This window comes from Lithobates pipiens, unplaced genomic scaffold, assembly GCF_037356315.1.
Source record: "Lithobates pipiens isolate NorthernLeopardFrog02 unplaced genomic scaffold, aLitPip1_a1.2 Scaffold_13, whole genome shotgun sequence".
Lineage (NCBI taxonomy): Eukaryota > Metazoa > Chordata > Amphibia > Anura > Ranidae > Lithobates > Lithobates pipiens.
This window is the reverse complement of record NW_027507718.1, coordinates 6,028,037-6,080,319: the sequence shown is the minus strand read 5'-3', so window position 1 is coordinate 6,080,319 and position 52,283 is coordinate 6,028,037. Positions and strand designations below refer to the sequence as shown.

The following is a 52,283-nucleotide window of genomic DNA, read 5'->3' as shown; positions in this document are numbered from 1 at the left end:
TTCACTAATTCTCCTCGCCAAGGAGATGGCCACCAGAAAAATCGTTTTGAGAACCACATTCTGTAGTGAATCTTCTAGTAAGGGTTCAAAAGGAGATCCCGAGAGACCCTGCAAAACGGAAGACAAATCCCAACTGGGAAAGTCTCTAAGGGCTACTGCCCTACTTCGAGCGAGAGCCCTAAAAAATCTAGAAATTAAAGTTTCTTTTGATAATGTCTTTTCAAAGAAAACTGATAAAGCCGCCAACTGAGTCTTCAGGGTACTGGCTGCCAGACCCTTCTCCATTCCCTCATGGAGAAACTCCAGAAACACCACGCTCTTGACTTGGAGGTCTCTGGACGCACACCAGGAATTCAGTTTTTTCCAGACCCACATATAAATACTACTTTCCTGCTAGACAGCAGGGTTTTTACCGTGTCCGAAAGTCCCTTTGCTTTCAATAGGTCCTCCTCAGAAACCAGGAGGTTAACTGCAGAAACTCCACTTCCGGATGGTTTACTGCCCCCTGGGATAGCAGATCCTTCCTGGACGGTAACTTCCATGGGGGTTCCGTTGCTAGATTTAGAAGCACCGCAAACCAAGGTCTTTTTGGCCAAAACTGAGTGATTAGAATCAGATCCATCTTTTCCTCTCTATATTTTCTTAAAACCAGCGGAATCAGAGAGAAGGGGGGAAAGCGTAACACTGTTGGTAATGCCAAGGGTGGGCAAAAGCATCCAAGCCTACCGCTTCATCCCTTTGGTGAAGAGAAAATAATCGGCTTACTTTTGAATTTTGTTGACTGGCAAATAGGTCTATTTGCAGAAGACACCAAGACCTGGAAATCATCAGAAAGACTTCCTGATTCAGACTCCGCTTCTATCAGCTTCCGCCTGCTTAGAAGATCTGCCAACAGATTCTGAGAACCTTTCAGGTGAACTGCCGATAATGAAGCCGTGTTCTGCTCTGCCAGGCCAGCAAGAGGCTGGCCAACTCCATCAGACCTTTGTTCTTGGTTCCCCCCTGCTTCATTATAGACATTACTGCAGTTGTGTTGTCTGACAACACCTGAATGTGATGACCCCTCAAAACCTGCTGAAAGGCCAACAAACCCAGAAATATTGCCTTCAGCTCTCTCCAGTTGGAAGACCTTTGGGCCTCCGCCTTGGACCAGACCCCCAGAGAAGCCTGACTGTCCAGGTGGGCCCCCCAACCCCAGGCGCTTGCGTCCGCCGTTAGACGCTTGTCCAGGGGAAAAGCCCAAGAAAGGCCCTTTGTTAGGTTTACTTGCTCTCTCCACCACCAGAGAGCCCTTTTTGTGTTTGCAGAGATCTTTATCTGCTTCTCTAGGGGATCTTGATAGGACCAATTGTGTAGAATGTTCATCTGAAGGGGTCTGGAGTGTAACCTGGCCCATTCGATGGCAGGGATTGCTGCCGTAAGCAGACCCAGCACTGCCATGGCTGACCTGACCAAAACGGGCTGGTTGCTCTGGATTTGTTTCACTGCTGACTGTATCTTTTCTCTTTTCCAGTGGCAGAAACACTTTCTGGAGTACTGAGTTTATGGAATAACCCAAAAACTTAATCTCCTCCTGTGAGGGTACCAGATTTGACTTCTCCAAGTTCAGAAGCCACTCCAGACTTTTGAGGTGAGACTGGGACGCTTGGAGATTCACTAAGACTTGCTCCTTGGAGTCCGCAAAAAATTAAAGGACGTCCAGATAAGGGACGACTGAAATCCCCTTCAACTTCAGGGGTTCCACGGCCACCGCCATAATCTTTGTAAAGATTCTGGGGGAGGACGAGAGTCCGAACGGCAGAGCCCTGAATTGGAAGTGCCATACTGAACTCCCTAGATCCACTGATAGGCTGAAAAACTGCTGAGACGCCTGGTGTATGGGTACGTGCAGATAAGCGTCCCTTAAATCCAGGGATGCCATGAAACAGCCCGGAATCAGTAACTTTGTGATGGAAAAAATCGTATCCACCCTGAAATGTTTGTAACGTATTGACCTGTTCAGAATTTTTAGGTTCAAAATCAAATGGTACTTCCCTGAGGGTTTCCTCACTAGAAATATATGGGAGTAGAAGCCTCTGCCCTCCTGACTTTCTGGAACCTGGAACATGACTTCTTGCTGTATCAGTTCCTGTAATAGGCACATCATCGCAGAAGCTTACTCCCGGTCCCTTAGTAGGGCTGTTACGTAAAACCTGCTCGGGGGTGGCTCTGAAAACTCCAGCCTGTAACCCTGAGTAATAATGCTTTTCACAAACAGACTTGGGGATATCGAGTCCCACTGCATGTGAAAAGCTGACAATCTTCCCCCCACTGGGGTAAGATTGACACTTACTTTTAGAGGCCTGTTCTGGGGGAGAGCTAAAGAATTCCATCCCTACCTCTACCCCTCTGGGTGCCCCACTGGCCCTTAAGGTCCTAGTCTTTACTCTTATGGGACTGCTGAAGAGCACAAAAATTTTTCTTGACGGTTTGCTTTCTCTTAGCCAGAAACACCTTTTTCTTGTCGGCTGTCCTGTCAAGAACAGACTTCAGGTCAGGCCCAAAGCGAAGATCTCCCGAGGAAGACAAGCTACATATCTTAACCAGGGACACTGTGTCCCCTGACCAGGTTTTCAGCCAGATTGCCCTCCTAGCTGAATTTACCAGAGCCGATGATCTTGCAGCTAACTTAACTGACTCAGCTGAAGCATCCGCCAAATACTTGACCGCATTCAAGATTAGGGGAAAAGATTCTAAACGATCTTTGCGAGACGTACCCACTTCTACATGGCTTTTTAGTTTCTCCACCCAGTACTCCAGGTTCCTGGCCACCACTGTGCTTAAGACTAACCGATGTTGCATCCCAGGCTTTTTTGAGGATGGAGTCGGCTTTTTTGTCCATCGGATCCTTTAAGATTCCCATATCCTCAAAGGCTAAATCCGTGTGCCTAGAGACCTGAGAGAATGCCGCATCAACTTGAGGCTTCTTGTTCCATACCTCAGAGCCCTTGTCCTCAAAGGGGAATCTGCTCCTGAGGGACTTGGAGAAAAAAAAAGGGCTCTTTCTGGATCCTTTCACTCATTTTTGACTGAATCCGAAAGGACCCTACGGACCGGGAAAAACTGCGTTTTGTTTTTCGTCCATACCCTGGTACATCTTGTCGTGAATTGACAACTGTACCTTTTCCTCCTGAATTTCCAGAGTAGTGTAGATTGCTTTAAATATATCTACCTCCTCCAGTGATAGCTTGTACCGAGTGGTCCTGCTATCCTCTTCATCCCTGAGGGAGACAAGAGAACTCCCCCCCTCATCGCCTGAATCCTCGGTCTCTACTAGTTTAGATGGAGACGCCTTAGGACTAGGCAGTAGGTCCTGGGGTTCAAGCTGCACTGATGGGCTTTGTATCAGGAAGAACCGGACGGAACCTAACGAGTTTGTCAGTTTTTTAACTGAGGGAAACAGATCCTTGTACTGCTGGGATGTCTCCTCCTCCACCAGCTCCTTAACACAAACTCTGCACATCGCCTTCTGCCACAAATCTCTAAGGGGGTTCTTGCAAGGACATTTTCTCTGGCTTGGTTTAGGCTTTCCTAGTGATTTTTCCTGAAACGACATACAGTTTACACTCCTAGTGTCTAACTGCTAACAAACCACCACCAAGCCAGTGCAGAGACCAACCACCACAGGCACATGCGAGACCCCTGAACCAAGCTTCAGGGTCCGAGCGAAGTCACATCTGACGCTGCAGCGACAGGCCCCCGACAGGGAGGTACCAACAAAAAAAACCCTACAGAAGCCCATAAGGTAGAGTAGAAAAGGAACCACTGCACCCTACCTACCTGGGCTGGACCTGTGCTAGGGTCTGCCTCCGCCATTGCTGTCTTGCCCTCGTCCATTCCGCCGAGTAGAACAGCTTTCTTTGAATGATTTCCACCATTCTTTTGAATTTCCCGGCCGCCGCGCCATCAGCGCTGGCTGGAAGCGCCAGTCACCTGACCCGCCCCCTGGTCCCTGCGTTCCAAGCGCTTGGAACCACAGCACCATGCCACCTTTCAGGTGAACTGCCGATAGTGAAGCCGTGTTCTGCTCTGCCAGGCCAGCAAGAGGTTGGCCAACTCCATCAGACCTTTGTTCTTGGTTCCCCCCTGCTTCATTATAGACGTTACTGCAGTTGTGTTGTCTGACAACACCTGAATGTGATGACCCCTCAAAACCTGCTGAAAGGCCAACAAACCCAGAAATATTGCCTTCAGCTCTCTCCAGTTGGAAGACCTTTGGGCCTCCGCCTTGGACCAGACCCCCAGAGAAGCCTGACTGTCCAGGTGGGCCCCCCAACCCCAGGCGCTTGCGTCCGCCGTTAAACGCTTGTCCAGGGGAAAAGCCCAAGAAAGGCCCTTTGTTAGGTTTACTTGCTCTCTCCACCACCAGAGAGCCCTTTTTGTCTTTGCAGAGATCTTTATCTGCTTCTCTAGGGGATCTTGACAGGACCAATTGTGTAGAATGTTCATCTGAAGGGGTCTGAAGTGTAACCTGGCCCATTCGATGGCAGGGATTGCTGCCGTAAGCAGACCCAGCACTGCCATGGCTGACCTGACCAAAACAGGCTGGTTGCTCTGGATTTGTTTCACTGCTGACTGTATCTTTTCTCTTTTCCAGTGGCAGAAACACTTTCTGGAGTACTGAGTTTATGGAATAACCCAAAAACTTAATCTCCTCCTGTGAAGGTACCAGATTTGACTTCTCCAAGTTCAGAAGCCACTCCAGACTTTTGAGGTGAGACTGGGACGCTTGGAGATTCACTACGACTTGCTCCTTGGAGTCCGCAAAAAATTAAAGGACGTCCAGATAAGGGACGACTGAAATCCCCTTCAACTTCAGGGGTTCTACGGCCACCGCCATAATCTTTGTAAAGATTCTGGGGGAGGACGAGAGTCCGAACGGCAGAGCCCTGAATTGGAAGTGCCATACTGAACTCCCTAGATCCACTGCCAGGCGTAAAAACTGCTGAGACGCCTGGTGTATGGGTACGTGGAGATAAGCGTCCCTTAAATCCAGGGATGCCATGAAACAGCCCGGGGTCAGTAACTTTGTGATGGAAAAAATCGTATCCATCCTGAAATGTTTGTAACGTATTGACCTGTTCAGAATTTTTAGGTTCAAAATCAAATGGTACTTCCCTGAGGGTTTCCTCACTAGAAATATATGGGAGTAGAAGCCTCTGCCCTCCTGACTTTCTGGAACCTGGAACATGACTTCTTGCTGTATCAGTTCCTGTAATAGGCACATCATCGCAGAAGCTTACTCCCGGTCCCTTAGTAGGGCTGTTATGTAAAACCTGCTCGGGGGTGGCTCTGAAAACTCCAGCCTGTAACCCTGAGTAATAATGCTTTTCACAAACAGACTTGGGGATATCGAGTCCCACTGCATGTGAAAAGCTGGCAATCTCCCTCCCACTGGGGTAAGATTGACACTTACTTTTAGAGGCCTGTTCTGGGGGAGAGCTAAAGAACTCCGTCCCTACCTCTACCCCTCTGGGTGCCCCAATGGCCCTTAAGGTCCTGGTCTTTACTCTTGTGGGACTGCTGAAGAGCACAAAAAATTTTCTTGACGGTTTGCTTTCTCTTAGCCAGAAACCCCTTTTTCTTGTCGGCTGTCCTGTCAAGAACAGACTTCAGGTCAGGCCCAAAGCGAAGATCTCCCGAGAAAGACAAGCTACATATCTTAACCAGGGACACTGTGTCCCCTGACCAGGTTTTCAGCCAGATTGCCCTCCTAGCTGAATTTACCAGAGCCGATGATCTTGCAGCTAACTTAACTGACACAGCTGAAGCATCCGCCAAATACTTGACCGCATTCAAGATTAGGGGAAAAGATTTTAAACGATCTTTGCGAGACGTACCCACTTCTACATGGCTTTTTAGTTTCTCCACCCAGTACTCCAGGTTCCTGGCCACCACTGTGCTTAAGACTAACCGATGTTGCATCCCAGGCTTTTTTGAGGATGGAGTCGGCTTTTTTGTCCATCGGATCCTTTAAGATTCCCATATCCTCAAAGGCTAAATCCGTGTGCCTAGAGACCTGAGAGAATGCCGCATCAACTTGAGGCTTCTTGTTCCATACCTCAGAGCCCTTGTCCTCAAAGGGGAATCTCCTCCTGAGGGACTTGGAGGAAAAAAAAGGGCTCTTTCTGGATCCTTTCACTCATTTTTGACTGAATCCGAAAGGACCCTATGGACCGGAAAAACTGTGTTTCGTTTTTCGTCCATACCCTGGTACATCTTGTCGTGAATTGACAACTGTACCTTTTCCTCCTGAATTTCCAGAGTAGTGTAGATTGCTTTAAATATATCATCTACCTCCTCCAGTGATAGCTTGTACCGAGTGGTCCTCCTATCCTCTTCATCCCTGAGGGAGACAAGAGAACTCCCCCCCTCATCACCTGAATCCTCGGTCTCTACTGGTTTAGATGGAGACGCCTTAGGACTAGGTGGTAGGTCCTGGGGTTCAAGCTGCACTGATGGGCTTTGTATCAAGAAGAACCGGACGGAACCTAACGAGTTTGTCAGTTCTTTAACCGAGGGAAACAGATCCTTGTACTGCTGGGATGTCTCCTCCTCCACCAGCTCCTTAACACAAACTCTGCACATCGCCTTCTGCCACAAATCTCTAAGGGGGTTCTTGCAAGGACATTTTCTCTGGCTTGGTTTAGGCTTTCCTAGTGATTTTTCCTGAAACGACATACAGTTTACACTCCTAGTGTCTAACTGCTAACAAACCACCACCAAGCCAGTGCAGAGACCAACCACCACAGGCACATGCGAGACCCCTGAACCAAGCTTCAGGGTCCGAGCGAAGTCACATCTGACGCTGCAGCGACAGGCCCCCGGCAGGGAGGTACCAACAAAAAAAAAAAAACAACAGAAGCCCATAAGGTAGAGTAGAAAAGGAACCACTGCACCCTACCTACCTGGGCTGGACCTGTGCTAGGGTCTGCCTCCGCCATTGCTGTCTTGCCCTCGTCCATTCCGCCGAGTAGAACAGCTTTCTTTGAATGATTTCCGCCATTCTTTTGAATTTCCCGACCGCCGCGCCATCAGTGCTGGCTGGAAGCGCCAGTCACCTGATCCGCCCCCTGGTCCCTGCGTTCCAAGCGCTTGGAACCACAGCACCATGTCCCTTCAAAACGCCTTGCATCTCCGGAAACTACACACTTGCCGGCCCGGGACCTGGACCCGCAAACGGGGACATGCCTCTGACCTGCAGCAGCCCCCCCGCCAGCCACAGAGCCCTCCCTGCGCTAAACCACGGACCCCAGGCACAAGACACCGCCCCCCTGAAGGACCTCACTCCCCTGAGACCACGGGACCAGGAGCACCAGATCACTCCCACCCCTGGGGGGGCTGCTGGCTGGCCACAAAACAATCACAGGTAAGCCTGCTCCACTACCCCGAAGAGCATGTAGCTTCTCTGGTTCCAAGCACATGCTTCCACCATGGAGGAAACACAATAACTGAAGCCATGGTGAAAGAGGAGTTATTAGCTGGCATGTGTTTCCCGAGAAGCTGCCAGTTCTCCAGGCCGACAGGGCCAGTGCATGTCCCTCTGCCCACTGAAGGATGTGAGCGACCTCCCGTGCGGCGGCCAAGCTTCTTGTTCCTCCTTGGTGATTGACGTATGCCACCAACTTGGCGTTGGCAGACTGGATCCTGATCGGACGCCCTCAGTCTTACCGACCATGTGGAGACACATAGCCTGATCACTCTCAGCTTGAGCAGATTGATCGGCAACTTTGATTCCTCCACCGACCAGAGGCCCTGGGTCGACTGAACTCCCATTACTCCACCCCAGCCAGTCAGGCTGGTGACCGTTGTGATCCTGTCCATTTCAGAGGTAGGAACGACTTCCCGGACCGAAGTGCCAGGGACCTCAGCCACCAGAGCAGGGAATCCCTGACTAAATGGCTCACCTGAATCTGCATCTGCCGATCTAGGGACAACGGAGATTTGTCCCACTTTGTCAAAATCTCCTTCTGAAAGACTCTGGTGTGAAACTGGGCGTACGGTACTGCCTCAAAGGAGGATACCACGAGTCCCAGGACTCGCATGCAGAAGCGTAGAGATGACCACCTGCGGTTCATCGGCAGTTTTACCGTGGCTCTGAGTCTGCAACTTGTCTGAAGGGAGAAACACTCGCTTCCATGGAGTCCAGCAGTAAGCCTAGGTACATCAAACGCTGAGTTGGTACAATCACCGACTTCATGTTCAACAGCCACCCAAATTCCTGCAGGATCTGCATGGTAATCGCCACATCCTCCTCCAACTCTGAGGCAGAAGATGCTCTCAGGAGAATGTTTAGGTAACCCACGATCTCGATACCACGTTGCCGCAGCAACGCCAAAACAGGAGCAAATACCTTGGTAGAGACTCAGGGGGGCTGACACCAAACCAAAAGGGAGAGCCACAAACTGGTAGTGGGCTTCCCCAACTGCAAAATGCAGAAACCTGGTGCCGAAGGCATATGGGTATCTGCAGGTATGCATCCTGGATGTCCAAAGACGCCAGGGAGTCCCCTTGATGGAGTGCAGCAACTACTGAGCGAACTGATTCCATTCTGAACCTCTGTACTTTTACAAAGTAATTGAGGGCTTTTAGGTCCAAGATTGGATGTACCCCTTCCTTTTTGGGGACTAAACAGGTTTGAGTAGAACCCCTGGAAACGTTCCAATTCCGAACAGGTACTATCACCCCGCAACTCAGCAGGTCCTTTACCACCCCCAATAGGGCCTCCCACCGAACCGGGAGTACAGGTATGCTGGAGGGGGAAGAATCTGTTTTTCGGCCAAGAGAGGAACTCTATCTTGTAGCCTGAGGAAATCAGATCGCAGACCCATTGGTCGGCCAGGCGAGAGGCCCATCGGGCTGCAAACTCCCGAAGGCAACCCCCACTCGTGTTTCAGGCGGGGCAAACCTTCATGCGGTAGCACTTTAGTTCGCTGGCTTGCGGTTCCAGGGGCGCTTTTGTCCTTCAGAGGCTGTCCTGTCAGGCTGGGGGCGCTTTGAAGAAACCCCGGGACGGACCAAAAAGTTGTTTGTGAGCGGAAAATTAGGGCCCTTGCCTACGGCGTGGCTCCTTAGCATTCCTGGCCTGAGGGAGTAGAGTACTCTTACCACCTGTGGCATTTATAATGTCATCTAATGAGGCTCCAAAGAGCTGGTCACCAAGGAAGGGAAGATCCGTCAGCGCTTTTTTTTTTGGTGAGCAGACCAGCATTTTAGCCAAATCAGGCGCCTCATCACCACTGCTGACACTGAAGCCCTGGATAACAGAGGGAGAGTATCCAGGGCCACGTCACAAATGTACTTTAAGGCCTTGTACCAATTGGTCTGCTAGTTCCACGCAGACAGGAAGCCTGCTGCTCTCTCAATTCACGGTGCAAAAGTTTTGCCCACTCAGTGTCTGACACGTGCAGATGCCAGTACTGGTCGCATTGTTGACCCCACAACCATAAACAAGGAACGAGCCACGGCCTCGGCCTTCCTGTCCGTGGGATCCTTAAAGGCAGGAGTCCCCTCTACTTGAATCGTGGTTACCTTGTTTAACCTGGATACTGGGGGGACCACTTTGAGAAGGCTCTCCTCAAAGGGGTAACGCACCACCATGTATTTGGGGACCGAAAAGGTCAGTTGCGGTCGACCCCATTCCTTGTAAATGAACTTATCGAAATAAGTCAGATACTGGAACACCTTAGGTGCACGGGCTGGCTTACGGGACCCAAAGGGGACCGCTACACCAGCAGAGGGATCTGCTGGCTCCTGAATTTTTAGGGCATCATGCACAGCTGTGATAAGTGCGCCAACAAGCGCTTTGTCGCACACAGACCCAGACGGGGACTCATCCTCACTGTCCGATCGGTCTTGGTTAGCGTCATCTGAAAGAACAGGGGTCACCAGCCTCAGCAGGGCCCGAGTCTGTATCAGTGCTCTCCGGGGCAGGGGCCGTTTACCACCTTTGCAATGAATGAATTGAGGACTGCCCACAAAGCGTCCAGAGGCACTGCCCTGTCTGCAGGCGAAGCGGTTGCAATTGCCTGGATTTCGGGGGAAGAAACACCAGTTTCTTAAGCCATGCTGCCCCTACCTTGTCAGCCACCTGTCAGGGACTTAGGACAGTGATGGTCCCACCCTCCTAACTGCTGCTGGCTGAGGGGCTCTTCCCGCAGGACTCACCACCCTGAGTTCTGCGCCATCCAGCTAAGAGTGCCTGTGTCAGCTCCCAGATGCATAGGAGACCACACCACACTGTGCAGAGGTGCTCTGAATGGCGCTGAAAAATGTGTTCAGGCTTCAAGAAGATGGCCACCAAGCGTCCAGTATACAGGACATAATCACAGGGAAAATGGCCGCTGAACTACAGGAAGATTGAGAAAGCATTCTGCTCCCTGGTCACACCAAAAATGGCTGCCGAGCACTGCATATCATGAGGGACAGAAAAAACAGGCAGAGAAATGGCAGTGAAACAGCGCTACAGCGATCAGGCACAGCCTCCAGACACCTCCAGGGAGAGAACTACAAATATCCAGGGCACAGCCATCCAGCACAGTCCCACCCAGGTGAGAGCCCCCCCCGGAGAGCCCGTCTATAACACACACACACACACCACTCAGCAGCCCATGCAGCATCTCCCACAGGGAAGGGGGGGGGGGGGAGGGAAGATAGGGAGGTGAGGGACCCCCGAATCGATCTCCCAGGGAATGCACAGCTGCTCAGCCCCACCGAGGCAGGGAGAGCTGTACTTACCAGTCCTGAAGAGCTGGGAGCCATTCCATCACAGACCCACTCTCCAATCAGTACGGGGTAGCTGCGGGCCCAACACACTGACGCAGACATCAGCAGCCCGGGCATATGTGTGCCCCGGAGTATTTACGCTCACCGACCGCCCCTGGGGCATGTCGTGCCCGACCTAGCGCGGAGCTCTGGTCTGCACGCGCTCGCTGGCCAGGCTGGGGAGACTACAAGGATGTGAGTATCCGGCTGTTGATAGCAGATCACAGGCTCTTTAATCTTGCGCAAAAAGCAAAGCTTCTGCAGAAAAATCCACGGACTGATGGGCCCGCAGGGTTCCTAGGCCCTTCTTCGCTAGGCAGAAAAAAACTGAAGCTGCAGTAGCAGGCTGAGGGGCTGTTACCTAAGGGACCGCCCCTTGGGCAGAACTAGAAAGTTCTAGTATCACGTTATGCCAGTCCTCTCCTGAAGGTGGCATAACAACCCAATAGTCTAAGAGCTGTGTCAGTCGGTGAACACAAGAGAAATTAATTATATATATATACATATATACACACACACATATATACACACACACACACATACATATACATACACACACACACACACACACACACACACACACACACACACACACACACACACACACCACCACATCTAGTTATTCTCAGAGTGGATTAGATCTTATGTTCCCTAACCATTTAGCTGGTTATTTATACTTACCACTGCATATAGATGCACTAAATAGTGCAAATATACACCACACTAAAAAATAAAAACCCTTAGTCGGGCAACTAATCAATTATAAAAATGATTTGCAGCCCAAGAGGAGATAAAAACAGGTACAACTTATGGAGGTGGATTTGTTTCATCTCCGTCTATCACCCAAAGCCAGTCACTTCACCGGCATACAACCACTTTAACCACTACAGATCCGCGCTATTGCCAAATGACGGCATCAGCGCGGACCTACATTTCCGGGACGACGTCTATTGACGTCGTCCCGGATACGAGCGGCCTGCGCGCCCCCTGAGGGGCGCGCGCGGCGCGCTCTGTGATCGGCGAGTCCGTGAGACTCGCCTGATCACCGATCCGTGCAAGGGGTCGATCCCGACCCCTTATCACGTGATCAGCTGTCAGCCAATGACAGCTGATCATGTGATAGAACGGAGCCGGTAATCGGCTATTATTCCTCCTCGCGCTGACAGCGCGAGGAGAGAAAAAAAAAGCCGATCACCGGCGGCCGTGATCGGGACATCAGTCCCGATCACGGCCAGCAATACAGCTGACCACCTGCCCCCTGCCAGTGCCCACCTGCCCACCGCCGTGCCATCCTGAATAAAAGTGCCCCCCATCAGTGCCCACAGTGCCACCTACAGTGCCACCCACAGTGCCATCCAGCAGTGCCACCCACAATGCCACCCACAGTGCCACCAACAGTGCCCACAATCTGCCTCAAAGGTGCTGCGACCCAGTGCCGCCCATCAGTGCCCAGCAGTGCCGCCCATCAGAGCCACCTATCAGTGCCCATCAGTCCCATCTATCAGTGCCCATCCGTGCCACCCATCCATGCCATCTCATCTGTGCCCATCTTTGCCCACCAGTGCCGCCCATCAGTGCCCACCAGTGCCGCCCATCAGTGCCCACCAGTGCCGCCCATCAGTGCCCACCAGTGCAGCCCATCAGTGCCCACCAGTGCAGCCCATCAGTGCCCACCAGTGCAGCCCATCAGTGCCCACCAGTGCAGCCCATCAGTGCCCACCAGTGCAGCCCATCAGTGCCCACCAGTGCAGCCCATCAGTGCCCACCAGTGCAGCCCATCAGTGCCCACCAGTGCAGCCATCAGTGCCCACCAATGCAGCCATCAGTGCCCACCAATGCAGCCATCAGTGCCCACCAATGCAGCCCATCAGTGCCCACCAATGCAGCCCATCAGTGCCCACCAATGCAGCCCATCAGTGCCCACCAATGCAGCCCATCAGTGCCCACCAATGCAGCCATCAGTGCCCACCAATGCAGCCATCAGTGCCCACCAATGCAGCCATCAGTGCCCACCAATGCAGCCATCAGTGCCCACCAATGCAGCCATCAGTGCCCACCAATGCAGCCATCAGTGCCCACCAATGCAGCCATCAGTGCCGCCTAATCAGCGCACTTCAATGAAGGAGAAAAATGACCCGTTTGCAAAATTTTATAACAAACTATTAAAACATGATTTATTTATTTTTATTTTTTTGCATCTTTTTTTGTTTGTTTAGCAAAAAATAAAACTCCGAGCTGTAACTAAATACCACCAAAAGAAAGCTCTATTTGTGGGAAAAAAATGATAAAAATTTCATTTGGGTACAGTGTTGTATGCCCGCGCAATTGTCATTCAAAGTGCATCAGCGCTGAAAGCTGAAAATTGGTCTGGGACTGAGGGGGGTTTAAGTGCCCAGTAAGCAAGTGGTTAAACTGTACAAGGCTGCACATGTACAGCTTAGTGCACAATCCTGTCATCTGTTGGGTACGTGGATGGACGAGTTCCTGTGCGCATGCATTGTAGAAAAGTCCAGTTATATCAGCCAAAGATCCAAAACCCAGTGAGAAAAGGCCAAAACCAGAAAGGATGCTTAGTCATGCCACTCTAGGGGAGAAGATTATAGTTCTGCTTTAATGCTACTTGGGACATTACATTGTTGTATTTGCAATAAGGAATGTTCTCAATTAGGTATTAAAATCGCATGCGTTTGAGTAGGGTACTTATGGATGTAGATACAGCAAGGAAAAATGACACATGACCAAGGCTCTGCAGCCTGGTTTAATGTATTGGTACACCTGTAGCCTTATGTAAAATAGACCCAATAAAGGAGGTTTTTTTCCCCCCCATTTAAGTGCTGATTTTTTTTTGGCATATAGTTATTAAAACACAGCTGATGCACTCCCATATCCTACATTAACAAATTGGGCTGATCTGTTGTACTGTATGCATATGGCTTTTGCTGTTAGTGGAGATAGATATTTCATTATGAACTAGCATAGGACTGGACAAATAGTGCTGCATACTGGATTAAACATTGAATTAGACACAACACAAAGACAGGTTAAATTAGAAATGATTTATTCAAAAGCGGAGTACACTTTTATGCTAAAAATTCATGCCAAACTACTAACTTCGCTATAAGCACGATGACACTTAAACCACATTTTTAGAACAAAAAGCAGTTTTAAACGCATCAAATTCATTATGACTCCCTTTTTGGAAATAAGTGCATATAAAGGTTTCTCAGAGTCTTCCTTAGCTTGATGAGATACAAAAAAAAAAAAAAAAAAAAAAACATACCCCTTAAGCATTTTAGATGTCATTTCACCACACTGATACATATAATAAATGTAAAAATGTGCATTAACCCATAAATGAAAGAAAGTGTAGAATACTTGCATAATACAGCACTAACAGTATCAACACTGCAGGCATGCCAGTCTGCTTTTTATTTAAAGATATGCAGATAATTTCTGTGGGCATGTCAGTCCTCACTATTGGTCAACAAACCCCATCTTGTTAATCCAATTGTGAGGCTCAGATGGCAAAGCCTGGCCCTCTACCTAAGGGCCAATTTGCACCATGTACGATTAGACATTTTACCGTACGGTAAAAACGTCTGTCACCGCATGGACACACAGGAAACAATAGTTTCCCATTCACACTGTAATGCAGCCTATCGCTGCAGTGTGCTGCTATAAAATGCAGACACTTGCATTTTATTGCAGCACACCAGCCTGAACCACACTGCAACGTCAGGCAGCATAGTACACTGCCAAATAGTGAGTGAATGAGGTACAAAAAATAAAAAAAAATAAAGATTGTATATATAGCAGTGCAATCAATTGCACACCACACTGTATCCTAGCGCAGCAAGCAACGCATACCAGCGAATTGCTCCTGCCCCCAAGGATCCCTTCACACAGGCTTTTCAATAAGGTCCACCCGTTTTAGATTTTCAAATGCCATTTAACTCTATGGGTAGGATATAACTGGACGTGGTCCATTTACATTTATCACCATTCATTTTCATCTGTCTGCCCATAGAGCCAACAGGAGTCTGCTATCAAGAGATCATGTCCCCGTGAAAAAGGACCCCCCCCCCCCCCCCCCCAAGTAAAATCTGCCTATCCAAGTACCAGGGCACTGTTGATACCAGAGATGCTTAATCTAAACATGGCAGGCATTCCAGAGTGCCAGCTATGCGTTTGCTGTGCTGAATAGGGCAAATGTTTACACTTCAGATCAATTGTAACAGAATAAATTTGAGACCACTTTAAATGCTTTTAGGGCAAATGGGATCAAGTTTTTTTTTTTTTTTTTATCAAAAAAAGTACCAGCTCACTTGCAATCGTTCAGCCTTATAAAACGTCTAATACCAAGAGCAATTATTGTGAACAGTTCTCATCAAGTCTAAAAAGGACAATGCCTCAGAAGAAAAATAAAATAAAAAAATAAAGTTAACAGGAATTTAAGAGCACTGTCAGCTTTCAGTGTATATAATGGAACACACATCCAGTGGCTACATACACTATATTTAAGCCAGGTTTTTCGCTAACAGAAGTGCTTTATGAAAACACTAGCCAATAGTTGAGTCATTTTATAGAACAAAACTGGCATGTTAAAGCAATAAAAGTGGCTTTTAGGCAGTTTGCAAACGTTAACACAGCCTGGCAGTTCGCAAAAAATATATATATTTAAAAATCCTAAAAGCTGGATATTAAAATTAGTGTTTGCAGATATTCTAAAAAATAGTTTACTATAAAAAAAACACAATACCACCAATAAAACATCCTCCCCTTTTAAACAAGTGCTGTCTTGCATCGTAGCATCCATTTTATTGGAAGCCTTTATTTTACAAGCTTAACTTTTCATTCAACTTGAACACTCATACTATTGTGATGCAAGTGTAGTTGTAAATTGTGTTTACAGACCCAATATATTTTTCCTACAGAAATAAATTACAAGAATAATTGTGATTACCAATTTCTTGGTACTGGCACCATACAACTGCCTCTGGAAAAATTTACTGCCTTTCTGAAAAGCAACGTTAAGCTTGTAAAACCCAATATTTCAAACAGATGTAAAAACTATACCTTTTCCAAATCCATATTTACAAATATTTTATATAAAACACTTTACAACTATCTTTACCATAAAAAGTGCAAAACTCTCACGCTTCCCAAATTAGGAAGCAGCAACATTCTTCATAGAAATTCTACAGGATAGCAGCCTATATCAAGCAAATAAGGTGCTTAGCTTATAACCCATAGCGTATCTCGTAAACCTTTTTTCTAATATCAGAGGATTTTGCCACTGAAACTGAAATAAGGTCCAATATACTGCAAGGGAAAAGACTTTCGTACATGTCAATAGGGTTACTGGCGCAACTGTGCACTAGCTATGTTAGCTAGCTCAATCAGGGCCAGAGCGCCATGCATACGCTCTCGTTGCTCCTGGAGACGGCGTCGAGCAGCAGAATGAGGCCCATTTTTCTCATCTTCCTCATCTTCATCAGACTGAAGATATTCTAGTGGGTCTTGTTGCTCTTGGTCTGCCTTTTGTAGAGGTTTCATCTTTAATGTTGGAGGCAACTGCTCTTGTCTTTCCCAGTGTCTGAAAATAAAGATCAGCATTTTAAAAACAGAGGCTAGGAATGTGAGCAAAAACAGTAAAACACGAAAAACCGCTTTAGAATTTGTAAGGCATTTTAGGATGCTACACAGCATATACTGCTACAGCACTAAAATAACTAGTTTTAAAGGCAGGAATGATGCAACTTCTGAACACAAATGCTAGAGTGCTACCACTCCTGGTACAATACTAGTAGAGAAAAAGAAAGGCCAATATCTACTTAAACCCTTGTGTCAGCCTTATACCCAATAAACTATTTGCAAACACGATTTTTTTTTTCACCCCAAAAATGTAATACGTTTAGACCTGCCACAATAACCACCCCGTGGGCACCCAATTCACTGGCCAAGAGCAAATGACTGAACCAAGCTTAACAAGGTACCTGCTTAAAATATTGAAGCCTGCTAGTGACTCGGCTGAAATGGCACTGCTAATTTACTCAGCAAAAAGTTTTACCTAAACCAGTAAAGCTGTACTCGCATCAGTCGTTGCAAAAGCAAACCACCCACCCTTCCCCTGGTATTTAAAAGAGGAGTTCGGTGATACTTTTTTTTTTTTTTACCTAGGCAGTTGCAGCATCAGTCCCCTGCCAACTCTAATACAGAGAACTAAGCGATCAAACATCGCTGATCACTCGGTCTTCAGAACTCAGAGCTGATGACTGTCAGTCACCACGGTTTTCTCTGCCCCCACACTTACTGGAGGTACTGAACAAGGTTTGCCCATGCTCAGTGGCTTGACGAGAGGCTGAGCTAGGTGCTGGGTGGATCCCAACCATATGGTTGCAATCTTTCCCCAGCCTGGACCGGCTCTGTGAAGTCAGCCAACAGTGGGATTCAGCCCCCGTCTGCTGAAAACGGGTCACAGGAGTGCAGCACAAACTGCACTCCTGTGATCTGTAGAAGTACAGCCAAACAAACTTTGGCTGTACTTCTTTAGGCTCAGTTCACACTAGCCAGACTCCAATGTCGTGCAACTGTCAATCCAACTTTGGAGTCCAACTTTGATGGAACTTTTTACACACATGTGGCATTAGAGTTGCATCAAAGTAGTGCAGGAACCTTTTATAAAGTTGAACAAATTTGTGTAGCATGAGTTAAAGCAGACCTTCAGTAATTTTTTCAACTTTCCATCTATTAAATCTTCTGCCCTTGTTTTAACTTTGGATAGCTAAAAAAAAAAAATGTTTCTTTCAGTAATTACCTTATACAGCCCACTTCCAGTTTGTCTGGTCATTAGCCTAGGCTTATAATATGTACAGCTCTCTCTTGTGAGTTTGCCAGGAAGGGAAGGGGGCTGAGTCATAAGAGGGCCAATGAAAGCTGGAGGTGTGCCTCTAAATCCAAAAAGTGAACAGGCAGCAGCTTCAGCTGCCCACAGTTAAAATGGCTGCCGCCAGACTTCATGGAGGGAGATTTCTGCAGCATATTTGGCAAGTACAGAACCATAGATAGAGATATATAAAATGCAAAGTGGTTGGAGGGAAGCTTCAGAATGGCAACGATATTTTTATATCAATTTATGTGAGCAGAATGCAGTTCCTCTTTAAGACCGCTCTCAGAGAAACATTGAATTTCACATCATCCAAGTTGGGGGTCTCACAAGTTGGATCCTATGTCATGTCAGTGTGAACCAAGCCTTAATGTGAACATTAGTTAGTAAATCAATCCAAGTATGCATTACATTGAAAAGTCTTATTTTAGAAAAACAATGACTAACACCCCCCTTGCACTTAAATAACAGACATTTAAAAGATACTTGACACCGTGCCCAGTACTTACTCACTGGGCACTTAAACCCCCTTCCTAACCAGGCCAATTTTCAGCACACTCACATTTTGAATGACAATTATTCAGTCATGCAACATTGTACTCATTAAAGGATTATCCTCTTCACACAAATAGTCATTTTGGTGGCATTTAATCACCACTGGGTTTTTAATTTTTTGTGCTATAAATAAGACTGAAAAATTTGTAAAAAATAAAGCCGTTTTGGTTATAAGATCTTGCACGTTAGTAATTTTTCTTTATAAATTTTGGCCAAAAGTTATACTGCTACTTATCTTTGGTAAAAATAACCCAAATAAGTATATATTATCTGGTCTTTGAAACGTTATAGAGTCTAAAAGGCAAGCTATGGCAGCAATCATTGGAAATTGATGTACTGAAGGCTTCTCTCATTTTTTGACACTAAGGCCTGGTTCACACCTATGCATTTGAGTTTTCAGATTTGCAGAAACACACTACAGTCCATCTAACATGGTTTCCTATGGTCACGGTTACATCTGCGAATTTTATGGAACGAGCCAGGGACTTTCTGGTTTTTGGTTCCTATATAGACTTCAGTGGATCAAATAAATAAATAAAAAAAAAAAAAAAAAAAAAAAAAAGTGTATGGGGGGGGTAAATCGCACCAGGAATATGCAAACTACAACCTGCATTAGGTGTAAATCCAGCCTAACAAGCCAGGGAAGAATAAATACCCCCAAAATGACCACTTTTTGGAAAGCAGACATTTCAAGGTATTTAGCAAGTGGCATGGTGAGTTTTTTTTTAACTTGTCATTTGGTTCCACAATTCTTTACAAAATAAAGATTCTCTCCCCCCCATAAAATTGTCATATTACCAAGTTATTTCTCACACACCATATAGGCATACTTGCAACTACACCCCAAAACACATTCTGCTACTCCTAAATATGGCGATACCACATGTGAGACTTTCACACAGCCTGGCCACAGAGGCCCAGCACGCAAGTAGCACCTCCAGGGGTTCTGTGAGCCTAAATTACAGATAATTTCCTGACAGTCTGAAGGCACGGAGCACCAGGACAATGAAAACTGACAAAATGACCCCATTTTGGAAAGCAAACATCCCAACATATATGCTATGAGGCATTATGAGTCTTTTGAACATGTCATTTTTTTCCACAAGTTTTTGGAAAGTGGAAAGAAAACCAACTCCATAAGATATTTCTAACACATAGCAAAAATTACACCCCAAAATACATTCTGCTACTCCTGAGTATGGCGATACCACATTTGAGTCTTTAAACAGCCTGCCCACAGAGGCCCAACATTCAGGGGGCACCGTCATGAAATTACAAATCAAATTTCCTGACTACCCTATTACACTTTTGTGAGGCACTACAGTAGCAGATATGAAGCAGGGATGAGTGCTGCTGCAGTCTCCCTCTTTGCACGCTGGAACGATCGGTATGTACAGCATGCGAGGAAAGAGCTGATCTGGACATGTGCCGGTTTGTTGAAAAGTGATCGCTCAGTCATTTGACAATGGGATCGGGTGGTAAAGGGGTGCTGTCATTGGCCCTTTACCGTGATGCATTGGGTCAGGTAAACCCAGCTAGCACGTGGTTAATCACCAAGCTTTTATTCCTGTTATGCGTTTAATTTTGAGAAAAAGAAAAATGCAGCTCTCTATACATGCGCTACTTCTCTCAAGGCGTCAAAAACACTGTTCAAAATAAATAGAATTTAAAGCCATGTTACCAGTTCTGAACACTGGACACAAATGAGGCAAAAATGGGAAAGCATAGAAAGAGTCCTATAGCGATCCAGTGCTGTGCCCATCTGCAGCCAGTGCTGCTCTTTCCCTCTTCACACAGGCAGGAGAGAGCCAATGGCTCCTGCTGCTGTCAAGCAAATCCTGCGAGTAGGGGCCAAACAGCACTGTCGAGGAGCCCGCATTTGTGCCCCGATAAGCAGCCTCCAATGGTGGCACACCAAGAGTAGCCTAGAGTGTCGGCAGGGGACCTCGGACTAGAAAGATCAGGGCCGCTCTGTACAGAACCAGAGAGCAGGTTAGTATAACATTATTAGAAAATAATGAAATAGAAGCCTTTACAATCACATTGGCTTACCGTCTACATAATAGGCAGACAGACATGAACAATCCATTCTGCTTTTACCCAATGTACAATACATAGCTAGTGGTACATTTAAAAATGAAACAAGATTTCTGGGTCAATTTAAAATGGGGGCAATGTATAACCAATAAGTGGGCGCATTCTGGCTGGTGGTAGGCAACAAAAGCATTGTAAATTCATGTTTAATTTATATACACAATAACATCTTGTGGAGGGGAGGCATGCTTGGCAGTTGACCGAGACAAGTCCTTACTGAAAGCACAACAACTAGTCCAATAATATCAATGCAACAATTCAAACAGGCATGTAAACATTAAACTAACATGAACTGCCATAAGTATCTCACAAACTTACTTTGCCAACCATTCTGCTGTATCTTTGTTATCAGCAGCTTGCATTTTGCTGGTTTTACTGTTTGGTTCTTCTCTTTTCAGTCTTGCATATGGATGCTTGGGGCAGTGTCGGTTTGCATGTGTAAAACGGCTCAAACAACCTACAGATATACATACACAAATCATCAGACCAGACAGAGGACTGCTAGAAAAAAAAAAAAAAAAAAAAAAAAAAATAATGTAGATGAAGAGGACACCCATTGCATTTTCAGTATTAAAAAGGTTTTCATTTGTCCTTCAGAGAGAAGAAATCATATGCACTTCTAAGATTTTTAATGCAGCCTGTGTGTTCCTGTTGGAGAGACCTTTATCAGTTTCAATAGGGACACATGCAGTAATAAAATATGCTAGATGTTTTATAAAAGCACTACTATAAAGGTTTGGCAGGAAAATCACTTTACAGGTTCACCTAGTTTGCAGCACAATGAGATTAGCGCACTGCAAACAGGAAATGTTAAATCAATCCCCCGGTAAACTAAAAAGTAAATCTACCATAAACCTAATTCAGCGGCAATTACCTTCAGGAGTACACAAAATAAAGTGTACAGATTGTAACCAATCTCGTCCTTACTATACTTTCATTAAAAAATTATATCTGTCATTAACCTAAATAGCTTGCAGCTGAACGAGGATATTGGCTGACTTCAGCACATGCATGCTGGTTCCAAAACAGTTTCTTCCCAAGACTTTTTAGAAATTAGCATGCAGCTTGCAAGTCTTAAAGTGGCAGCTTCTGTCAGAGGGCTATAAGCTGAACAAATTTTTCTTAGAGCACCCATGTAGTTTAGGCCTACAGTTTCATAGCCATACCTTCTAGAACCAACTCTAACATGTTATCAAAAGCATAACAGGCCTAACATACTACACACCATCAAAAAATAAGAAAAAGATGCAAGGGCTCATTTTTATATTCCTCCAAAAACAAAAATAGACACAGTGGGGTTGATTTACCAAAACTAGAGTCTAAAATTTGGTGCAGCTCTGCCAAAAATCAGCTTCCAGGTCTTTTTAATCAAATCTTAATTGAACAAGTTGAAGTTAGAAGCCGATTGGCTACCATGTACAGTTGCACCAGCGTTTGCACTCTCCAGTTTTCTCAATCAACCGATGTGTCTGTGCACTGTTAACAGGGGGCAACTTACCATTTTCTGAGCAAACAAATGGCTTCTCTCCGGTGTGAAGGCGCTGGTGCGTTTTCAGTTGACCACTCTGTACAAAGGCTTTCCCACATTCAGGATAGTCACAAAGGTAAGGTCTCTCCCCTTTAAACAGAAGAAAAAAAAATTATTTACTAGCTAGATATGTACAATGCTCAACTGATGCATTTAAAATGTTTTTAAACAACATACATACTTAATTCCACTGCAGTTTGTTTTGCACAGAGTGGCCCCAATCAGTCTTTTGGGGTCCCTCATCGGCTGTCTTGGCTCCTCCCCGCAACAGCCAACTCCTCTCTGGGAAGTGCTCTCCCAAGGGGGTTACAGTCGGCAGCCATAGACCCCCGACGCGCCATATCATTGATTTGATTGACAGCAGCGGGAGCCAATGGCTGCACTGCTATCAACCAACCAATGAAGAGCCCACAAGAGCAGGGGGCAGCGCGGGGTCGCACTCACGGAGATTCGGGGCTCAGGTGGGCCGGAGAGTGCAAGGTGTTTTTTCACCTTAAAGCGGGAGTCCACCGGGACTCCGCGTTTTTTTTTTTTTTTTTTTTAAAGCCAGCAGCTACAAATACTGCAGCTGCTGACTTTTAAATAGTGACACTTACCTGTCCAGCGCGCCCGCGATGTCGGCACCCGAAGCCGATCGCTCGCTCGGCTGCCGGGTCCCGCCGCCATCTTGGGTATGGGAATCAGGAAATGGAGCCTTTCGGCTTCATTTCCCGGTTCCCTACTGCGCATGCGCGAGCCGCGCGGCGCAATCCGGACGGTCCCCGCTGCCTCTGGGAGCTGTGTGTTTCCCAGCAGGCAGCGGGGCACTTGCTGAAGGGGGCGGGCGCTTGCGGAACGGGGGCGTAACCTACGCCCGTTCCGCAGAGAGCTAGCCCGGAAGTGGGTGCAGTTAACTGGATTATCCAGGTAACTGCACCCCCCTCCCCCCTGAAAGGTGCCGATTGTGGCGCCGGAGGGGGGGGGGGGATTCCAATGAGCGGAGGTCCATTTTAGGGTGGACCTCCGCTTTAATGTATAGGATGCATTAAGGTGAAAAAACACAAAGCTTTACAACCCCTTTAAGTATTGGCAAGCTGTAAAGTGGAAACCTTAGCCAAAAAGTGTCTAGTTTTCAATAGAGTGCTCATTTTTTTGAGAGATTTTTGACAAAGTCTAAAAACCTAAAGTGAGTTGCGTTCCAATGATTGACAGTTGTGATCAGAACAAGTATTTTCATTGAAATATTTCTCGTTTGTTTTATACACACACCTCTAAAATTTTAAGTATACCCTTTGTTCTGGTGACAATAGTCACCAGGATAGAAGAATATAAAACTTAAAGTGCAACTCCACTTTTGTTGAGGGGGGAAGAAAAAAAATAAATAAATAAAAACACTCCCCTCTGGGTGATCTATGTACATTCCAGGGATTTTAACAAACTTTGTTGCAGATTCCCATCTTTGGTTATTCTGAAGAAATCCCTGTTTGTTCCTCTGTACTGAGCAAGTCTAATGGGAGTGGTTTCATAATTAACCAGTTGCTGCAGAATCAGGGCTCTAATGAGGAGAGTTGCAGGGTCTGTATCCCAGACGTTATATCCTATTGGGAGAGTCTTACCAAAAATTACATATTTGTTGCAGGGGGATGCCAAAAATATGACTTGCATCTTAGTGTAGACTTTTAGGAAAATAGGTGAGCCAATCACACAAGCAGGAAATTATGTTTCAGGGGGGGGTTACCCTTTAACAGGGCAATAAAAGCCTGACCGTTACCAACCCTCAACTGCTTCACCTGTAAGTCACTCTAATGCCCACATTGACTTCAATCTATGATGCAACAGTGGTTCACATACATAATGTACCGCCACTATAGTTGGCTGCTCTGCTGTATGCATTATGTAAAGAATGTCCAATAAGCACTCCATTCACTAACATGAACAATTTAACAAATTGCTTAATTCAGCTCTGGCTTTCATTTCTGAAAATAGGCTCAATCCACTAAGCAATATAAATCTAGTGTCATGAAAACTGATGCTGTATGTAAAATTCTTCTCTTAACAAAAACTGTGAGCCAGCTTGTTACATTTTGGAGCAAATTAAAGGGGTTGTAAACCCTTGTGGCTTTTTATCTCAATACATTCTATGCACTGAAGGTGAAAAACCTCTTGTGATGCAGCAGCCCCCCAGAGCCTTTTACTTACCTGAACCCAGTCTTTCCAGCGACTGGGACAAGCACAGCAGCTCCAGCTGGCGATTTGGGTCCTGGCTGGATAGATTTATAGCAGCACAGCCATTGGCTCCCACTGCTGTCAATCAAATCCAATGACGTAGGAGTCCAGGGGCGGGTCCGAGACCTGCTGTCTGTGTCAATGGACACAACAGCAGGACCCGGGAGCACCCCCACATGAGTGCTCCCAGGGAGAGTGGCTTTCCAACGGGGAACTCAAGAAGAGGAGGAGCCAGGAGCACTGGTGAGCGACCACAGAAGAGGAGGATTGGGGCCACTCTGCAAAACCAACTGCACAGAGGTGGTAAGTAGAACATGTTTGTTTTTTTAAAACTAACCTTTACATATCCTTGATGATTCTTTTCCCCAAGAAAACAGATTTAAGAATTACCCAGTTAAAATTAAAAAGAATCTAGAAGCTATGGGAACGGGTCCACATTTCACAAATCAGCCTCAAATTTTGAGCACACCAGACTATAGAAGTTTATTCTCACATATAATGTAAAGGGGGGGGGGGGGGGGAATTGAAAATACATTGCATCAGACTTCCATTTTTAGAGATGTGTAAGCCACAGTAGTAAAAAAATGGAGATCTACCCCATTTAAAAGCTCACTTGAGTTCAACTACCAATCTGGAATTGTTATAGGCTAACCTGTATGTGTTCTTTTATGAGCTTGTAAAGACTTCTCCCGAGGAAACACTCTGTTGCATATATTGCACCGAATCCTGCTCGAAGAGTGTTCACCCTCACTTATTAAGTCTCGAACCGTTTCTGCTCTTGGACGGCCACGTCGGATTCCATCCTGTGAAAAGGGAACCAAAATGAGTTTAAAGATCTCATACCAACTTCATGAAAGCATTTGTAAAATCAAAAATTTTAAAATAAACATAGCAGGCTTACCTGCTCTATAAAATGGCATTGCAGAGAGAGGCCTGATCCTCTTCGCAAGTCCCCCCACCAGAATTCCTGGCCTCTCCTCTTCTCAGGGTGCCACCATAGGAAGCAGCTTCCTATGGTGTCACACCTGCGGGTTTGATCCTGGACCTCACTGCCTGCATCTATAGACACAGTGATGCTAAGCCCCTCCCCCTCGCAGAATTGGACTTACAGCTGACTAGTGATGGCCGAACGGTTCGCCCGGCGGTCGTTTCGCGGCGAATTTCCGACTTTCGCCGTCCGCGGGTTCGAACGCCTTTTTCCGTCGTTCGCCCCGGCGGACTTACGTGTTTAATGTATACAAGAACTTTAACCTTTCGTGACACGTTTATCATGTGTTACAGGACAACCAATTGAGACATGACAGCTCATGGACACTTGGACATTCCCCCTAACCTATAAATACACCCGATCCGGTGGCCATTTTACATTCTTTCTTCTGTCACTGTAGGGAAAGGATCCTGTGTGGAGTAGGGACAGAGAAAACGCTAGCTATTTGGTACACAAAAGTTCTTTTCAGGACTGGTATAGGTGTTAGGTCAGCAGCCTGAGTTTCTTTTGTCAGTTTAGATAAAGGGACAGAGCGCTGTATGCTGCTATTTTAGGGACAGCTCAGCCAGATTAGTCTTTCTTCATCATCATCATCATCATCATCATTAGCTGTTACTATCAGGTCCACAAAAGAGCTGTTCCAGCTAATCGTTCCAGCCTACTCTTTTTTGCCAATTTGTATAGGGACAGGCAGGAAGCAGTGTGTCAGGCAGTGAGGATAATTTTAAAGACTTGCTGTTACTATTAGTTCCACAAAGGTTCTTTTCAGGACTGGTATCAGTGGTACGGTAATAGGCTTGTACACGTATAATATTCTTTCTTCCAAATATAGAAAGAATATTATACTTGACTGCTGCCCTTCTGCTGCAGTCTGCTAATCATTCACAACTCACTTGTTCCACAAAGCTCTTTATCAGGACTGGTAACTTGGTCTGTCTAGGGTGCTACGGTACATAGGCTTGGGTGCGGTACAGTCTGCTGTTCTGTAAGGACCGCTATCGGTCCACAATACATAGGGTTGCCGTGCACTACTGCTGACCGCTGCCCTATACTGCAGCAGTCCTTCATTGGTATAGGGACTGACGTACAGTCTGCTAATCACTAACACACAACCTGCTTGGTCCACAAAAGTTCTTATAAGGACTGGTAACTTGGTATAGGGTGCTACGGTACATAGGCCTGAGTGCGTTACAGTCTGCTGTTCTGTAAGGACCGCTATCGGTCCACAATACATAGGGTTGCCGTGCACTACTGCTGACCGCTGCCCTATACTGCAGCAGTCCTTCAGCGGTATAGGGACTGACGCACAGTCTGCTAAACACTAACACACAACCTGCTTGGTCCACAAAAGTTTTTATAAGGACTGGTAACTTGGTATAGGGTGCTACGGTACATAGGCCTGAGTGCAGTACAGTCTGCTGTTCTGTAAGGACCGCTATCGGTCCACAATACATAGGGTTGCCGTGCACTACTGCTGACCGCTGCCCTATACTGCAGCAGTCCTTCATTGGTATAGGGACTGACGTACAGTCTGCTAATCACTAACACACAACCTGCTTGGTCCACAAAAGTTCTTATAAGGACTGGTAACTTGGTATAGGGTGCTACGGTACATAGGCCTGAGTGCGTTACAGTCTGCTGTTCTGTAAGGACCGCTATCGGTCCACAATACATAGGGTTGACGTGCACCACTGCTGACCGCTGCCCTATACTGCAGCAGTCCTTCAGCGGTATAGGGACTGACGTACAGTCTGCTAAACACTAATACACAACCTGCTTGGTCCACAAAAGTTCTTATAAGGACTGGTAACTTGGTATAGGGTGCTACGGTACATAGGCTTGAGTGCGGTACAGTCTGCTGTTCTGTAAGGACCGCTATCGGTCCACAATACATAGGGTTGACGTGCACCACTGCTGACCGCTGCCCTATACTGCAGCAGTCCTTCAGCGGTATAGGGACTGACGCACAGTCTGCTAAACACTAACACACAACCTGCTTGGTCCACAAAAGTTTTTATAAGGACTGGTAACTTGGTATAGGGTGCTACGGTACATAGGCCTGAGTGCGTTACAGTCTGCTGTTCTGTAAGGACCGCTATCGGTCCACAATACATAGGGTTGCCGTGCACTACTGCTGACCGCTGCCCTATACTGCAGCAGTCCTTCATTGGTATAGGGACTGACGTACAGTCTGCTAATCACTAACACACAACCTGCTTGGTCCACAAAAGTTCTTATAAGGACTGGTAACTTGGTATAGGGTGCTACGGTACATAGGCCTGAGTGCGTTACAGTCTGCTGTTCTGTAAGGACCGCTATCGGTCCACAATACATAGGGTTGACGTGCACCACTGCTGACCGCTGCCCTATACTGCAGCAGTCCTTCAGCGGTATAGGGACTGACGTACAGTCTGCTAAACACTAATACACAACCTGCTTGGTCCACAAAAGTTCTTATAAGGACTGGTAACTTGGTATAGGGTGCTACGGTACATAGGCTTGAGTGCGGTACAGTCTGCTGTTCTGTAAGGACCGCTATCGGTCCACAATACATAGGGTTGCCGTGCACTACTGCTGACCGCTGCCCTATACTGCAGCAGTCCTTCATTGGTATAGGGACTGACGTACAGTCTGCTAATCACTAACACACAACCTGCTTGTTCCACAAAAGTTCTTATAAGGACTGGTAACTTGGTATAGGGTGCTACGGTACATAGGCTTGAGTGCGGTACAGTCTGCTGTTCTGTAAGGACCGCTATCGGTCCACAATAGATAGGGTTGACGTGCACCACTGCTGACCGCTGCCCTATACTGCAGCAGTCCTTCAGCGGTATAGGGACTGACGTACAGTCTGCTAAACACTAATACACAACCTGCTTGGTCCACAAAAGTTCTTATAAGGACTGGTAACTTGGTATAGGGTGCTACGGTACATAGGCTTGAGTGCGGTACAGTCTGCTGTTCTGTAAGGACCGCTATCGGTCCACAATAGATAGGGTTGACGTGCACCACTGCTGACCGCTGCCCTATACTGCAGCAGTCCTTCAGCGGTATAGGGACTGACGTACAGTCTGCTAAACACTAATACACAACCTGCTTGGTCCACAAAAGTTCTTATAAGGACTGGTAACTTGGTATAGGGTGCTACGGTACATAGGCTTGAGTGCGGTACAGTCTGCTGTTCTGTAAGGACCGCTATCGGTCCACAATACATAGGGTTGCCGTGCACTACTGCTGACCGCTGCCCTATACTGCAGCAGTCCTTCATTGGTATAGGGACTGACGTACAGTCTGCTAATCACTAACACACAACCTGCTTGTTCCACAAAAGTTCTTATAAGGACTGGTAACTTGGTATAGGGTGCTACGGTACATAGGCTTGAGTGCGGTACAGTCTGCTGTTCTGTAAGGACCGCTATCGGTCCACAATAGATAGGGTTGACGTGCACCACTGCTGACCGCTGCCCTATACTGCAGCAGTCCTTCAGCGGTATAGGGACTGACGTACAGTCTGCTAAACACTAATACACAACCTGCTTGGTCCACAAAAGTTCTTATAAGGACTGGTAACTTGGTATAGGGTGCTACGGTACATAGGCTTGAGTGCGGTACAGTCTGCTGTTCTGTAAGGACCGCTATCGGTCCACAATAGATAGGGTTGACGTGCACCACTGCTGACCGCTGCCCTATACTGCAGCAGTCCTTCAGCGGTATAGGGACTGACGTACAGTCTGCTAAACACTAATACACAACCTGCTTGGTCCACAAAAGTTCTTATAAGGACTGGTAACTTGGTATAGGGTGCTACGGTACATAGGCTTGAGTGCGGTACAGTCTGCTGTTCTGTAAGGACCGCTATAGGTCCACAATAGATAGGGTTGACGTGCACCACTGCTGACCGCTCACCTATACTGCAGCAGTCCTTCAGCGGTATAGGGACTAAGAGTTTTGTCACAGGGTCATTTAAAAAATGACATGCAGAGGAAGAGGCAGGCCCTTCCGCAGGGGTGGTAGGGGTAGGGCAGGAGCAACAGGCTTGAGCCAAAGTGGGAAGTTGCAGAAGGTGCGTTCAATTACTTTAAAGGATGCACCAGACTTGGTTGAGTGGCTCGCTCAGCCTTACTCTTCTGCACCCTCCTCATCCTCTCGATCTGCACCCTCTTCTTCACTCTCTGCTATGTGCACCCCCAAAGACACTACCACCAACAACACGACCACCACCACCACCACCACATACCTTCCGCTTGAGTCACTGGAATTATTTTCCGATCCATATCAAGAGGACATTTCTGATGCGCAGCCACTCTTGGTATTGGATCAGGAAGAGGAGGTAGCAACAAGCGCTACTCAGCAGTCTGACGCCAGTACCCAGATCAGCCCAAGGAGGAGGTTGGTCCCCGGTGTTGCTGCCTACTCTACTTATAGCGGTGGGGAAGGTGACGTTGATGATGACGTGTCTAGTGATGTCACGTGGGTGCCCACAAGAGAGGAAGAGGAGGGGAGTTCAGAGGGAGATATGGACCAGCAGATAGGGAGGAGAAGCAGCAATGACTTACATTGCACAGCAGGGACAAAGCAGACTGCAAATGTATCAGGAGCGAGTCATCGACCATGTACGGTCACATCTGGCGCTCCCAGGACACCGGCACATGGCTCCGCAGTGTGGGCTTTTTTTAACGTGTCCGCTGCTGACAATAGCGTTGCCATCTGCAATCTTTGCAGTCAACGCGTTAGTCGCGGTAAGCCCAATACTCACCTAGGGACGACCGCCTTAAGAAGGCACATGAGCAGCCATCACCGAGCCCAGTGGGAGCAACGGAACACACAAAGCCACACTGCAGGCTCTCACCGTCCAGCCTCGTCTTCTACTTCTCCTTCTCCTCTCTCCTCACAATTGTCCTCCACTCCACCTTCCATCACGCCAAGCTCACATTTTTCTGCAAAAAGGCAGGCTTCCGTGGGCCTAATGTTTGAGCGTAAAAAAATGATGACGCCGGATAACCCTCTTGCCCAACGGTTGGCGGCTGGCTTGTCAGAACTCATAGCCCGCCAACTACTGCCATATAAACTGGTGGACTCGGAGGCCTTTCGCAAATTTGTGGCCATTGGAACACCACAATGGAAGGTCCCAGGAAGGAAGTATTTCTCAGAGAAGGGCATCCCAGAGCTATATGGCCATGTTCAGCGGCAAGTGAATGTATCTCTGGCACACAGTGTCGGTGCCAAGATACATCTGACCACAGACACGTGGTCTAGCAAACACGGGCAGGGAAGGTATATCAGTTTTACTGCCCACTGGGTGAACCTTCTGACGGCCGTCAAGCATGTAACCCGTGGCACCCGTGTAGATTTGGTTTTACCGCCACGGATTGCATGCAGGCCTGACTCTTCTTCTTCTCCTCCTCCTACTCCATCCTCCTCCCTCTCCTCCTCAGCTGCCTCCTCCTTTTCCGCTGCTAGCGTCTCTTCCACTGCACCGCCCAAGCTCCCCAGAACCTATTCCACATGCCAGGTGAGACGTTGCCATGCCGTGCTGCGTCTGTTGTGCCTGGAAGCAAAGAGCCACACTGGCCCGGCACTCCTTTCAGCTTTGCGTTCACAGGCAGATGAGTGGCTAACACCGCTCAATTTGACAGTTGGTAAAGTGGTGTGTGACAACGGTGCCAATCTGCTTAGCGCATTGAAACAGGGCAAAATCACGCACGTGCCGTGCATGGCACACGTCTTAAACTTGGTCGTGCAGCGATTCCTTGTCAAATACCCTGGGGTCCAGGACATCTTGCGGCAGGCAAGGAAAATCTCGGCCCATTTCAGAAGATCTTACACGGCCATGGCTCGCCTTGCTGACATTCAGCGGCGACACCATCTGCCGGTCAGACGTCTTATTTGCGATTGCCCGACGCGATGGAACTCAACCTTCTATATGCTTGATAGGCTGCTCCAGCAGAAACGTGCAGTTAACGTCTACCTGTATGAACTCTGCGAAAGAAACGGTTCTGGGGAGCTGGGTTTTTTTTCACCGCGCCAGTGGCTGCTCATGCGCGACACATGCAGACTTCTGCGGCCATTTGAGGAGATCACCAAACTGGTCAGTCGCAGCCATGGCGCCATCAGTGACATGGTACCTTATGCCTTCTTTCTGGAGCGTGCATTGCGTCGTGTCATTGATCAGGCTGTGGAGGAGCAGGAGCGGGAAGATGAGGAAGTCGCAATGCTGGATGAATTCCCAGGGGGGGCTACTCTATCTGAGACAAGTCAACAACAGGAGTCTGATGAGGAGTCAGAGGAGGATGGTGCCGGGGCGGATGAGCAGGAGCAAGAAGAGCATGCTTTAAACCTTTCTGGGATCCCTGTTGTGCGAGGATGGGGAGAGGAGAATGAAGAGGACGACATTATCCTGGATGATGAGCAGGAGCCAGGCCACCACACCGCTTCCACTTTAGTGCAAATGGGGGCCTTCATGCTCCAGTGTTTTAATAGGGACCCCCGTATAAAAAGCATGAGGGTCAAGGACCAGTACTGGGTGGCAACGTACTTAGACCCCCGGTACAAACACAAAATGGCGGAAATGTTACCGCCGTCGCAGAGGGCTGTCAGAATGCAGCACTTCCAGGCCTTGCTTCGAGAAATGCTGCATTCTGCTTTTGCGTGCGCTGGCAGAGGAGCAATTCCCACTCCCAGAGAAGGATTTGCGGGTACCAATCCAACAGCGCCTGCAAGAAGAGGCCGGTTTGAAGATGTGTTGGTGACTTCGGATATGAGGTCATTCTTTCAGCCGACCCATCGACAGGTGTCATCCGGATCCAGCATCAGGGAACGCCTAGACCGTCAGGTGTCCGACTACATTGGGTTAACGGCCGATGTGGACGCTCTGAGGAGTGATGAACCCCTAGACTACTGGGTGGGCAGGCTTGACCTCTGGCCAGAGCTTGCCCAATTTGCAATCGAACTGTTGGCTTGCCCCTCATCCAGTGTCCTGTCCGAAAGGACGTTCAGCGCAGCAGGGGGGATTGTGACCGATAAGCGTACTCGCCTAGCTCACCACAGTGTTAACTACCTCACATTTCTAAAAATGAATGAGGCATGGATCTCGGAGGAATTCAACACATGTGATCAGTAGACCATGTATATGTCTATAAACAATTTTTGGAATCAAGCACACAGACCTTCTTAATTCATTTGGCTCACTTCCCTGACCCAAAAAAGCACACCGTACTATATGCCCCTACCCTCCTCTTTGAAGAGGTTGAGCGGTGTCATATTTCTACTGGGGCTGCTTATTATGAGGGGTTCCCACCATCCCTGTGCTGTGCTGACTTCCTCCTGGGTGTTCTTATTATGAGGGGCTCCCACCATCCCTGTGCTGTGCTGACTTCCTCCTGGGGGTTCTTATTATGAGGGGATCACACCATCCCTGTGCTGTGCTGACTTCCTCCTGGGGCTGCTTACGGTGCTGCTGTCAGCGCTGTATGTCACGGAGCTGCTGTCAGCGCTGTATGTCACGGAGCTGCTGTCAGCGCTGTATGTCACGGAGCTGCTGTCAGCGCTGTATGTCACGGAGCTGCTGTCAGCGCTGTATGTCACGGAGCTGCTGTCAGCGCTGTATGTCACGGAGCTGCTGTCAGCGCTGTATGTCACGGAGCTGCTGTCAGCGCTGTATGTCACGGAGCTGCTGTCAGCGCTGTATGTCACGGAGCTGCTGTCAGCGCTGTATGTCACGGAGCTGCTGTCAGCGCTGTATGTCACGGAGCTGCTGTCAGCGCTGTATGTCACGGAGCTGCTGTCAGCGCTGTATGTCACGGTGCTGCTGTCAGCGCTGTATGTCACGGAGCTGCTGTCAGCGCTGTATGTCACGGAGCTGCTGTCAGTGCTGTATGTCACGGAGCTGCTGTCAGCGCTGTATGTCACGGAGCTGCTGTCAGCGCTGTATGTCACGGAGCTGCTGTCAGCGCTGTATGTCACGGTGCTGCTGTCAGCGCTGTATGTCACGGAGCTGCTGTCAGCGCTGTATGTCACGGAGCTGCTGTCAGCGCTGTATGTCACGGAGCTGCTGTCAGCGCTGTATGTCACGGAGCTGCTGTCAGCGCTGTATGTCACGGAGCTGCTGTCAGCGCTGTATGTCACGGTGCTGCTGTCAGCGCTGTATGTCACGGTGCTGCTGTCAGCGCTGTATGTCACGGAGCTGCTGTCAGCGCTGTATGTCACGGAGCTGCTGTCAGTGCTGTATGTCACGGAGCTGCTGTCAGCGCTGTATGTCACGGAGCTGCTGTCAGCGCTGTATGTCACGGAGCTGCTGTCAGCGCTGTATGTCACGGTGCTGCTGTCAGCGCTGTATGTCACGGAGCTGCTGTCAGCGCTGTATGTCACGGAGCTGCTGTCAGCGCTGTATGTCACGGAGCTGCTGTCAGCGCTGTATGTCACGGAGCTGCTGTCAGCGCTGTATGTCACGGAGCTGCTGTCAGCGCTGTATGTCACGGTGCTGATGTCAGTGCTCTGTATTACGGTGCTGCTGTCAGTGCTCTGTATCTCCTGCACCCTCTTGTTTGCCTACCCTGGTCCCTGACCTTCCCTCTCCTCCATTGCCTTCATTAGCTCCATAGTCCTGAATTGTCAGAACAATTTCCCAAATAAAAAAAAAATGCTTGTAGTTATCGATCCCAAATTCACCTCATACATGTATTATGCTATTGTCCAGGTGGTGGGACTACGTGCTACCCCCTAATAATTACCCCGTGGCCGCAAATTCGACCTAAAGGTTTGCGAAATTCGCCTCCCATTGAAGTCAATGGAGCCCGCGGCGAACGGTCGTTTTCGCGAACGTTTGTGTCCGTTCGCGTTTCGCGTTCGCGAAACGTCCCGTCGGAAGTTCGTCCATCACTACAGCTGACCACTGTTTTCAAGTACAACGTTAGATCAAGATTGGGCTCAAGTATAAAATGGGAGTGAAAGAGGGGGGTGATGCACATACTGAAAACATTTACCTTAATACAGAGAACGCATTAAGGTAACAAAAATGTCCAGGTTTTACACCCACTTTAATGCTAGTAACAGTCTATCAAAGCATGCAACTTCAAGCATTTTTCCCTGCTCGAACCCCAGGAAATACCACCACAGGGACAACATTAAGGCCAGGTTCACACTAACCCGCTGCAGCTTGCACAGGAGCGCTGTGCGTCCCTGTTTCAGAGACAAATCAGTGCTGATTCTATGCATGAATTGGGCCCTGAAACAGAGCCAAAGATGCACACGTTTCTGTGCAGTGCGCTCCGCAGTGGAGATATGTGAACCGGGTCCATAGGGAGCCAGTCACATTCTCCTGCTATGCGAACTGGATGCAGAGAAATTCGCATAGGTGTGAACCCAGCCTCAGGCTAAGTTCACCTTTAGGAGCATGTTAGACCCATAACCGTAGTGTAAAATTAAACATGCTCCTATGCAACTTCCAGTCCACACAGACACCGTTCATTCAGTTTCCTGTAAATTAAACTACAAGTAACTTCAGCCATTGCAGTTGATTTTTTTTGTAGTTCTAAATGCAGATGAGAGCTCTCATCATCCATTGATCTTCCTGCCCTTCAGTAACTGCCTTCTATATTGGAGGTACAGTCAGCCAGCAGTCAACAGGATCCTAGCATTAAACCCATGATCTGCTGATTGCAAGTGCAAAGCTTTAGCTGCAGAGTAAAAAATAAACGCACTTTTATTTACCTGTAAAAAGATGTGAATTTATGATTTTTTTTTTACACAAACAGATAAATGTATTCTTTAGGCTCAGCTTCATGATTTAGCACTAGAACTAGGATGGTTAATCACCAGGTCCAAGCACAGAAGGCATTAAAATACTATCCATGCTATCTGATATGACATCTTATCTTTATATCTGGTCTGATTCCTCTTCTGTCAGATTAGCAAACCTGTGACATCACAAGGCTTGCCTCTGCTTTTATGATTATACAACATCTAAACAGTCCGGCGGATTTCCGAAACCTGCATTTCACAATATAAGCTGAATTGACTTAAAAATAAGTGAAATGTTTGACTCCAGTGGGAGTAACAAGATGTCCGCTTGCCGCCTTCTCACTGTATCCTTACTGTGGAGGGTTGCAGATTGTAGCAAGATGACAGCAACAGAATGTCACTACCGTTAAAAATTCTGATGAGTCACCTAATCTGACGAAACACAGGAAACCAAATGTGCATTATTTTTTCTATGGGAGCCTGCAAAGCATTGCAGACGCAATCAATGAATCGTGATTGCAAACTCTTCCTCCAGCCCTGTACCTCTGTATGGGCTCACAGTTGAAAAGCTAGTAGTGTCAATGGACTGTTTTACCAGTGCCAACTACAGTGGCAGACGGGATTTGTAATTTATTCACAGATGCCTGAATGAATGACCTGGCTCAGTGGCTGTCACAGATGGGGGCTCAGGGGGTGGCTTGGCAACATGTTACACCCCAAATGCTGGTGTAATGTTGTTGAAGGTGGAGTTGGCCTTTAAGTGAAACTTCAGGAAAAATAATGCCTCCAAGAAAAATGGAGTCCTAAACCCCTCAACGGAATTTACCTGAAACCTTTAGGAAAGCGTGCCAACAGTACACAATCCATCCAACCCCACCCTCCTACTTTTAAAAATTGTACATTAGGACATTGAAGCAACCAACTCACAGGCCCATTCTCACTTGGGGTAATAAGTGCATCTTACCACACAAGGTGGTGCCATGAATTTTGAATGCCATTCCTATGCACTAAACACAGTACAGACAGTGCACAACATGCACATGCCATGTGTTTTGGAGCAGTGTTGGAAAAAAAAAAGGGTCAAAGCCCAATTTTAGCTGTGTTGTAGTGTATTGGGCTGCCGTAAGCTGTCCTGTAAAGAGCTGCACAATACAAACTGCTCTTAAAACAGAGTTAATTCAGAGGGTGTCTGCAATGACCACAGTAGATGTCAGCACAGATACCCAGTGTTAAAGTAAGAAGTCACCAGTACTCTCAAAAAATGCAACCCCATGTAGTCGCATGTCGCAAAAAAATTGCCCATCATTAATGAGGTAAATCCTTCCAGGGCTTAAGTGGTTAAAGTTCACCTGTCATAAGGTGTATGCGGACATTACTTATTTTCAGAACGCTGGCTGTCTGGTTAAAGAGGAAGTAAACCTTGGTGGGTTTTTCTTCCCTTCTTCCCAGCAAAGTAAAGGCATAATGTGCATCGCATCCTAGCACATTATGTGACACCTGCAAACAAAGCCCGCTTTTGCAGGTAAACAAATATCTTCTGAATGGCGCACATTTAGGAGATATTTACAGTACCTATAGGTAAGCCCAGAGTAAGGCTTACCTAGAGGCACAACTCTCCATGGAGGTTTGCCTCTAACTGCTGATTCCCCTGGCTGTAATATGTTCTGTTCTGAGTCACCAACTTGCAATAAGCACAGCGAAAACTGACACACCCAATGCTTGTCCCAGGTCTGTATTCAAAGTGTGGAAACCACACATCGCCAAGTAAACAGCATTCCAGGAGGAGGCAAGCCATGCAGGTCTTAAACAGGTGTACTTTAAATAGGCTTCCTGAAAGTACAGCTTTTTTCCCCCATTCTAGCTTATGACCTCCAACTGGCAGAAGTTCAAATATCTTTGTGATCACTCATATGAATGAAGGATTTCCCCTGTCCCAATCTCCTCCCCTCTAGCGATAAATCAGCTTCATTCTTTAACAGTTTAGTCATCCTTGGAAACATACAAAGGACAATCTGCTTGCTTTCACCAGAGCTTAAAACACTAGTGTGCACGGTGCTCTATACAAGAATGCAATGCCGATATCCTTACATGCTGCAGCAGCCTGGGACAGTATCAGCACAACAGCCTTACTGTGGAGCACACAGCCTATCACAGGTGTCTGTTGTCCTGCCTAAAGCTGCTGACTTGGTATAGGCAAGATGGTTGTGTTCACAAAGGCTGGGAGGGAAGTCTGAGGAATTACTAAATCAATTGGCAAGTTTTTTTTTTTTTTTTTTTTTTAGTTTTGCATAGTGTGGAAGAGTCAGACTAGTATGTTTTCATTGTGTCCCCATTGGGGAGGTTTCCCCTCTATTTGTACCAGTGGCTATTGTCACAGGTAAAGCGGAGATTCAAAACTAGAGCTGTTGCTAAAGAGGTATGAGTAAATATTCCAAAGGAGACTGCTGTTCTGGTGACAACTGTCACACTGGGAGATTTCCCCTCACTTCCTTTTGTGTCTCTGGGACAGGAACTGAAGGAATATTTCCCCAATAGTACACAAACAGCCACAAAATACAAACTGGTAGGGGTTGGAACTCTTCCCCCATGCTATTCAAATCTACGAATTGGTTAGGCATACACTTGAAACAAAGCCGTTTAAAACAAGCACTACTCCAGTACATAACATTAGGGCAACATGTTTTCCTCAATTTTGGACAGAGTACAGAAGGCCTAAACCCACTGTCAGGTCCCCCCCCATTAGGAAGATTCCTCCTCCTGGCCTGTAGACTTAGGCTCCATTCACATATCTCCAAATTTGCAAGATTTCCAGTGTGACTGGTGTGAAAAGTTGTCACAGGAACAGGTCTCCACATTGGAAGCTTTCCCCTCTACTACTTCTCTGGGGGAACTTAGAAGACCACATTCACAAGGGTCCATAGACCTGTACAGGGGGAAGAGCCATTTATGTTGCTGGAACGGTGTTGACATCCTATGCTAGTCAATGCAGACACAGCGGCTGTGTGAACTCACCTGCACATTCAGCAAGGACAGGTACACAGCGCTGAAAGCAGACAGTGTGCATTAGCTGCAAACTCATCCCTACACACCTGTCAAACCTCAATGTGCAGGCAAATCCATACAGCCGCTGTGTTTCCATTCAGACACAGACTGCCTGCACACTGCTCCAGAAACAAATGGCTCTTCATGCCACTTAGGCATATGCTCCCTATGAATGAGGTCTTACTTTCACTTCCATACCTGGAAACATTGGTGATCAGGACAATTAAAAGGTGACTCTCCCCAACTGGGGCACAGAGACAGAAAGTTCCAAAACCTCTCCACATCATCCAAGTGTACAAAAAAGTATTTCCTTTAGTTACACTTTGAAGCCAACAGCCCAAAAGTACAGTAAGTTGGGAGCTTTAGTCTCCATTCATATTTGGCATTTTGGGATCTTGAGCAGAATCGCAGAAATTCTGCCTGCATTCGAAAAGTCGCACAACAATCGCAAAACCCATGTTAGGGTGCCATTTGCAATTGCGGGCAGAATAGCAGCAATTCTGTCCAAGATCCCAAACCGCCAAATGTGAATGGAGCCTAAGCCCTAGTTCACCCCAGTGTGGCTTTGAAATTGCGCTACTTCAGCTTTATGCAGATCAGTACGTCTGGATTGGCCATTTAATTGCTGCTTGCAACTTCACGTAATAGAAATCAATGCATGCTTCAATGAAATCGCAGAAAAGTCATTTTAAAACCACTGACACGCATTTCAACGCAATTCCAGTGCCGAAATTGTGCGACATGCAAGGCGATTTTGAACTGTCAAACTGTATTGGTGTGAATGAGGGCTAAAAGTGAACTTTTCAGGAAAAAAAAAAAAAAAAAAGGAGTACACCCTCCCCAAGTCCTTACCCTTGTGGGTGATAAGCGGTCTAACCTAGCAATCAGTACAGTGGTCCAGCGCTTCAAAATCCCCACTCTTTTCTGTGCAGCGCATCCGAGATGGATGAGAGCGATTGATTAGTGTTGGCAGACAGATTCTGATCTGTCCCAGAAGCACTGCAGAGATCAGAGCAATTCTGATTAGTCAGTGCTGGCACACAAGACTCGCTCTGACTCGTTCCAGAAGCACTTCAGGAGGATTTTAAATCCTTGGACTGTTACACCGGCTGTGTGGGCACTGACAGCTCATCACCTACAGGAGGTAAATACAACAAGGACTGCGAGTGGCTGTAGGATGCAACGTCACCTTTTCATTTTAAATAAGTGAAAACTTAAAAACTAAAAGCAAGGCCCCCCATTTTGGCTAGCGTTGGTACACACGATAAGATTACGAGACGGGTGATCGTCTGGGTTCTTTTTGCATGCTCAACCCATATTGAAAATGAAGAATCTAGGTTACTAAAAATTCTTTATGACAGAACGAAAATTTGAAAGCGACGTTTTCTATTTTTGGATGAAAATTGTGCAGATTAAAACAAGAAAAAAAAAAAAAAAAAACTGTAGGATCTGTTATTGCAGGAGAAAAAGCTTTGTGCTTGTCCCATTGGATAATATCGCACAAGCTGTCCTGATCAGCTCTTGAAAGCTGTGCACCAATAATCAGATTATTGTACGATTTTTTCAAAAGCCATACGAGTTTCTGATCATGTGTACCAGGCTGAAGGGAGGGCTACTGCTTTACTTTTTCTTAAAGCCAAACCTGAAAACTTTAGCGGCGTACAGAAAAAACAAAAAAAACTTTAGCATACTCTATAGCAGTTGTCTCCAAGCTATGACCCTCCAGTTGTTCAGGAACTACAATTCCCATCATGCCTAGTCATATCTGTGAATGTCAGAGTTTTACAGCGCCTCATGGGATGTGTAGTTCTGCAACAGCTGGAGGGCCGTAGTTTGGAGATCCCTGCTCTACAGGATTATAAAAGACCTGGGACACCTTTGGGCGATCTAAAGAGAATAGTAATCTGGCATGCATGGTGCCTCCCCCTCACCCTATCAGGCCCTTTTCTGAGCTACATTTCTGTCTGAATATTGTGTCCGGGTTTCAGGTAGACTGAAACCCAGACACATGATTCAAAACCTGAACTGTCCAGGTGAATCCCAGACAGGTGGCAATCCTAGTTACAAACCGTTTTAGGTTTTCTTTGTGGTTTGTGTCACATTGGGGAGAAGTGAGAGGAGATCCCTACAAAAGGGTGAGAATCCCAAGGTGTCACCATTAGATTTCCCTTCCCTTCCTGTTCTGGTGACAACCCAAAACGTGGGATTTTCTATGGATGAGATGCAGAGGATGAATCTCCCTAATGGGGACACAGGCAGCTATAAAAACCTGACAGTGGGGAGTTCTGAGCCATCTCCAAACTAAAAAGGTTTTGCCTTTAGTTGCACTTTGAAGTCCAATAGCTGGAGGCTTAATAGAGCAAGTAAAAGTGAGGCATAGATCCAGGTCTCACCCTCAGGGATCCTTCCTCTCCTCCGCTGCTGCTGCTGGTCAGACCAGGGCTGAGGACATCATGGACGGCTTCCCGGGCAGTTTGGCCAGGCTCTGCTGGGGGCATAGGATGCCTGGCCGGGGTTCCAGGGCTGAGGGTGACGTTGTGTGCGTTTTCCCCCCACCTCCAGGGGTACACCATGAAATCGCTGAAGCCGGGGCTGGTGGGCACAGGGCTGAGCGGGGTGGCAGAGAAGGGCGTCCGGCGGGGTTTGATGGGAGTGTGGGCGGAGGTGGTGGGGGACACCGCCTTGATGACAGACACCAGCACCGGGCGGGGAGGAGATGAGTCGTGAGATGAAGGAGAAGAGCGCAGGGCAGGAGACGGGTACACGTCAGACATCATGCTGAGGGACACCGGGGAGGAGAGCGCGCCTTCTTCTCTGGCGGTGTACAACCCATCCGACAAAGGGAAGCGGTGAGGCGCCCGGCAACACTGTCCGCACAGCTACGGGATCATCAGACAGGAGGCGGCGGCCGCTCGGTCCTTCTTTTTTTTCCCGCGTTACATTTCGCGCCTGTTCGTAGCCAATCACAGTCGCGGCTCCAGGCGCCATCGGCAGCGATGTAAGACGGACAGAGCGGACGACCAATAGAAGCGTGCACTACAGAGACTCGTCAGAGAACGGAGGTTGCTGATTGGACGGCGATAACGTCAGATGGTCCTATGGTAGAATAAGTGCAGCGCGTCTATTGGAGGAGGCGGAGGAGAGGTTCTTTCCTGCTGGTGTTTGACAGTCTCATCCTTGCATGAATGGAAGACGTCACCTTCCAGACACACAAGTGACGTCAGCCAGAGAACGGAGTGACACGAGGAGGGCGCTGCGACTGGGTGGGCTGCTGAAGGATGCTGGCGCCAAATTTACACTGCCACTTTCCCGCGCTCACATAGATGCTTCTAGAGAGCTGCGCTGTGTGACTGGAGAGCTTCCAGCAGAAGTTAACTGCCACACAGGTTGCCGGCTATTTGTCAGGCTAGAGAATAGAACAAAATGGAACGCCCATAGAGAATAATAGAACATGGACTGCCCATAGGGAATAATAGAACATGGAATGCCCATAGAGAATAATACAACAGAATGGAATGCCCATAGAGAATAGCACAAAATGGAATGCCCGTAGAGAATAATGGAACGAAATGGAATGCCCATAGAGAAAAGAACAAAATGGAATGCCCATAGAGAAAAGAACAGAATGGAATGCCCATAGAGAATAAGGCAACAAAATGGAACGTCCATAGAGAATAATGCAACAAAATGGAATGCCCATAGAGAATAATAGAACATGGAATGCCCATAGAGAATAATAGAACAAAATGGAATGCCCATAGAGAATAATGCAACAGAATGGAATGCCCATATAGAATAAAATGGAATGCCCATCAAGAATAATAGAACAACATGGCATGCCCATAGAGAATAATGGAATGCCCATAGAGAAAAGAACAAAATGGAATGCCCATAGAGAATAATGGAATGCCCATAGAGAATAGAACACAATGGAATGCCCATAGAGAATAATCAAATAAAATGAAATGCCCATAGAGAATAATAGAACAACATGGCATGCCCATAGAGAATAATAGAACAACATTGCATGCCCATAGAGAATAATACAACAAAATTGAATGCCCATAGAGAATAATACAACAAAATGTAATGCCCATAGAGAATAATGGAACAGAATTAAATGCCCATAGAGAATAGAACAAAATGAAATGCCCATAGAGAATAATAGAACAACATGGAATGCCCATAGATAATAACAGAACATGGAATGCCCATAGAGAATAATAAAAAAAAAACGTAATGCCCATAGAGAATAATAGAATGAAATGGAATGCACAGAGAATAATAGAATGAAATGGAATGCACATAGAGAATAATAGAATAAAATGGAATGCAAATAGAGAATGGAATGCCCATAGAGAATAATAGAAGAAAATGGAATGCTCATAGAGAATAATGGAATGTCCATAGAGAGTAGAAGAAAATGGAATGCCCATAGAGAATAGAACAAAATGGAATGCCCATAGAGAATAATAGAACACAATGGAATGCCCATAGAGAATAATGGTATACTCGGAAAATAATGGAATGCCCATAGAGAATAGAACAAAATGGAATGCCCATAGAGAATAATAAAACAAAATGGAATGCCCATAGAGAATAATAAATCAAAATGGAATGCCCATAGAGAATAATAAAACAAAATGCAATTCCCATAGAGAATAATAGAACAAAATGGAATGCTCATAGAGAATAATAAAACAAAATGGAATGCCCATAGAGAATAATGGAACAGAATAGAATGTCCATAGAGAATAATGGAATGCCCATAGAGAATAGAACAAAATGGAATACCCATAGAGAATAATGGAACAAAATGGAATGCCCATAGAGAATAATAGAACAAAATGGAATGTCCATAGAGAATGGAATACCCATAGACAATAATGAAACAAAATGGAATGCCCATAGAGAATAATGCAACAGAATGGAATGCCCATAGAGAATAATGGAACAAAATGGAATGCCCATAGAGAATAATGGAACAAAATGGAATGGAATGCCCATAGAGAATAATGGAACAAAATGGAATGGAATGCCCATAGAGAATAATGGAACAAAATGAAATGACCATAGAGACTGGAACAAATGGAATGCCCATAGAGAATAATGGAACAAAATGAAAAGCCCATAGAGAATAATGCAACAGAATGGAATGCCCATAGAGAATAATGGAACAAAATGGAATGCCCATAGAGAATAATAGAGTATGTCCAGTGGAATGCAGGATTATAGCGAGCACTGGCTGGGAGATAATATTTGTATTCGTACACAAGATGAGGATATCAGAGGAATAATCTCTGGCTTTTTTTTTTTTTGCATGCTAGTCTCATATCAAAAATTAAGAGGTTACGAAAACTCTAGTACGACAGAATACAACTTCGAAAGTAATGTAATGTATTCAGTTTCCAAGTGTACGTGGTCTTACTCCTCCCTTTTTTTTTTTCTCTCTGGATGAATACTATACTGATTTAAGGAAAATTGTACAATTTGATAATGTACAAGAACCCTTCGCATGATTCTGCGTTACCAGTCAGGATTAGCTCTCGAAAGCTGTGTATTATTTAATAGATTATTAGACAATCGCTCCAAAAGCTGTATTTTTCCATTTGATTTTCTAAACATGTGTACCAGGCATAAACCTCATACACACAATGAGAATACCTGACTTTTTTTTTTTTTTGCATGTTAGTCTCCTGTTAAAGTGGTTGCAAACTCCAAAAAAAAAAAAAAAACCTGCAAGACAAAGGAATAATGAGCTAGAATGCATTGCATACTAGCTCTTTATGAAATACTTGGATCAACACTGTTTCAGGGGTCCTGGCACACCGCTGTGACCAGTGACAAGTCTCCCAAAGTTATTTATGGGTTCCGGTGCTGTGATTGGAACGAGCGAGCCATTTCTTCAGTGCCGATGATGTTGGCACAAATGCGGATACAGTGAATATCTCCTATTGTGGTTCGAGTTCAGAGGATAGCCAATCTGAGGTCATACACAGGTAAATCAGATTTAGTGGAGTGGTTGATCAGGTATTACACACTCCGTCCCAAGCATGAAATGACAAGCTTGGCTGGCTTATATTAGCTTGGGTCTTCACCCAGAATCTGGCCATATTAATCATCTTGCAGGTGGACAGCAGACAAGGAGAATCCCATAGCCACAACCAGGATGCTGGAATGAAGAGCCGGAGCACTAGACACTCCTGACAAATTGGAGAAATAAAGATTACAGCTCAAGTGTCTCATGAACATGGCTTTAGCTGATAAAATTATTAACAAAGATAAATATGCATTTCTCTTTAGGGATCTGATAAAGACACTGTATTTTTATCACATCCCAAAAGTCCATAAAAATGTCCCAAATCCTCCAGGGAGTCCCATAGTTCCATCTATGGAGAGACCCTAATGAACAGTCCTTCTTAATGTAGAACTATAGGCAAATCTTTTTTTTTTGGACTGAGTAAGGGAGGGTTATAACCCCTGTCAGATTTTTTTTTTTTTCACCATCTGTGGCCCATTATTTTCCTTCACTTCCTGTCCCATAGCAAAACAGGAAGTGAGAGGACATCCCTGCAAATAAAGGAATTCCTTGGGGACCCTTATGCCCCCAGAACTAGTGTCCCCACTGGAAGATTTCCCCCTTGAATTCTCTTTTACTATCACTTTCAATGATAATGGTAAACTGGGCAGAGAGGGTGATGCTCCTTTACAGGGGCACAGACAGCAATAAAAATTGATGAAAATTCTAATCCCTCTGCAAAAAACGAAAACTCTTGCCTTTAGTTATACTTTAATATGTTGAAACATTTTAACAACCACAAGTTCAAAATCTACCTGTTTTCAATTAGGGAGTAAAGCCCTTTCACACTGCCCGGTCATCAGCGGTAAAGTGTTGCTAGTTTTAGCAGTGCTTTACTGTCGTTTTTGTGCACTTTTAACCCCCTTTAGCAGCTGAATAATGGGTTAAAAGCTCCCACAAAGCACCACTGCCGAGGCACTTCAGCGGCACTGCCCATTGATTTCAATGGGCAGGAGCACTTTAGGAGTGGTGTATACACAGCGCCTCAAAGAAGCTGCTTGCAGGACTTTTTTTGACGTCCTGCCGGCGCAGCGCCCCAGTGTGAAAGCACTTGGGCTTTCACACTGGGATTACAGGTGAGGCTTTTTTCATGCATTATTTATAGCGCTAAAGCACCAGAAAAATGCCTCTAGTGTGAAAAGGGTCTTAGACACTTTGAAGCTCTGTCCCCGGGCAGAGGATTATAGCTGGCTATCCTTAGATGTTAACTCATTATACAGTAAATCAACAAAATAATTAGGACACCTGCCTTTACACACGCATGAACTTTAATGGCATCCCAATCTTAGTGCGTAGGGTTCAATACTGAGTTGGCACACCCTTTGTAGCTATAACAGGTTCAACTCTTCTGGGAAGGCTGTCCACAAGGTTTAGGAGTGTGTCTATGGGAATGTTTTACCATTCTTCCAGAAGCACATTTGATGTGGATGAGAAGGCCTGGCTCCCAGTCTTCATCCCAAGTGAAGGCCTGGCTCCCAGTCTTCATTCATCCCAAAGGTGTTCTTTTGGGTTGAGGTCAGGACTCTGTGCAGGCTAATCAATTTCCACCACCCCAAATTCATTCATTCATGTCTTTATGGACCTTGCTTTGTGTACTGGTCCAAATCATTTGGTGGAGGGGGGATTATGGTGCGGGGTTGTATTTCAGGGGTTGGGCTTGGCCCCTTAGTTTCAGTGAAGGTAACTCTTAAGGCATCAGCATACCAAGACATTTTGGACAATTTCCTGCTCCCAACTTTGTGGGAACAATATGGGGATGGCCCCTTCCTGTTCCAACATGACTGTGCACCAGTGCAGAAAGCAAGGTCCATAAAGACCTGGATGAGCAAGTTTGAGGTGGAGGAACTTGACTGGCCTGCACAGAGTCCTGACCTCAACCTAATAGAACACCTATTAGGATAAATTAGAATTCTCGTCCACATCAGTGCCTGACCTCACAAATGCGATTCTGGAATAATGGTCAAACATTCCCATAGACACACTCCTAAACCTTGTGGACAGCCTTCCCAGAAGAGTTTAAGCTGTTTTTGCTACAAAGGGTGGGCAAACTCAATATTGAACCCTATGGACTAAGACTGGGATGCCATTAAAGTTTATGTGCATTTAAAGGCACATGTCCCAATACTTTTGGTAATATAGTGTATATGTCTACCTAGGGCTGGATTAAAGTGGTTGTATACTCAAATTTTTAACTTTTACCTACAGGAAAGCCTATAATAAGGCTTACCTGTAGGTAAAAAAAATATCTCCTAAACCTGTACGGTTTAGGAGATATTCCCCTCGGTATGCGCCGCTGACTGCAGCGGCGCATGCGCACAAGGGGATTCTCGGCCTGAAAATCCGGCAGTGGCCGGCCGGCCGGAATGAAATCTCCTGCGCGCATGCGCGGGAGTGATGATATCGCGGCTCCGGCCACTCACAGCGCCGGAGCCGCGATACCCGGAAGAAACGCAGAGGGAGCATGTCAGCTCCCTCGGCATGGATCGGGCCAGATGTCGGGGCCTCGTTCTAAGGTAAGTATTTCATAATGAGCTAGTATGCGGTGCATACTAGCTCATTATGCCTTTTGCTTTGCAGGTTTAAAAAAATAAATAAAAAATTTGCGGGTTTACTACCGCTTTAACATAGGGGGTATTGGATATCCAGGCCCCTACCTTAAAATAAGCCCATACCAGTGAGTCATTAATGCTGTTTAGCTCTGCTCTGTGTTTGTGGGTGACAGGTGGAAAGGCTGGCCAGAGAGGGCTATTTAAACCTCCTCCTCTGTCAGGGCCAGTGTTTTTTTATATGAAAGGTAGGCTGCTTTCACACTGGGGCGGTATTCACGCGTTACAGCGCTAAAAATAGCGCCTGTGTAGCGCCTGAAAAAAAACGGCCCCTTTCACTCCAGTGTGAAAGCCGGAGGGCTTTCACACTGGAGCGATGCGCTGGCAGGACGGTGAAAAAAGTCCTGCTAGCCGCATCTTTGGAGCGGTGAAGGAGCGGTGTATTCACCGCTCCTAAACCGCTCCTACCCATTGAAATCAATGTGTACCGCGGCAATACCGCCAGCAAAGCGCCGCTGCAGCGGCGCTTTGCGGGCGGGTTTAACCCTTTTTCGGCCGCTAGCGGGGGTTAAAACCACCCCGCTAGCGCCCGCAGACCGCCGCTAAAACGACGGTAAAGCGCCGCTAAAATAGCGGCACTTTACCGCCGACGCCGCTCCCGCCCCAGTGTGAAAGCAGCCGTACTGTGTGTACCAAAATATTTTGCAAAATGTGTCCATATGTAACACATAAGCAAAAACATTTTTGAGATAGGGGAAAAAGTATGAACTTCAAGAATTGTTTAGTTTGTTCAAACAAATTTGTTATTTATTGTCTATAACAGGGATAGGCAACCTTTTGAGCACAGTGTGCTAAACAAATATTTTTAAATAAACTGAAAGTGCCAGCTACATAAAAACACTTCACACTTTCAATTATGAAAAGGAATCGTTTATCACTTAACCACTTAAAGCGGTTCTTCACCCTAAAGGGGAAGTTCCACTAATCTGATCCCTCCCCCCCTCCGTTGCCACAATCGGCACCTTTCAGGGGGGAGGGGGTGCAGTTACCTGGATAATCCAGGTAACTGCACCCACTTCCGGCCAGACCGCCGCAGACCCCCGCAGACGCCCCGCCCCCCCGTTGTGTTCTGGGAAACACACAGTTCCCAGGACACAGCGGGGGACCATAAGAGACGGGCAGCGCGACTCGCGCATGCGCAGTAGGGAACCGGGCAGTGAAGCTGTAATGCTTCACTTCTCGATTCCCTGACAGAGGATGGCGGCGGGGGCAGCAGCGAGACGAGCGATCGCTCGTCATCTGCCGCCGACATCGCTGGACCCTGGGACAGGTAAGTGTGATTTTATTAAAAGTCAGCAGCTGCAATATTAGTAGCTGCTGGCTTTTAATATTTTTATTTTAGGTGCAGAACCACTTTAAGGACCAGGCCTCTTTTTCAGACTCGGTGTTTACATGTTTAAAAAACTTTTTTTTTGCTAGAAAATTACTTAGAACCCCCAAACATTTTATGTTGTTTTTTTTCCTTACACCCTGGAGAATAAAATGGCGGTCATTGCAATACTTTTTTTCACACAGCGGTCTTACAAGCGCACTTTTTTTTTGGACAAAATTAACTTTTTTGAATAAAAAAAATAAGACAACAGTAAAATTAGCCCAATTTTTTTTATATTGTGAAAGATAATGTTACGCCGAGTAAAATGATACCCAACATGTCACGCTTCAAAATTGCGCCCCCTCGTGGAATTGCGTCAAACTTTTAGCCATAAAAAATCTCCATAAACGACATTTAAAAAATTCTACAGGTTGCATTTTTTGCGTTACAGAGGAGGTCTAGGGATAGAATTATTGCTCTTGCTCTACCGATCGTGGCAATACCTCACATGTGTGTTTTGACTGCCGTTTTTACGTATGCGTTCACTTATGCTCGCAAGCTTGTCGTGACGGGGTGTTTTTAAAAACCTTTTTTTTCTTATTTATTTTAATTGATTTTATTTATTTTTACACTGTTTTAAAAAATAAAAATAAAAAATGGATCACTTTTATTCCTATTACAAGGAATGTAAACTTCCCTTGTAATAGAAAAAAGCATGGCAGGTCCTCTTAAATATGAGATCTGGGGTCAAAAAGTCCTCAGATCTCATATTTGGACTTAAATGCAAAAAAAAAAATATACCTTTAACCACTTAAGGACCACCGCATGGCAATGTACGGCGGTGCAATGGCACCGACAGGCACAAGCACGTACAGTGCCTTGCGAAAGTATTCAGCCCCCTTGAACTTTTCAACCTTTTGCCACATTTCAGGCTTCAAACATAAAGATATAACATTTTTATTTTTTGTGAAGAATCACCAACAAGTGGGACACAATTGTGAAGTGGAACGAAATCTATTGGATTTTTGAAACTTTTTTAACTAATAAAAAAAATGAAAAGTGGGGGGTGCAAAATTATTCGGCCCCCTTGTGTTAATACTTTGTAGAGCCACCTTTTGCTGCGATTACAGCTGCAAGTCGCTTGGGGTATGTCTCTATCAGTTTTGCACATCGAGAGACTGAAATTCTTGCCCATTCTTCCTTGCAAAACAGCTCGAGCTCAGTGAGGTTGGATGGAGAGCGTTTGTGAACAGCAGTTTTCAGCTCTTTCCACAGATTCTCGATTGGATTCAGGTCTGGACTTTGACTTGGCCATTCTAACACCTGGATACGTTTATTTGTGAACCATTCCTTTGTAGATTTTGCTGTATCTTTGGGATCATTGTCTTGTTGGAAGATAAATCTCCGTCCCAGTTTCAGGTCTTTTGCAGACACCAACAGGTTTTCATCCAGAATGGTCCTGTATTTGGCTGCATCCATCTTCCCCTCAATTTTAACCATCTTCCCTGTCCCTGCTGAAGAAAAGCAGGCCCAAACCATGATGCTGCCACCACCATGTTTGACAGTGGGGATGGTGTGTTGAGGGTGATGAGCTGTGTTGCTTTTACACCAAACATATCGTTTTGCATTGTGGGCAAAAAGTTCGGTTTTGGTTTCATCTGACCAGAGCACCTTCTTCCACATGTTTGGTGTGTCTCCCAGGTGGCTTGTGGCAAACTTTAGACGAGACTTTTTATGGATATCTTTGAGAAATGGCTTTCTTCTTGCCACTCTTCCATAAAGGCCAGATTTGTGCAGTGTATGACTGATTGTTGTCCTATGGACAGACTCTCCCACCTCAGCTGTAGTTCTCTGCAGTTCATCCAGAGTGATCATGGGCCTCTTGGCTGCATCTCTGATCAGTCTTCTCCTTGTCTGAGCTGAAAGTTTAGAGGGACGGCCAGGTCTTGGTAGATTTGCAGTGGTTTGATACTCCCTCCATTTCAAAATGATCGCTTGCACAGTGCTCCTTGGGATGTTTAAAGCTTGGGAAATCTTTTTGTATCCAAATCCAGCTTTAAACTTCTCCACAACAGTATTACGGACCTGCCTGGTGTGTTCCTTGGTCTTCATGATGCTCTCTACGCTTTCAACAGAACCCTGAGACTATCACAGAGCAGGTGCATTTATACAGAGACTTGATTACACACAGGTGGATTCTATTTACCACCATCAGTCATTTAGGACAACATTGGATCATTCAGAGATCCTCGCTGAACTTCTGGAGTGAGTTTGCTGCACTGAAAGTAAAGGGGGCCGAATAATTTTGCACGCACCCCTTTTCAGTTTTTTATTTGCTAAAAAAGTTTAAAATATACAATAGATTTCGTTCCACTTCACAATTGTGTCCCACTTGTTGGTGATTCTTCACAAAAAATAAAAATTTTATATCTTTATGTTTGAAGCCTGAAATGTGGCAAAAGGTTGAAAAGTTCAAGGGGGCAGAATACTTTCGCAAGGCACTGTACATGTACGTGCTCGCCTTCCAGCGGGTGGGGGGTCCGATCGGACCCCCTCCCGCCGGATGCGGCGGTCCGTTTCGCTGCAGGAGCGATCCGGGATGAGGGGATGGCCGTTGGTTTCTGGCCATCCCCTCTCGATCGCTCCTGGCGAATGAGAAGCTTCCTCCCACTGTGTATAGTAAACACAGGCAGGGAGGAAGTGATGTCATTCTCCTCGGGGCGGTCTTATTGATCGGACTACGAGGAGAGGACACAGTAAGTGTGCACCAACACTACACTAACACATAGGCACACCCAGGCACCCCCCCCCCCGATCACCCCCCCGATTGCCCCCTGCCCCCCCAAAATTTGAACCCCCTGATTGCCCCTAGTTAACCCTTTCACCAGTGATCACCGTATAAGTGTTACGGGTGACTCTGGTTAGTTAGTTTGCTTTTTATAGCATCAGGGCACTCACTGTCCTTAAGGGGATAAATGAGGAGTTAGCGGTCCCCTGCAAAAGAGTCAACTGGCATACACACGCACACACACACATACATACATATTATATATATATATATATATATATATATATACACATATATACAGTGTATATATATATATATATATCAGTATCTCACAAAAGTGAGTACACCCCTCACATTTTTGTAAATATTTTACTATATCTTTTATGTGACAACACTGAAGGAATGACACTTTGCTACAATGTAAAGTAGTGAGTGTACAGCTTGTTTAACAGTGTAAATTTGTTGTCCCCTCAAAATAATTCAACACACAGTCATTAATGTCTAAACTGCTGGCAACAAAAGTGAGAACACCCCTAAGTGAAAATGTCGAAATTGGGCTCAATTAACCCTTTTTTTTCCTGGTGTCATGTGACTCGTTAGTGTTACAAGGTCTCAGGTGTGAATGTGGAGCAGGTGTGTTAAATTTGGTGTTATCGCTCTCACTCTCACATACTGGTCATTGGAGTTCAACATAACACCTTATGGCAAAGAACTCTCTGAGGATCTGAAAAAAAGAATTATTGCTCTACATAAAGATGACCTAGGCTATAAGATTGCCAAGACCCTGAAACTAAGCTGCAGCACAGTGGCCAAGACCATACAGCGGTTTAGCAGGACAGGTTCCACTCAGAACAGGCCGACATGGTTGACCAAAGAAGTTGCGTGCATATGCTCAGCGTCATATCCAGAGGTTGTCATTGAGAAATAGATGTATGAGTGCTACCAGCATTGCTGCAGAGGTTGAAGGGGTGGAGGGTCAGCCTGTCATTGCTCAGACCACACGCTGCACACTGCATCAAATTTTTCTGCATGGCTGTCATCCCAGAAGGAAGCCTCTTCTAAAGATGATGCACATGAAAGCCCGCAAACAGTTTGTTGAAGGCAAGCAGACTAAGGACATGGATTACTGGAACCATGTCCAGGCATGTACTGGCCATCGGGACTACCGGGAGTTTCCCGGTGGGCCGATGGCTCAGTGGGCCACTCTGATGTAAGGGGGCTGCTCATGGGACACACTGATGTAAGGGGGCTGCTGATGGGACACTCTGATGTAAGAGGGCTGCTGATGGGACACTCTGATGTAAGGGGGCTGCTGATGGGACACTCTGATGTAAGGGGGCTGCTGATGGGACACTCTGATGTAAGAGGGCTGCGGATGGGACACTCTGATGTAAGGGGGCTGCTGATGGGACACTCTGATGTAAGGGGGCTGCTGATGGGACACTCTGATGTAAGGGGGCTGCTGATGGGACACTCTGATGTAAGGGGGTGCTGATGGGACACTCTGATGTAAGGGGGCTGTTGATGGGACACTCTGATGTAAGAGGGCTGGTGATGGGACACACTGATGTAAGTGGGCTGCTGATGGGCCACTCTGATGTAAGGGGGCTGCTGATGGAACACTCTGATGTAAGGGGGTGTTGATGGGACACTTTGATG

At 46.5% G+C, this 52,283-nt stretch overlaps 1 protein-coding gene across 1 annotated transcript; it reads right to left on the bottom strand.

Annotated features, from left to right (window-relative positions):
* Positions 1–13,844: 13,844 nt before the first annotated feature.
* Positions 13,845–41,003, bottom strand: ZNF367 (zinc finger protein 367). The gene is made up of 5 exons (XM_077474802.1): positions 40,233–41,003; positions 24,724–24,874; positions 21,837–21,956; positions 20,657–20,795; positions 13,845–16,399 (listed from the first exon to the last, which is right to left on the bottom strand). The coding sequence occupies exons 1-5, from the start codon at positions 40,614–40,616 to the stop codon at positions 16,162–16,164; spliced, it is 1,032 nt and encodes a 343-aa protein (XP_077330928.1). The 5' UTR covers positions 40,617–41,003; the 3' UTR covers positions 13,845–16,161.
* Positions 41,004–52,283: the final 11,280 nt, after the last annotated feature.

Bases quoted from the DNA above. Each gene is read 5' to 3' on its own strand.
- ZNF367 (XM_077474802.1), bottom strand. From the start codon at position 40,616: ATGATGTCTGACGTGTACCCGTCTCCTGCCCTGCGCTCTTCTCCTTCA. The intron at 21,957-24,723 runs GTTAGCCTATAA...TTCTGTTTAAAG, and splicing joins TCATAAAAGAACACATACAG to GGGAGAGACCTTACCTTTGT. The intron at 20,796-21,836 runs GTAAGTTGCCCC...GTATATCTGTAG, and splicing joins ATTTGTTTGCTCAGAAAATG to GTTGTTTGAGCCGTTTTACA.